The 55,083-nt window shown below is 38.8% G+C and overlaps 4 protein-coding genes and 1 long non-coding RNA gene across 8 annotated transcripts; 3 read left to right on the plus strand and 2 right to left on the minus strand.

Annotated features, from left to right (window-relative positions):
* Positions 1 to 23,031: 23,031 nt before the first annotated feature.
* Positions 23,032 to 29,665, minus strand: cbx5 (chromobox homolog 5 (HP1 alpha homolog, Drosophila)). Its single transcript, XM_084721068.1, has 5 exons — positions 29,507 to 29,665; positions 28,791 to 28,971; positions 28,460 to 28,685; positions 26,782 to 26,882; positions 23,032 to 24,737 (listed from the first exon to the last, which is right to left on the minus strand). Exons 2-5 carry the CDS (start codon positions 28,919 to 28,921, stop codon positions 24,596 to 24,598), a joined length of 600 nt encoding a protein of 199 aa, XP_084577194.1. The 5' UTR covers positions 28,922 to 28,971; positions 29,507 to 29,665; the 3' UTR covers positions 23,032 to 24,595.
* Positions 29,666 to 30,189: 524 nt separating this feature from the next.
* hnrnpa1b (heterogeneous nuclear ribonucleoprotein A1b) lies at positions 30,190 to 33,156 on the plus strand. Its single transcript, XM_084721069.1, has 11 exons — positions 30,190 to 30,339; positions 30,889 to 31,008; positions 31,144 to 31,290; positions 31,388 to 31,598; positions 31,683 to 31,775; positions 31,878 to 31,937; positions 32,032 to 32,085; positions 32,163 to 32,297; positions 32,382 to 32,507; positions 32,598 to 32,664; positions 32,831 to 33,156. Exons 1-10 carry the CDS (start codon positions 30,328 to 30,330, stop codon positions 32,651 to 32,653), a joined length of 1,014 nt encoding a protein of 337 aa, XP_084577195.1. The 5' UTR covers positions 30,190 to 30,327; the 3' UTR covers positions 32,654 to 32,664; positions 32,831 to 33,156.
* Positions 33,157 to 33,797: 641 nt separating this feature from the next.
* LOC146325199 (uncharacterized) lies at positions 33,798 to 34,056 on the plus strand. The gene is made up of 2 exons (XR_014770710.1): positions 33,798 to 33,862; positions 33,947 to 34,056. It is a non-coding gene; the product is annotated as an uncharacterized LOC146325199 (long non-coding RNA).
* A 605-nt stretch (positions 34,057 to 34,661) lies between these two features.
* Positions 34,662 to 40,354, minus strand: nfe2 (nuclear factor, erythroid 2). Of its 4 annotated transcripts, none has more exons than XM_084721074.1 (5): positions 39,742 to 40,354; positions 37,933 to 38,090; positions 37,715 to 37,793; positions 37,483 to 37,620; positions 34,662 to 36,107 (listed from the first exon to the last, which is right to left on the minus strand). In XM_084721074.1, exons 3-5 carry the CDS (start codon positions 37,760 to 37,762, stop codon positions 34,815 to 34,817), a joined length of 1,479 nt encoding a protein of 492 aa, XP_084577200.1. In that variant the 5' UTR covers positions 37,763 to 37,793; positions 37,933 to 38,090; positions 39,742 to 40,354; the 3' UTR covers positions 34,662 to 34,814. The 4 variants fall into 4 exon arrangements, with proteins under 4 accessions (XP_084577200.1, XP_084577198.1, XP_084577197.1 ...); XM_084721072.1 differs by having other exon boundaries at positions 37,875 to 38,090; XM_084721071.1 differs by having other exon boundaries at positions 37,883 to 38,090; positions 39,742 to 40,353.
* A 7,301-nt stretch (positions 40,355 to 47,655) lies between these two features.
* Positions 47,656 to 54,133, plus strand: copz1 (COPI coat complex subunit zeta 1). The gene is made up of 9 exons (XM_084721075.1): positions 47,656 to 47,747; positions 48,204 to 48,272; positions 49,254 to 49,335; positions 49,428 to 49,519; positions 51,503 to 51,558; positions 51,684 to 51,761; positions 51,893 to 51,944; positions 52,034 to 52,072; positions 53,487 to 54,133. Exons 1-9 carry the CDS (start codon positions 47,730 to 47,732, stop codon positions 53,532 to 53,534), a joined length of 534 nt encoding a protein of 177 aa, XP_084577201.1. The 5' UTR covers positions 47,656 to 47,729; the 3' UTR covers positions 53,535 to 54,133.
* The last annotated feature ends 950 nt before the right edge of the window (positions 54,134 to 55,083 follow it).

Consider the following 55,083-nt stretch of genomic DNA (forward strand, 5'->3'; position numbering starts at 1 on the left):
GTGTGTCCCTGTGTGTTTTCCTGACAGTGAAACGCCACCACAGACATTGACAGATCGCAGGGGAATGTTCAATTGCAGGTTGTTGCGTCCTGCTGTCATTGGGCTCATCTGTCACAGGGCAAGGCTAGCTGGGAGGCAGGAGGAGGCAGGAGTGAGGGGCGTCACTCCTCCCATAGATGATGATCACACCGGGGCTCCTGCCAAGCAGGCTGCTGGCCCTGTCTTGCTCCTGTGGTCCTTTGGAATTCTTCTCCTTCACAGCCAGTTCCAGGCAATAATATTACAGCTTTGATACCTCAACAGCAGAGGGATTTTCCCACTTGAATACACTACAGCTCTGTGTCTTTATCTCTCCATCTTTTGGCCACAGTGCTGTGTTGACTGTGCCGAATCTTTGTTGAGATTAATTTGGCAGCTCAGGGGATGATTTTGGCTGGATGATGAGACATTTCTTGTTACAAATGCCACACACAGATGCTCTGTAGCAGAGATGAGTCAACGCAGAGCCCTGCAGGAACATAACTGATCTGACCTGCTTTCTTGATCTCTCCAGGCAAGTTTGCCTCACCCATCTTGCACTGCAGTAACCTCTCTAGCGTCTTTCCCACCTGAGCCATTACTTCCTCATCCTTCCTTTCTCCTTTGTTTCTTCTTCCTGTGACAGAATCTGTTGTTGTCATGCCGGCTACAAGGCTGCACTCTCACACGTGCACCCTCTAGAGTCGAGGCTGGGAAATGCCTTTGTTGTCACATGAGAAAAGATACAAACAGGAAGGCCAATTACAGCCCAGCAGTCATCTATCTGTCAACCATTTGACAGGAACATAGCACAGCCAAATATATGACTCTGCCATAAATCACAGCATCTCACTCTAACTAGCCTGTCTTGTGTGAGTAATTAGTAGTATCATGCAGAAGCATTTCGGCGTCCTGAAATACCATTAGATCATTTTACTTTTGATTTTCAGTCACTTTCCTCCAAAACCCACACACTCAAATAGCCAAATGTTCCTGAAAATTATATGCATAAAACTGATTTAGGAGGCACTCAGGAAATCGATCATGCAACAGAATCGTTTAATGTTTAAGGAAGGGCCTTGTGATTTGTGGATGTTGAAACAGAGTTCATATTCCACATTTAAAGATTAAAAAGAGGACCTTGTATTTTCATAGTGAGCCCTAACCGCCTCGTACCCCCTTGCAGCAGTCCCACCCTGAGAGCTCCATTGCTATTGCAGATGCTTTATGACGGGCAATTTAGCTTCAGCTGCTATCTGAGCCATCTCAGGAATGGACGCGCTTAGAATCAAGTGCAATAAAGCAGAGAGGGAAGTGGAGAGAAAAGACGGGGGGAAGAGAGAAAATAAAGAGAGACAACAAGCTCGTCTGGACAGCCCCTCTGGACAAAAGGCTTGGGGGCAGGGTCTCCTGTGGACACACACACACACAAACATTGGTTTCCCAGGCACTCGGCTAGACAAGGAAGTGGCATACCTGTTTGTTTTCACAGGAGCTTCCAAACGAGGCCAAGCGTGTGTGAGTGAATATGCACACATGCAAAGCACTAATGTATAATTTACAAAATATGGTGTAACACCTTAAACAGCATGTAAATTAAATCTCATGGCTTTGTTTTATTAGATCTGATTGCTTTTTTTAAATTCTGAAATATTTTATGTATATTGTTTATGTATTTATGTATTTGTAAACCACCTGTAATACTTTAATGGCCCACACTTTGGGAATCACTAGTTTAGTGTATTAGAAATATAATTTAAGAATACAAAAGTTATTAAAACTATACTTTTGACTTAATTATAGTATGTTTAAAGTATACTTTTAAAATGTGCATTTCAGAATAGATGTCATTAAGTTCAACTTCAGTGTGCTAAAACACATACATACATATTCATACATATACTAAGTCTACAGTACAGAGTATTTCAGTGTACTTACAAGATGTGTACTTTATTGTATATTATACATTAGTACTTAAAGTAGTTAAAAAGTATACTAAATTGAAAATAGTTATAGTGGTGAGTTAGTTTACTTTTGAAAAGTCTAATTATTCTCCAGTCATTTTTAATACACTTTTAGTGTGGTTCATTAAAGCTACTACAAGGAACTTCCATATTTTGTTGATTTTGTGTGGACAAAAACAGTAGTCTTTCCTCTATAATAACCACAAAATTCAATGTCAAAAATAAATCTGAATGAAAATCTCCTCCTGCTTCTTGCTGACTGGCTGAAAGCAGGAATGTTTCATTTGATTTCACAGAGAATCCAACCCTGTGGCAGCCATAAAGAATAATTATGTAGAAATATCTTATCTTCTCACTGATTGTCATGTTAATTTATGAAAGTCACAGACAGACATCAGTAATAGTTTGAGGCTGTTTCATAACTAGCTAAAAATGCCTTGTAGTAGCTTTAAAGTGATATTTCAATGTACACTTAGTGTACTGTACTCTGAGTGTATTGTAAATTGTACATTGGTGTACTTTTAAAAAGTATACTAAATTGCAAATACTCATAATGGTAACTTATTTTACTCATTTTACTTTTGAACAGTATTATTTTCAAGTCCTTTGTTATACACTATTGGCATGCTTTATTAAGTGTACTTTAATTTGCCTTAATTTGAAGTGTATTTAAATATGCTTACAAAAATACTTGCACTTAAAGTTAAAGTTTATGTAAATTTGTAGTTCAGTGTACTTTGAATGAGTAGAACAAACAAAGTAAACTTCAATTACATTAATCAAGCATTTATATTACTACATACACAGCCATATCCTTTAAAGGGTCATTTCACCACAAAATCAAAAATAGACACTGGTCTATGGTGCTACTTATCCATCTAAATTGTTCTGGTGTGAGTTGCTGAGTTTTGGAGATTCCAGCCGTAGCAATGTCTGCCTTTTCTTCCAATATAATGGAATTGGGTGGGACTTCGCTTGTGGTGCTCAAAGCCCCCAAAAAATATATTTGAAAACTTCCCAGAAATCATGTCCTCGTTATTCTAGATAATCCACAGACCGTCATGTAGGAACTAACTTCTTTCTTGCAGAATGAAAGTAGTTCCAGTAGATTCTACTACAGAGAGTATACTACTACTATAGTCCCTGCTGAAAGTGCTCACAATAATGTCTGTGGATTGTCTTGAGTAACTATGTCATGGTTTCAGGAAAGAAACATTGCTGTCAAATTTTTCTGATGTTTGTTTTTTTGTTTTGTTTTGTTTGTTTGTTTCATCTTGGAGCACCACAAGCCATTTAGTCCCGCTATACTGAAGAGAAGGCACACATCTCTATGGCCAATATCTCCAAAACTCTGCAACTCACACCAAGACTATTTAGGTGGGTGAATAGCACCACAGACTGAGAAGAAAAATATGTGACTTTGATTTGGTAGAGAACTGTCTCTTTAAGTGTACTAAATGTACATGAAGCTGTTCCACTTAAGCACTTAAAATATACCTAATACACTTAAAACAGTGTTTTTCTACAATGGAACTGCAACTTATATATACTTGGTACAAAAGTAGTTGTTCCAAAATGATTGCCAAACTAATGATTGGTCTGCCAGCAAGTACATTCAAGTGTACTAAAATTTAATATACTTAGCATATTTACTTTTCACCAGGGTGAATATTGTGCACAAGTTTTTTTTAGGTGTATATATTTCTCTGTGTGAGTGTGGGGGTGTGTGCATGTGTGCATGCATGTGAGACATTTGGTCCTCCACACCGGCTTGGCTTTGTTGAGTCTGCTGAGCTCCAGGAAATCTCCTGAGACGGGGAGACAGATTTACACCCTTCCCCCTGAGAGGGCTTTACAGCCTGGGACCCAGCAGAGCAATGGAAGGGCCAAGAGCGCCAAGTGAAGAGCAGGGTGATGAGACAGAAGAGGGAGAGGAGAGGAAAGAAGGGAAGGATAAAGGCAGAGAGGAAGGATGAAATATGGCAGAGATTGGGAGGGTGTGGGGAGCGGAGTGGGGGGGGTGGGGGCTGTGATATCGATGGAATGCAACATGGCCGCTATTTGCTCGCCGCCCTTCGCCTCTCCTCACATACACTCCTTTTTCTCTTGTACGTTGTGTCTCTCGCTCTCAATTTATCCTACACACACACATGCATAGACACACATGCACAAAGAGAGGCCATAAATCTGCCAGTGAGTGCTGCTGGGATAGAGACACCTAAGACAGGCCTATGCTGTGTTTGGAGAGAATGCAGATGTACCTGCCTCCAGCATCATCCCCTGTCCCTCTTCCTCCTCTCCGCCCCTTCATTTTATCCTCTCCATCTCTCTCCAGAGTCCTCTGTCTCATGTTCTTAACCCCTTTCAACCTAACTCGGCTCATCTCTCCTCCTCCCTTTTCCCTTTGGACTCACTTTAAGGACTGACGCTCTCCCACTTGGGGGGAACAAAACGCTCCAGCCGAGTCCCATGCCATTGTTGTGGCGAGACAAGGCCGAGCCAGAGGACGCACAATAGGGCAAACAGAAGGGGAGATACGGCTCGCACTATAGGCGGCACCTTGTGGAGGGATAATGGTAACAAATACAGGGTCTATGCAACCTGTTTGCTGCAGTTCCTCTGTCTGAGAGCCCGTATCCATCATCCGATGACAGGTCTAACTACTTGCTGAGTGATACCTGATGTCTTCAGATGGGCTACATTCACAGCTATCCTCTTCTACATGATATGTCTGGGATAAAGACAGACAGGGACATCACAAAGGAAACAGGAAAAGTCTTGAGTAGGTGTCATGTTTGCTCATAATGTAGAGTGGTGACGGCAGGTGTAGGTATTGAGGGGATCTATAAAAAGCATCTTTGTTAGTCAGACAGCATAATAACTATAACTATAGCTAATGTTTCAACCCATCTGTATTGGCTGTGATGGCCTCTAGGTGCGTGGGGAAAGAAGATTCTTAGATGCATCATGATTCTTTCTTAAAAGATTGTGAATCAATGCAGAAAAGTCATTGGAAATGTAAAAGCCTAATTCTCCACATTATGATTGGCTGTTACAATTTTGTAAGACCGGGCTGTACCGTCCTTACGGCTCAACTCAAGGCAAAGCCTAGCTCAGGACGTAAACATGATGCATGTGTTAATGTTCTAAACTGGGCTACTTATTGAGTTTTTGTGAGGATGGCTGAGCATGAGTAATCACAAATGCACTATAAAAATCCTACTGGGACTTAGTGGACTCAACCAATCTTTCCTCATTTGTTCAACGTTAGTATACAAGTTTGCACACATGTTCACTTTATCTCATCAATTCACTGTGCAACTGTGCAATCACTGCAATTGTTTCAGACACTACAGGTTTTTTTTTAAACTTAACTTGTACCACATTTCTTAATTATTGCATATTTTATCTTACCTTGCTTTCATTTATGTCATTATGTACATAAAAGTCGTGTGAGGTTTCGTTATTTTCCCTGTAATATACCTTTACTTATTGTTTTATTTTGTTACATTGATAGTCTGCTACTTTGTCTTGTATGTCACTTTATATATGCATATATTTCTTTATTTCCCCATGATATTTGCACAGTTATCAGAGTTGCTGCAATCTAATTTTACTCCTTTTGTACATACAAGTATACATGTGACAAATAATTACCTTGAATCTTAAAGTTTTATTTATTCAAGTGAATTAAATTTCAGAACAATTCAGAACTTATAAAAATGACTTCTTCATGATCAGCATATTAGCCGACGTCCCAGCATGCATTGTTTATGCTTTATTTACACTTTAAAGAAAACATATGATGAAAACTTTTTGTGTGTGTCTATGACGTTAAGATAAATCATGGTTGCTTGAGTTCACAATAATGATAATTTCACTGCAAATCAAGATGGAAACTTAGTATTGAATTCAGTCCCTACCCCCCACTTAAGGGTAGAATCAGTAGAATATGTTCGAGATGTTCGTAAACACACCAGAAACATACAGGATGTCAAATACAACTGTTTGGGGTCATAAAGTGTCCCAAGTCCAGCAAAAAAGTAGTAAGATAAGGAAATACCTGCAGAGCACAGAGTCTCTGCAGAGACAAACAGCACCACACACTTCCACACATTTTGGGGTCATAACTGATGATTGAAAGGGATTGTGTTTATATGAGTCTATACATTGGGAAATGTTGCATATTATAACTTTAAGGATTAATAAATTCAGTTTCACATATTAGATTTCTTCCAGTACTGGCACAAAGACTGACTGACAGACTGACACAACTAACCTTTCAAACAGAGAAAATGTAAAAAGAAATCAAATTTATTTGTAAAGTTCGTTCATGTTTGAAGAGTTGTTGCTTCAGTTTAATATTGTAAGCTTGTTGAACATGTTTTCTCAAGTTCAGTGGAATTAATATCACGTTTATTTGCCCAGTTTATTTCTTTTGAGTCATTACAAAATCCCAGCTCGTCTTTTCAAATTCAGTCAACTTGAAATTTTAAGGTAGCCCAGACACTATTTTTTTTAAGTTGAAACTAATAGTTTTATTTTTACAGTGTGGATACAAGCCCACTGACAGCCTTTAGCTTAAAAGATAGTTCATGGAAGCATTGTGGCTTCTATCAAAGGTAGAATCAGTAGGATTTGTGCGAGTTGTTCATAAACACAACAGAAAGTTAGTTGATTGTTGAGTGTCATTCCCAGGACATCAAGTACAGACACTGGTAAAACTTGTGAGCACAACAAAATAATGAGAAGATGCCAATGCACAACAAAGCATTAACACCTATGCCTTGACATTATCACAACCCAGCCTCACAAAGTAGGGTATCCCAGCAAAAACAAAGGCCTCAAACACAGGCACACACATGTAAACACACACCGTCCAAACATACGTGGCCTCTATGACCTGATTTACAGCGAAGTAAACGCTTTAAGCCGCACATCTCACTCCAACACCTAAACACCTGACAGGCCTCTCATAAATAAGGCTGGCCAGCGTCTCCCACATAATTTACACCTTGGCTATCTCCTAAGCTAACATGTAACAGGTCTCCACTCCATATTTCACCACCCAGAGCTCACCACTCACTGGAAAAGATAGACGTGCAAAAGTTTGTCCAGTGGAAGGGGGCAGGGGGAACTTCAAAAGCTTAAGAGAAAGAAGGTCTGGATTTGGAGATGTGGTGTGGGGATTGAAGTGCTCCTCTGAGCCTGGAGTAATGTGTGTCTGTGTGAGCGTGCATGTGAATGACCCTGGCCTAGGGCGTAGCCTAGCCTAGCTTAGCCACAGCCCAGCTCAGATCAAGGCCCAGAGCCAGGAGTTCCACTTCTCCATCTGCCATAAATCGTCCTGCCTTTGTCTGTTCTCTCTTTCACTAGCTGAAACTTATCCTCTTCCATTAAGAGTGATGGATCAGCACCTCTCAGGGCGTAAGAGACTCTGAGGTTACAGGTCCTTGCAAAGATTGTACTTTACACTACAAATGTGAAAGAAATATACACACAGGCATACATCCACATATACCCCTGCACCAAACAGGCGACGTGAGACATGAAATAAATTTCCGGGCAGGGAGGGACCAAGACGAAAAAAAAAAAAACTAGAGTTGTTTGATGTTGAAATAATTTCATAGCAGCTGATAAGTATCTGTAATAGTAATTCTTTCTCAAATGGATAAGAACAATGATGTATGTGTTTAATGTTGTTAGTTACAGACTAATGGTTTTTAATTGTCAGGTACACCTCCCTTGGATTTAACAGCATCTGTGCTCCCTCTGGTGGCTGCTCCCTGCCATGATCACTTCATGTGTACTCATCGGGTTAGACCTACTATACCAGTGGTTCTCAGCTGTTTTCACATCAAGGAACCCTAAACCGATACAAAGTAGACCATGGACAACCATTTGATAATATTTTGCTCCAGGGTTCCCCATTTGATAGAATTTGTGTTTTAAAATATTTTGTTACTAGAAGTGTACAATGTTTCCTTTGTCATTTTTAATGCAGATAAGGTACTTTGGGGAATAATTATAGTTTTGTCTTATATCTGTTGCTGTTAGTTATGCTTACAGTGTAGATTCTAATGTTAAAAATATGTATAAGTATGTTATGATCAGTACTTCTAAAAAATCTGAACAACATTTAGTTTTATTTTAGATAACATTAAAGTACAGTGTTTATACATTTTACAGTGCTGGTAATTTCCTCGCTGTGGTGGTGCAACACTGCTAAATTAATACAGAGAAAACACTGGTATATGAAACAATTGAGTAAACAGTCAAACAGTCTATCATTGTGTTACTTATGGTTGAAAGTACAGTGGGGATAAATGATTCCTCTTTTTGCTGGGGACCCTATGGACCCCCCTCAAAGACCCCTGGAGGTCCCCAGACCCCCATTTGAGAACCACTGTATTGTAACTCTGTGATAATTTGGTCTTAGATGACAATGATTTAAAATTAACTGTGGCAGTGGTTTTCAAACCAGGGTCTGGGGACCGACCTTGATTGGATTGAGGGGTCACCAGCAAAAGGGAGAATATAATATTTTAACTTTTATCACATTGTTTGGAAGTTGGAACAAGGGAAGAAACAGGGTTGGCCATTTATATGTGATTGTAATTTATAGTGATACCAGTTTATCATTTATTGATTATGAAGACTTAATTATCTTCAAACCTAAAAGTAAGAAAATACTAATTTCTTTGAGACAAAATCCTCTCAAATTGGGGATCAGTGACCTTTTCTTTTAATATGCATTAAAACATGCTCCTTGACACTTGATCTAACATAACTTTGCATAAACAAATAATACTGTCATAGGAAAATAAGTGGGAACAGAAAGACGTGAGACAGGCTATACTACCTTTCACATTCACCTGAAATTATTCAAATGAATGTCTACAGTAAGTTCACTTTGCAATGTGAGACCATCTTTCAAAACAAATGTCCATCTGATGTTACAGTCTCAGGGTTATATTTTTCATGCAATTCATGACCGTCAGTCGTTGGGTCCATTGTTCCAAGATACACTGGTGAATCATTTATGGACTATTAACACCAGAGCTCTGGGTATATAAATTTGTTTTTTTCCCAAACCTCTTTGGAGAAACATTGCCAGGTTTCAAGTGATATAGTTCAAATTGTCTGTTTTGGTTCAGAATTTCTCATATTTCCTTTTAACAAAGCCTCAAGTCTCCTGCTAAGCCACATCCCCTCCTGCAGAGAGGATTAGATTTGAGGGTCAGATGTCTAATGTGCGTCTAATGTGGAGGTTCTTGACATATAAAAGTTTCGGTCCCCCTGAACTAAGGGATAACTTTATGTCAGTCATATGTGTAATATCACACCAATTAAAATAACCACAGAAGCCAATAATTTCTGTGTACTGTAATTAAAATAGATTTAAAATTACAGATGAGTGTCAAAACAACATGCATTAAAGTACCACAGACAAAGGTAGACTGAATCACACCAAGAGTTTTTTTTTTTTTTTCAAAGGACTTAGCTGTAGGTCTGAGGCTGTTTTCCCACGGCATGAAAGAGATAATAATTTGGCAAAAGATGTTACAACACTTCTCCACATGTTACAACAAGGACCTCATATCAGCAGCTGTGTATGTGGTGTGTGTGCGTAGCAATGACACATAACTTGTGTTTTGGTATGTTTGTATGTATTAAAATGTGTGAAAATATAACTAGCTTTATTAACATTGCAGAATATTAAAAATGTCACAACCCCTAATGTAAATTGGGTCATACTGTCATCAAAACAAAGCAGACTTGCACAGGAAAGAGATTTCCACACTTAATGCCAAAAGCAGGACTGATAAGGAGATTAAGGAAATTGCAGTAGCCCTTATCTGCATGCATAACGAAAGTTTAGATGTTGTAACCCAGATTTAAACAGCAGAAGCCCATAAATTTTCTAATACTCAGTGTTATTTGAGGGTTGAGCGTTGGTTCTGCAGGCAGGCTGAGTGATGTCGCCCTCAGGTGGTCAGAGGTGAGAACAGCAGCAGTGAATGTGGAGTCCATCAGCCGGCTGAAAGATTCACTACTGATGCTTTCATCTGCTCGCTTCTATACTGCGCCATTCGTGTTTGAATGAATCGTGTTTTTGATTTAGATTGTGCGCGCGCGCGAGTGTGTGTGTGTGTGTGCGTCTTGTGTTGAGTGGTGGTTGTGTGGTGCGCCTGCGCAGTGACCGGATGAGCGGTGGCCTTTGTCTAGGAATGCTGGCTGGCTCCCTGCGCTTGCGCGTTGCTCAGCCGGACAGCGGAGGCACATAAAGCCTGGTAAATTGCACCAGGGCAATAAAATGGCAATAAAATGACAACAACAGTGCATTAATCCATCACCAGGGAGCGCTGAAGGTACTGTAAAGAGCTCTGGCTGGAGTCGGGAATGATTTCTAGGGTTTATCAGCTCAGCGGCTGCAGCGCACGTTCACCATGCCAGGGGGCAGTGAGGAGCTGGGGAGGGCTGAGACTTTCCCTCCCTGTGGACTGGGCTCATATTAATATCAAGCAAGTAGGAAACAGTAATAAAAAGATGCAGCAACTTTATATTGAATGGTCCAGCTTCTTTTAATTAGAAGAGAGAATTAATAAAATGAAGGGATGGAGCTTTGAAGTAGCAGGGGGTTGATGGAAATCCCCAGCTCTCTGCCTCTTTTTTAGCTCAGCCTTATTTGGAGCAGTATTTTCCATGACATGTTCTCACAAGGAGGAGGCAGAGCTCCTCTGTTGCAGCCCCTCCAGCCTGCAGGCCTGCCCTCCGGCTCCCCGTGGCTCCTGGAGAAAGGCAGCTTTATTCAGGAGCACCTGGATTTATGTGCGGGAACCAGAAGCAGCAGGTGATGGAAACTGCCAGCCCAGTAGGCTGGCTGTGGCCAGGGGGTTCTGGCAAAGGTAGTAAGTGGGCCCAGTGGGTCACACTGTCATTTCCTGTTTCTCTACCCTTTTACTCTCTTTTTACCGTCTTTTTACCCAGCCTGCCTTCATCTACTGCCCCTGCCTTCCTGCCAGAATCACTTCCTCCAATAGGAAACAGATGAGCAGCTCCGAGTCTGAGGTGGCCGTGCTTTGCCCTTCCCATCATCAAGGCAACACATCTGACATACATTTTCACATACTTGTGGCTAAAATATGCCTTTTAAAGATGTCATTTTGAAGTAATGCAGCTTTGCTAACAAAACTTATCAAAGGTCATTGCTCTTGGCCTGTTAACAGCTTCAGCTTCAGCTTTCTTTTTTTAACAAGATTGTTGTTCCCTAAAGGTGAAATGTTTCTCTTCAGGTTTCAACTTGGGATTCTCAAGCACTGGCTGCCTGTTTTAGTCTTTGATTTTGCGCCTGCATCTTAATGCACTTTGCTGCTGCTATGACAACAAATTTGAGAACACACACACGGGATAACCTTTTAAAGCAAGTCTGCGGTGTAAACATTTAGACCTCCTCTCTCCAGATGCAACCACCAGCCGGTTTGCCGTCAGCTATTCCACAGAAACAGCATTCTAAACTGAACCAGGTGTGTACATGCCACAGTGGAGAGGTCAAAAGTGGAAACACATGATCCACCCTTTCTTCTTCCTGCTCTTCTTCCTCTAATAACTGCCGCCGGCACTCTTAAAAATAAGGGTTCCAAAAGGGTTCTTCATGAAGGGCTGAGGTTCTACACAAAACCACCTGCTTCTGAAAAACTCATCAAGGGTTCTTTGTGAGACTAAGGATTCCATTAAGAAGCACTTTTGGAAGAAAGAGTTCTTTAAGTATTTTTGAAATCCTTGATGAAACTTTCAAAGAGGCTTTGTGCCATAATATAAAAGCATCCTTGGTAGAATCCCCCTGAGTTTGTTTTAGATAAAACACTTGGAATATAAATTGGATCTCAGCAGAACCACCCGGGTAGACTCTAGATAAAACCTTTGGAATATGAAAGGGTTTGTAGTAAACCCTTGTGGGTGGATTCTAGATGAAACCCTTGAAGTATAAAAAGGTTCTGTGCAGAACCTCCTGGATGGGTTCTAGCTAAAACCCTTGGAATATGAAAGGTTTTGTGGTAGAACTCCACGGGTAGGTTCTAGATAGAACCTTTGGAATATGAAAGAAATTTCAGTAGAACACCACAGGTTGTAACCCTTGTTTAACCCTGTTTAACTCTTGTTGTAACCCTGGCTTAACCCTTGGAGTATACAAAGGTTCTTTGTAGTTCTACTAAAAGGGTTCTGGTAAGCACCCACAGAAGATGGAAAGGTTTTGGATAGCCTCCATAGAGGGTTCTGGGTAGAATCATTGCACCTTAGAAATGTTCTCTTTCAGAACCACTCATAGTGGGTTCTGGGTGAAACCTTGCAGCACACACTGATGGGTCTAGGTAGAACTCTCTGAAAGGGTTCCAAGTCGAACCATTATAAAAGGTTCTACTGGAAACGAAAAAGGGTTTTCCTAACGGAATAAGCCGAAGAACCCTTTATGGTTCTAGTCAGCACCTTTATTTCTAAGAATGTGGTCTAAAAAATGCTCTCTGTTAAAACGGGCCATTAAAGTTCCAACAGCGCTTATGTAATGTGCATTTCGGCTCATGGTGAGCAGATTTCAAACCAGGCAACACAAGCACAGTTAAATTAGAGGTAGGGCGGAGGAGAGACAGAGGGGGAATTAGACAAATGGACAGTCAGGTTAAGTGGGGGACAGACAGACAGCAGAGAGCAGGGGGGATAGAAGAAGGAGGTGTCTATGTTGTGGAAAGACATCTGTTTGGTCTGCTCTGCTTCCCAGATTCTCTCACGTTTACTGGACCTCTGCCACGCTGCTTTGCCTGAGTTTATTTCTGGCCAACATTTGAGATGAAGGACTCGATGTTTAGTCATGAGCTGTTTGGATAAATTGGCTCGTATGTGTTACAGATCCTGTAAGTAAAGCCCTGTATCACTCCCGCGCCCTCAGAAGTATGACACCTACGACACGTTATATTTCACCACGATTCTACCATGAATCAGCTCACAGACCATCCTCCTCTATTTCACTAAGTTTTATTACAAATGTGTTTACTGCTAATCAGTGTAATGGACTCGACTGTGAGCACTTGAATGTGTGTTTAACGTATATATATATCCTGCGGGCCCCCGGAGATGACAGGGCCCTTACAAGGATGGTGGTTGTAATATTGAATTATAAAACCTATTCAAGAACCTGTCAAGAGCCCCTTTATCCTACATGGAGTAACATCTATGCCTTCTTTTATGTGTTAGATTTGTTATACAACGAGGCTTTATAAAGTATTTATCAAGGCTTTATAAGCCACTAAAATTATAATCAGTCCAGGAGCCACCTCCAGCAGCAGCAGAGCGGCCCACGTTGTCGAAAGCTCTCTATTCTGAGGCCTGGACAAGCCTTGCAGCATTTTAAGTTCTGCCAGCGCTATTCCTTGTGGATCAGTTAATATGAACTTCAACATCTCCCTGTGGAAATAAATACTAGCTTAGAAAATCAGAGGGATTTCATGGCCTCACAGCCTTTTCTTATATAAGCCAACCTGAAATATCATTTTAAAACCTTAAAATCACACAATAACACAAACTAACTAACAAATTGAGACAGCTGTAGACCAACAGCTCCTGTGTTCTGCGAGGTAAAATTACTGATTTCACATATGGAGTTTTGTTGGTCTCGAGAGAGCAAAGGTTGGCTTATAAGAGCAGTTTCCTGTCAGAAAAGGCTGTCTGGCAGCAAGGTACAGCGGTGAAAATATACCAAATATAGCATGCACTCGAAGGTCCACCGTGTAGGATTTAGTGGCATCTAGCAGTGAGCTTGCAGATTGCACATACCTCATCTCACTGTCCCCTTCCAAGGGTGTAGGAGAAACACAGTGGCTGCAAAATTTGCACAAAATGCAAAAGGCTGTACCTAGAGCCAGTGTTCTGTTTGCACATGCTGGGCTACTGTAGAAACATGGCGGTGCAACATGGCAGACTCCATGGAAGAGCACCTGCCCTCTCTGTAGATATAAACGGCTCCCTCTAAAGTAAGAAACACGACAATTCTTATTTTCTGGTGATTATAAAGAAATGAAAACACTTATTATTATGATTATGATTATGACTCTATTCCACTTCTGCCATATTCTGCCAATAAATCCCTGTAAATCTTACACAGTGGACCTTTAAACTGTTATTGATTTTTTTAAGGGGACCTTTTTCAGTGGCTAAAGTATATTTTGTTGCTAACCCTGTCCACAACAGCTCATTGCTTCTGTGCTGGTGCTCCTCTCTTCTTCTCCAACTGGGGGCATCGTCATCTACTGCAGGTAATCACCGACTATGAATAAGTACCTCATACTTTTATGGGTTAAAACAATTCTATTGTTTAAAAATCCTCTTGGATTAGCTGGAAAATGCATCATCACATATTATAAGCCACTAAATACAGTCCAGGAGCCACCTCCAGCAGCAGCAGACCAGCCCACATTGTTGAAAGCTCTCTATTCTGAGGCCTGGGCAAGCCTTGCAGCATTTTAACTTCTGCCAGAACTACTCCTCGTGGATCAGTTAATGTGAACTTCAGCATCTCCCTGTTGAAATAAATACCAGCCCAGAAAATCCTTGGGATTTCATGGCCTCTCTGAACTCTAATCCTCGATGGAAATAGAAAGAACCAAAACTTTATGTTCATTTGACATCCTACGATTAAAATGTAAGATGTGTAGAGTTCTGTAGACAGATGTGATTTTGCCCCCACTCTGTCAAAACGTCGCAGTTGCAGCTGGACTCTTCTCACTCTGTCATAAGCCTTGCATATTGGACCTCAAGCGTATAATACTTCACTTTCATATACAGTGTAACATTAGATAGTTTATGGCACTGTATTATGTGGAGGCTGGCTATGGCTGGGAGCAGAGGCAGGAGAATGTTGTGGTCAGCGGTGGGTCAAAGACTGTCAGGGCTCAGGGCTGGCAGAGAGCCAGCCTCTGTACGTGTCTGCTCTGAATGTTAATGGATTAACGCTCGCCACACATACAGCCAGACTGGGAAACTCAAGATGACTTTTAACGTGAAAGGCCGCCAATAAGTCGCCATCATAAATTCAGGGACACATGCTGTCTGTAGCAGCGCGGCAGCCAGGCGTGTTTCCTCTGGGAGGCCAGGGCTGAGGGACTGTGTGATGGAGAATGGGGGAGCAGGTGGGCTCTGCATTGGCTGACCTTGCCTCTCAAGCCCCACAAGATATGATCAGAGTATGCTGGCAGCTGTGGCCTCGTCTAAATAACACCCAAGGTATCATGTAGAGCAGGTACACTGATGCAGTTTTCCACCTACAAACTACTGTGCTAGTCTTACTGTCACTCAGTGGTGGAATGTAACTAATTACCAGGGTTATAACTTTTCAAACCCTTCCTGACCAGTGAAAACCATGTATCTTCAGGTGTGCTGATTTTGAGTTTTTCAGATAAACTGAAGGCTGTGTTGAGAAAATTCCCTTTCTACTTTTTTAATGTGAAAGTCATCTGTCATAAACACGCATAAAATAAGGAGGAAAGGACAACATATACATACACAACTTGTAACAGATGGCTAAGACATTAACTAGGCTAATGAAAAATTAAAATTAAAAAGTGACATAAAAATAGAAAAGAGGCTGTATTGTGATTGGGAAGTAAGCTGTGAGTTGATCTCCAAGCACCAGTGATGTAGTGTGTACACTTCTGTCCTGCCAGGCTGAGGAAAGAATACTTGTTAATTATCCTGGTTCTAAAGCTGAATTAATTTTTTAAACCCCCCTTGGATTAGCTGGAAAATATTGTCACAAAACTGAAAACATGGCTATTTTTCTGAACAGATGAAAAGCTGACTTTTTAGAGATAACGTGTTCTCACAGCAACGTTACAAACATGATAATTGTGATAAGAATAAGATGCAAAACTACCCAACAGTATATAAACTAATTAAACTGAGCTCAGTCTACAGCAGTAAAATGCAACATATCGATGCAGCAATAATGTTAATCCAAAAACATCTGATATAATAATAAAACACTGACAGGGACCATTTTACTGGGCATTGAGTATTTTTTACTTTTGATACTTGAAGTACATTTAGAGAGGTTCTGAACAAATGGTAAGTTTTATTTATTAATGTTAATTAAACTTTACATTTCTATTTATTCTCAGAACACTTCAGAACTTCTAAACATTAGTTCCTCTAACTTCAAATCTTTTGGTAATGATGAGCTGAATGTAAAAAGAGTTCAGATCTGTAATGTTCGTCAGTGTGACTGAGGAGCTGTTAGTTCAACTTAATATCTTGAGCTCACTGAATATGCTTGAATTTTCAAATTCAGCCAACTTTAAATTGGAGACCTTTTTAAAGTTAAAACAAATTACTTTTACAATGTATTTCTTCCACCATAGCTGTCACTTCACCTTCACTCACTTTAAACCATCTTGTAGTCTGTATGCAGTGTTTTAAACTTAGACCCTGCTGATTTAGCATTTTCCACCACCAGAGAAGCCCATTCTGTTACATAATTTTTCTCTTAATTGCTCTGAGCGAGTAACTTAGGCTTGTCTAATGTGAATTTCCACATGGCAAAGAGAGCTGCAGTTGTAGTGCTCCGACACTGTGCAGCGACAGCCCCAATCACTGTGTGTAATTTAGCAGCAGGGGACAATGAGCTAATCTTGCAGGGGAGCATATACTCCCAATTTAAAATCAATCAAGATGCATTTGGTTTTTAGGACCTCCGCTTGAGCCGTGCTGTAAATAAGAGCAAGGTTTGAAGCGCACAATTGTTGTCTGCCTGCGTGGGGGGTCATTTTAAATCTGCTGATGGATTCACAGCACATTTCACTGCAAAGTTTCACACACATTTTGACACTAATATACCCCATTTCTCCTAATCATTTTGCTGCTGCACTACAAGTAATTAGGTATAATTATGTCAGTGGATGATTTCTAGCCATTTATTGAAGAACTGACTTACAAGCAATCATTAGCAGCAGCATGGTTTTAAATACTTGAAAGAAAAACAAGTGACACATGCAGGAAGAGAAAAGTTATGGTGTTGGAATTTGTAATCCAGTTATCTTATTCTAGTGAATTAAACACTGCGCTGTGGTCTGCTATGATTTTCTGTCTCCAATCAGCGAGGACTTACTTAATGCCTTCAATCTTTCCTGCTCTCTCTGCTCTCTGCAAATTAATTTATGGTCTAATTACAGGACAAGCCTCCAGATATGAAGGAACACAAATCACTGGTCCTTACCAGATGGCAGAAAAACGGCACAGGATAATTGAAAATCTAGAAGTGGATCAATATTTAGAAGCCCAAGGTTACACGAAGTATGACAATACTATTAACATGGAAATATGATGCATTACATCCACAGGCAAATTGGCTTTTGTTATTTGATGGTGAATGAGTACTGAGTGAAATGCTTTTAATGCTGTCTTTTCAATAACAGAGATACCATTCTAGTTTTAAACTCTCACAGGTTGACTACTCCCATACAGATTACTTTGAAATATAGTCAGTTACTGAATACAAGTTACACTGCAATTTTTATGAGTAGTAATGTAATCCATTGGATAACAACAACAACAAAAAAAAATTCTAATCTGAGTACTTTTGGATTACTTTTGAAATACTTTGAATTCAAACATTTAAAATATTGGACACAGTCACAAAACAACGTAATATTATTTCTTCCTTTTTTTCCTATCTCAAAATATGGGTCAGATTGAATACCAAGTGACAAACCTAATTCAAGTAAAATGCATTTTTGCATACCGTTCTTTTCTTGTGGAACAGTTGACTAAGAAACCCCATGTGTCAGACATGCTTTGTAGGAACTGATAGAGCACTGGTTTTCATTAAAGGGGTCTCTCTCGCATTAAGAAAATGATGACAGATGTATTTTGATGATGTGAAGTAGCGTGGGATCATGGGAGCTCTTATCTTCACTTTTAAACAAGCACCTTAGCTGATGAAAATCTACCTGACATGATTCAGGCAGAAATTATGTTCATGGACGATATAATATTAAAGTGTTATTTATGTTAGGTTTAGTCACATATGCCGACTTCCTTCCTCACTTTCTGATGTATCCAGTGACTAATGTGTTTTCCTGGAAGTTAGAGCAACTAGTGGCTAGTAGGAAAGTCACGGTTACCTTGAATAAATTACCAGTGATGGGAAGTAACTAAGTACAAATACTGTAAGTTAAGTATGAAGGTATCTGTAATTTACTTGTTGTGAGTATTTGTCTGAAACTTTTTTACATTACTCCCAACATATGAAAACAAATAGCTGGACAGACTCATTATTTTAGTTTTAATGCATTTAAGAGGGATTATTGATTATTTTTATTTTGCATCCTAACATCAAGACTGATTTCAACCTAAATGGATGTCACAACAACACTTTAAAAAAGACCATTTCTTGGAGTAACCATTAGTGAACATCACACACAACAGGCGAAACAAGACAAAAAAGCAGAAACAGACAGAGCCCTCTCTTGACTCGACCGTGGAGTAAAGCTGAGCATTCATTTAGCTTTGCACAGAAACAGTCAGTAGAAATGTTCTTCAGAGGGCAACTTTTTAATTTTATACTCTGAATACATTTCAGAGCCTGTACTACTTCAGTATCACCTGTGTTAGCAAGTTGAATCAGTACTTTTACTTTTACCAGTGTTCTTTTTTACACAAGTATATGTGTCTACTTGAGTGAAGAGTGTGTGTACTTTTACCACCTCTGTAAATTCTAGATTTCTCTAAAACTGACCATCATTGGAAACATTTCAGATAATGTAAGTACACCAACATGTATAACATATGTGGAGCGCTTTTAGATATTTTACGTTTAAAGATGTAAACCAAAATGTAATCATGTCATCCTTGACAATGTAACTATAATCTAGTTACACATTTTTCAACTGTAATCTGGGTTGGTTATAGTTATTTATTTTTGTAATCTGATTTTTAATCCTACTTACATGTAATCCTTGACTACCAAACCCTGTGATATGAACCTTGATAGGGTTCTGCCTTACTGCCAATTTTTCCCAGTGGCCACTTTCAATACTGCAACAAAATATTCCCCTCCGGCCCAAAAAGCATTTTCCCCTATAGGCCACGATTCTAAAAAACTAATAGGACACCTGAAACTGCAAACCAGGGGCAAGAAGGGAAACACTACTGCGTATATTCAGTGGGCCGTATGTCCAGGAAGTGAACCTGAAAGGATTAAACTGAATTGGCGCCATCTTTGCATACACGATCCAGTTAATTACAATATATCTATGCCCTGCACCCATGGATTCCTAGACTATCAAAAATGTGCTATTGCAGTCTCATGTGCAAGCCGCCATCCATACGTGCACTCTTGCACGCCGGCATCCTGTTAGCCAGTGGTGTGTGGCTCAGGTCTGGAGGTCTCCTTCTCAACAGAATGCACCGTGAAGGCTCAGACTACCTCTGGCCCACCCCACCCTTCTCTAGCATTTACCTCTGGCCTGTTAAAAATGATATCAGCTCATGGAGGGCAAGCATTAGCATTTGCATTTTATTGGAAGCACAGAGATTTAGAGCAGAGGATATATCAGCTCTGAGCAGACAGAATTAGTTAACAATGCATTACCTGCCTTTTATGGCAGCTATAACTCTTTCCCCTGGTGGGGAGAGGAGATGAAGGGAGGAGTGGGGGGGGGGTGAAGGGGAAACACAGCCAGCAGAGGGTTGGCGGTGAGAGCCGTGGCGCAGTAGAGGGGGCATTTAGAACGAAGAAGCTTTGTCTGTGGTGCTTTACTGCACATTAAGTGTGATAGCCACCCAAATTAGTGCATCACATCGCAATCACCTTCACACAGATCAGCGCACTGTGCACAGGGATGACGCGCCCGTCATCACTGCAGACCTTTTTATCTGGTTGCAGCAAGGAAATGGAGACACAGCTGTTGGGCAGCTGTGCCTACATGACCACAGCACGAGAAAGGGCACATCAAATTACATCTGCCTCTGATACCCATGACTTACAACACTCAGATATTTTTTCACAGTTTCTCTGAGGCACTAACTGAAGATAAAGAGGGTAATAGTGCATTGTGCCGAGTGAGTGTGTTATCAGTGTGAGTGCACATTTATTTGTTTGCTGTTTTAGTGGTATCCTTGAGCAAGCTGTGTAACGCTGATGAGGCCCACTGCAGCAGTCCCTTCCCTTGCCACAGCTCCCCCGGCACTCATTTGGTGTAATGTGCTGCAAGACGACCCACCTCTGCCGTGGGCAGGACCCTGTGGAACTCATTTGCACTAGAAGTTACTGGTACAGGAGGGACTGTGTTTGAAGTGCAAGGAGCCTGCTGCGAATAAATAAATTAATAAATTTACTCAAAACTGTGACTACATTTTAAAGCATGTACCCCACTGAGACAATGAGCAGACTTTTCAGACACACCTATCTGAAAAAGCAGCATTATTGTTTCCAACTAAAAATAGTGCAAGTTACATAAAATGGTGTGATAACATTATAGGTATATATTCAAAATATCAAATAATTCTTCACCGTAATGTCAAAAATCTATGAATGCATCCTGAAATGCTGATGCTTCATAGCTTAACAAAGCTTACACAGCTCCTCGCCGACTCTGCACACATAAATACAGCACACACACTCATTTCTAGCACAAGTACAATCTGATTTTCCTCATTTAGATTTTTAGCTTCGATGACGCTTCACTCTCCATGCCCGACCACGCACTAGAACTGCATCTACATCTGTATTTGCCACACACATCATGGGCAGAGCTCCCCTGAGTGCCACTGTGGCTTTCCCAACCAAACCTACTGGCCTGGGTTTGTCAGCAGACAGCTCCAGGCTCCATAAAACAGCCTGCTGCTCGCTCCCTTTGCCCAGCTTAATGGTCCCAGGGGCTGGAAATTTACTAGTGACCTTTGCATTCCATTTGGAGTGTAAAAGCCTTTTTGCTAGGAAAATTCCATCACTTTAGACGTAGCTGAGCAGCACTCTGTGTGTGTGTGTGTGTCCGTGTGTGTGTGTGTGTGTGTGTGTGTGAGAGAGAGAGAGAGAGAGAGAGAGAGAGAGAAACAGTCACTATAAAAGGCAGCAAGAAAGAAAAAGAGGGTGGCGAGAGAAGAACAAGGATTAGACTCAACCTTCACTGCAGTTTATCACTGATATTGCACTATTCTAAAGTGACATCTATTTATTATAATTAATAACTAATTTCCCCTTTTTGTCATGGTGGTCTGATTATGACAAAGCGGGGGCTCATCCGTACATTTTGAAGTCTAGCTTTATTGGAATTTGGCTGGTGTACTTGCTCCCTCCTTGGCAAATTCCCTGAGTCACTTTCAAATTGACAAAAAACTTTCCTCACATCTCACAGCATTACATATTCCGTGCATCCGGTTTGTCATTCAAGCTATGTGGTCCCTACACTGACTGATTTTTTTTTTATGGCTACACCATTACATCAAATAGCAGTGGGGTGGCCTAGGGCTTTAAGGCGTCAACCATGCATGAACATAATGTCCTCAGTTTGCATCAGGCCAGGGACCTTTGTTACATTAATTCCCTGTCTCTTTTTATTTCTCTCCCCTTATTTTTTGGATTAATATCTCTATCAGTGCTTCCCAAACTTTTTTCTTTCAGAGGACCGACTTTTTAAAATGACAAACCATTACAACCAGTTCACAACAGACCTTATCAGTAAACTTTGGGAAGGTTTATTTGTGCATAAATGGAACGCATCTGATCATGTTACTGCCATGTCTACATCACCTTATTTTATCTTGATATGTTATATTGAGAACATATAGATGTTAAAAATACACACATTTATAAATGAGAAATAAATGCATATAGGTCATCTCATTGTTTTAATTTCCTTTCATCAGAAAGCCAATATAGGACATTTCAGCCTACTTCACACATAAGACGAAATAAGTGCATTTAGGCAAAATAACAGGTTATTGTTTTTTCCTCTCATCAGTAAAACAATACACACATTTAGATGTTTTACAGAAAGAGTACTACAGATAGAAATCTTAAATTTGTAGACTTTCTTTCAGTGTTTTATTCATTTGGCAACTCAAATAAAATCTCCTGTGACCTGTGGGTCTGAGCCATACTAATGACTGCTCTATCTAACTAAGCTATAAAAAGCCCCAAGAAAAAAAAAACGGACACACCGGACTGGCCTCTAGCAACTTAAATAAATCTGTGTAAGTTTGAACACTGCATGCTTCACTGCACAACATGAATCTGTGGACCTACAGGTGGGTTCAGCATCTTAAGAAGAGCCAAAGTGACTCAGAAGTCTTTTGACATCCAAGAAAAAGGTGTAATGTTAGTCAGTAAACACAACATGAATCCATGCCCCCTGTCAAAGAGGCATAATCATCCATAAAGGCTGTTTAGATAAAACTATTTTATGAGTTGTTGTAGTGAGCAACCTGAAGAGTTTGAACTGTGAATGACTTGCATAAAAATGGAGTTATGACTTCTGCACTGGTGTTGTTTAACAGCGCCATCTGCTGGGTGAGAGTGTCTAATGCTCCGGAAACATTTTCTTTAACAAAGAAATATAAAAATAGGTCTCATTTCAACAGAGGCCACATTAAACAGCTTTCCTCTCTTGAGATTTGTGACTTAGAGGTTTTTATCATTCCCACAGGACACATAGTTACCCCCCACCACTCATATATTGTAAAATGTCCTGATGTTAAGCTAAGGTTTGGTGTAGTCTATTTATTGCTCATTTCATCCAAAACAATTCCCATAAAATAATTCATGACTTTTTAAAATTTCCGACTCAGTAATTTATTTAAATCTGAGTTGTGGGTTTAAATTAACTTTAAAAGAAATTTGATTCACATGTGAAAACAAAAGTCAACTTACAGCAACTTTAACATTGAAAAGGTTTATTAAAGGGTGCTACTGTACACATATTTGTAACATTTAGTTGACACAAGAAATAGTCTACTTTTTAAAAATTCTGCACCGGCAAAAACTGAGGCCAAAACTCAAGGATCCGAAAGGACAAAATACTTTTAATGAAATGACATCAAAACCATAATCTAAGTGATATAAAGGGACATGATAAATGAACTGTGTATGAAAAGGGAGAAGGTCGCAGCCTTCATTCACAATGCCAATTTAAGCCAAAACTTAAAGAAAAGCAAATCTCAGTCTGTACGTACTAAACATTTGGTCCGTGTTGGAGCAGATCAAACTACAAAACTGGCATCTATCTTGTGTAAAAGATTTAATCTCTGCTTGCCAGGCAGCAACATCTTCCCAGGAAAGTTTTAATACTTATATTCAAGAACAATCAAATTCCTCATTACAATAAACGCCAGGATATGCATTAAAATCCAATTAGATATTGTTTTAATATTTCAAATTAACATTACAATGAGATCACTGACAAATATTCTAATTGCTGAGTGGATTTTTACCACTTTACACTGTAAAAAAAATAAAATCTATCAAAGTATCACTAACAAGATCAATTACACCATTAAAACTGCAGGGTTGTCATCACAGATTGGTCACGTGGTCTAAAAGAGTTTCATCTTTTAGCCACAAGGTGGCAGACCCCAATGACTGGTAATAAATGCTGGTTTCATTTCATGTGGATACAGTGAAGATTGTCTAACCTGTTAAACATGAGACTGGTCCAAAGATAACACTGCAGTTACAAAGGAAAAAAAGGGAACAAAACTGAGAAAAATGTGTTTTATTGTCCTTTTGTTTGAACTGGTGATAGCGTAAAGAAATTTAAAAAAACACCACACAAAGTTCACGTTAAAACTTGGAAATGAGAAGAGATAAAAATGACATTTAAAAAAAAAAAAAAAGGAACAAGAATATCACTCATTTATAAAGACAAAATTGGCCGGTGTCACCTGCAAAACTTGCAAATTGAGTAGTTATATCCTGGGTAGACAGGACTAACTGAAAAATCTACAAGAGATAAAAAGTTTTAAAAAAGGAAGTGATTATGCAGTCAGGAAAGTGCTGCGGTGGTTGTTTCCTGAATATTGAGACTACCGTTTTATCCTCAGTGATGTTAGCGGGTCTTAAAGCAAAGAGGTGCACAGCTTATAAAAGACTTTAGGATGGGGGTTGTGCACCTTCTGTGGTGCAAGCTTGTAGTTAACACAGCTTGTGCCACCACTGCATCTCAAGACTATATTCTGAGTTTTAAAAAAAACAGATGGCCATGGATGCTAAACACCTTACTGACATAATCGCATCCTGTAAGCACTAAAACATGGATGTGTTAAGACATTAAAAAGAAGGTAAAGAATACAAAGACAGAACAGCAGAAACCCTCCCCAGTAGCATATCACCCATGTCCGCTACAGCTTCTCCTCCTCCTCCTGTCTGATGGATCCGTCTCAGCAGGCTGGGTCCTTGTGCTCCAATGGGGCATGGATGGAGATAACATGACTGTGTCCGCTGTGTGTATGTGTGTGTCGTCGTTGGACATGGTAAAGAGGAAGAATGGGAGGTTTGGGTGTGAAAAATATCTGACTCAAGGTAGTCCCTGCAGTGGAGGATATCCTTGTCTCCTCCTGAGGTGATGCACTCACGCGCTAACAGCATCCTTTTCCTTCTTGTCACTGTCTTCATGCCAGGTGAGACGCTCCTCATAGAAGGCTATGACTATCTGTGGGCACTTATGATTGGCCTCCTTGGCAAGCACAAGATCAGCCTCATCAGAGTCTTTCCTGCAAGAGATGAAGATCAAAGTTTGTCTTTAACAGTAGTTCAGCAGTGTGCATCCCTGCACAAGTTGGATATTACACACGTGGTATGTCTTGTTTACAGGGTTTCTACACGTACCATCAAGTTAAATGTAAGACTTTCAGACTTTCTAATGCAACCGTTTGATTAGATTTAAGACCATTTTTGCAATAAAACCAAACACTAAAATGTGTTGAGTTTAAGAATATTGTCCAAATACATTTATAAATATAAGTTTTCTATACATTGTTTAGGCAGTATCACTCCTCGTACTTGTATATGATTTAGGAAATGTGTGAGGTACTGTGCAATGCCAACAGCATTCAATACATAGATATTTAAGTCTATAATTCTTTAATACCTTTTATTAGTAAAATGTTAATTTAAGATATTTTAAGACTTTCATAGAATGACCTGTAACCACCTCAATTTAGGAGACTGTCAAAGATGTCATCTAATAGAGTGTATGTGTGTTAGACGAGTACATCATATACAGACAGCTCATAATGTGTATGTATGTTTTACGAAGTCACAGAAGACGATTTCAAAATCATACTGACAAGAAAGTACATGCAAAGTTTGCATTGGTGGTTACTGATTCAATATTAATTTAATTTTGTAGCTGTTAAAGTGTGATCAATATATTTTTCATCAAAACACATTTAAAAGTGAGACTTCCGACTTTATAAAAGAACATTATAAAGCAAGAACTTCAGAATTAAATCCCTTTTAAAAACCTGCCAAAATCGTATTGGAAACATTTCAAGGCTTCAAATTCAAATTCTTGGGTTTAAGACATTTTAAAGGCACAGCAGAGACCCTGTTCTGACATGCAGAGTAGGCAGATGGAGCTTGTGAATATGCTTAGGGTCTTGCCATGTTTATATTTATTTTCCTTTCTATATTGATATAGACCTTTACTCACTTAAAATAAATTAACAGATCACAGCTATAGTACAACTGTTGCCTCGTTTTGAGTCTACAAACACCCTGGAATGGAGCTTGACCAGGCATGAGTGACGGGGCACTACACATATATCCATCTAGCTAATGTGTAATGACATAAAATTTTATGGTGTAGCTTACTGTTTGTCTATGAATGGACAGCTAGGCTATTAGTGCTGCTAATGGGTAATTTGTCAGTAGCAATCTGGCACATTGAGAGCTGGCGTTTCAAAGAATCATGCCATTAAAACTTGCAAGCAGCAGTAGTAGTAGCACTGACAGAAACTGTTGCATGCAACACCCACGGTACCGAAGGACTGACATTTAGAAACCAGAAGAGTGCAAATACCATTTTTCCAAGAAACGCAAATACTAAGTATCCAATTAAACAAAGAGACCAAGGCAGAGTAATTTTGAGTCATGCTGTTATCAGTGGCAGAATGAATAGCTCGTGGTACCTGAAACATTTATTTATAATATATACACTAAGTATATAGTAACTTACTAAACTAAGTTACTGTATCTGCACTGACTCCAGTGCTGCAGATAGTCAGTGCACATCTATTAGAAAAGTCCTGAACATTCAGAAAGACAGCAGTGCATCTGCATACAGACATGACAAACAATATCTTGTTAATATTGATTACTTATAAAGATATTGCTATGCCTTAACTCCCCAGAGTTTTTTAAAGAGATGCTCCATTGAGACAACTATGGTGCACACTTTTACTTTCTTTGACTGTGCAGAACATTTTTTTTCACAGAGGCATTTAAACAGTGTGTGTGTGTGTGTGTGTGTGTGTGTGTGTGTGTGTGTGTGTGTGTGTGTGTGTGTGTGTGTGTGTGTGCGTGGGGGGGGGGGGGTTGCATATCAATAAGGCTGCTGTGAGAGACAACCCTAGATTTAATAGAGTCAATAGTCATCTTAAGACCTGTGCATTAAATAAGATAATTCTGAATGACAGAGACAATTGTCTGTCTTATTAGGTAGTGACTTAATTTCATTTAGCAATGGTGGACAAAGAAAACACACACGCAATTTTTGAGATAAACATTGAAAAAAAAACAAAGACACAAACATACCACTTCATAAGAAACATTAGGTCTCCACAGGAGTCAGTTGCTCCTATGATCTTCTCTGGCTCAAGTCCTCTCTCAAAGCCACGTGCAACTAAGATGTCATCCTGAAAGACAAATACATTTTTATAAGAGACAGAAATGCTGGTGTATAAAAACAAACTGTAAGACTGTAGGCTAATTGTGATAAGATATATTGACAAATAAAAGCAATGCATCTGCAGCCCTCACAAAATTCTGACCAGCATTGAAATACATTTGACTTCTAAAGGCTTTTTAGAGATTGAACTTTTAATAATTTCATGGCTGCTTGATGCAATAAAAAAAAAAAAATCATGATCATTTTGACTCTTCACTTGACACAATTTTCACTAAAAATAAAAACAAAAACTATTAAAATCATGATGTGCAAGAGTCTGAAAGGACAAAATATCTACTATACTGACAGTAAATCAATTATGTCCCTTAATATTACTTTGATTATGGTTTTGCTGCATGTATGAAAGGGGAGAAGGTCACAGCCTTCGTTCACAATGCCAATTAAAGTCAACAAATATATATATTGACAAATAAAAGCAATGCATCTGCTGTTCTCACAAAATTCTACCCATCATAAAAGTACATTTGACAAGTATGATGTACACATTTTATAGGGTTTTGAGATTGACTGTACCAGATAAACCTGTTTTCTTACATCTGTAGTATAAGACCTGTAGATCATAGCATCTCTAAAGCACAACAAACTTCATTATAATTCTGTTGTCACATTTTTTTTAAAAAAACTCCATATTTTACCAGGTATAATCTGTTGAGATCAAAGTAAATTTAAAAAAACATCTTCCGTTGTTTGGATGTTGCATTTGACCGTATTGCAATTTCAATATTTTGACTAATTGTGCAGCCCTACTCTCCAATAATAAAAAAAAACAAGTAAAAACTATTAAAGTCTATATCATTCCAACACAAATCCCACTGATTCATGTGGTAACTAAATGCAAAATAGATACAGCAAAGGTTTTAACAAATCAGTAAGAAGGTACATAAGAGCATGTAGATTAACCTTTTTCACCAACTTGGAATTACAAAAGAGCAACAGTTTCTCGCTCTTCTAAGGTGATACACCATTAACTGTTATTTATCATACAAATGATGGGTTTTTAAATCAAGAGATAAGCCATTGTTTCTTCCCTGCTGTGCAAGTTTGAAAAAGGTGTTAACCTCACACATGCAAATTCTATATTCAAAAGATTTTACCACATACACTCCCTACTTTCAATGAATACTTTCTATATACATCAGATTATTTAGTGGGTCACTTTTTCTGGCATGTCCCATTTCAGAAGCTGTAAAAAGTTCAAGCCCACACCCCACAATTTCACCAATCGTTAGGAATAACTGGGGAAGCCACTTAAAAAAACAAAAAGCATCCTAGTTGAAGTGAGTTGAGTGAGACAAAGGTCAGCGGGATAACTTAAGCAATCTCCTGTTTGTTTATTTTTCCCCCAACATACAAAACATACATCAATATTGTTCCCTTGTTCGTCCACGCCCCCTCTGCAGAGGTCCGCCCCACAGTTTGGCCCACCAATGGATTATGTTGACCTAAAACTTGACATCACTTTGCATCTAAACATATTTTAAAACTTAAAACTGATTAAAACTTCTGCTCAAACATATTACATACCTCCTTTTTCTTTTTGGGCTTACTTCCACCCTCTTCGTCATCGTCCGAGCTCCTCTTCTTTGAGCTACTGGAGTCCTTGGAGCGTCCCAAAGAGCCTGCGCTTGATTTGCTGCCACCACTGCTTGGCGTAGAGCTCCCACCGCTGGTTTTCTTGTAGGTCTTCATGAATTCTGAAATGAGCTCAGGGCAGTCCAAATTCTTCTCTGGCTCCCACGTGTTGTGCTTTCTGAGGAACATCACAGACCAGCACATTAGTAGCGCTATACCCATAACAGCGAATAGAGTTCATTTCTAAATCTGTAGCGGTGTAAAAGCATGTTAGCACACTTACTCTGAGTACCCTTTCCACTTGAGAAAGAACTCGACCCTGCCTTTCACCACTCTCCTGTCTAGCACCTTCTCCACAACGTATTCTTCCTCATCAGAAGATGAAGACTCCTCTTCACGAGACTTTTTGCCCATAGCAAAGTTTGTTGATCAACACTCGACTGTCGCAGGCCAAGAGCACTTCCCTGTGAGAAAAACGATAAAGAAGCTAAGGTGATGGATAATATGGGTGATCCTTTTCCAAACTCAAACCGATATATTACAATGTATGCACGACACAGTGACTTAACGTTACGTTACCGCTTAACGTAAGCCAATGCTAGCTAGACAGTATCATATACCAGCATCAAAAAAGGCATAATTTCATTGTCGCTACTCCAAGCTGCAACAACCACGACAAACTGGAGAAAAAGCTAAACTAATTAGCTGGCTAACGACTTCTCAGTAACGTTCACCGTCCTCTCGCTAAGTACTTAAAAGATTAGGGTCAGATAACGTTATCACAAAACAGACGTACACATAGCAATGAATATATGTTGTTGTGTTTGCTAAGCTACAATTAGCTCACCAATGGGCATGAAAGCAAACTTGCTAAGGTAAGTAGCCTATAGGCTAACGCTTCAACAAGCTAATACTGGCTGTATTTGACACCAAAATGCTAAATGCAGAGCGAGAACCTGCAGCGGCATGAAACGCTTTGGCGTGTTAAATATTACTTACCCTTTGGGTGTGTGGGCCGCCGGTTTTGACGAGTAAACCGCAGCGATAACGTGTGCCTTTTGTGGATCTGCAGTCTGTGAGGCCAGCGCTGGGGCTACTTTAGCATCTAGCCTGGCTCACATAAAGGTGCTGTGCGCTTGTCTGTGCGTAAAAAGCGCGCGTTAAAGGCGCACAATGAACGTACCCGCCCCTCGGTCAGCTGATGACCTACATATTTGGCCAGCGAATATGCTTCCACTGATAATAATGTAATTATTAAAGAGCTCAGACGTGTTAATTGTAATACGTTAATTCTATGTGTCTCAAAAACACATATTAGATACAAATGTGTGGATGTCAGTGAGAGTCACTGTCGTTGCTGTACTCAGACACAGCTCCACCCACAGGTCAAAAATCAGACTAATGTAATTTCTCTTATGTATTGCTTTAATGTGTAATTATTTATCAGTGCCTTCCATCAGTATACCCATATATTAACCCTACTGTGTTCATTATAATATGTTTACTGGCCTGACAGCACCACACAATTGTACCTTGTCCATTCCATATAGCATCCATAGCGTATTTTTTTATCGTCGTGATGTGAAGTGCACGCCTACCTTCAGGTTATTGGCCGTTAGTTATGATTGATTGAATTTGGTCCAATAAAAATTCACCGAATGGTTACGACAGACTGCAGCGGGAATTATTGACCAATAGCTGTGGGGGAGAGGTGTATCCCTTGCTATTTATTCTACAGTTGAATTGCAGGCTAGGCTCGTCTGACGCAGATCCCCTTCTCCGTTCAGCTCACAAGGAGTCTTCAAGGATTTGGTGACATTATGTCGAAAGATGTGAGTATTGCAGTCGGAAATACTTTTATGTATATGCAATGCGCATTATGTGTCTAAAAAGCGCAAGTTACTTGAAACAATTACGATTACGCTATGCTCAACACAGATTCAGATTTCAGCACAGCCGCATCGGCTATCAAGCATTGTAAAGCCGCCATTTTATAGCAGCTGGGCCTCGTGGCCTATTGTTCATGCCGGCAGTCGTGTGTAATGTATTCTGTACTATTCTTGCTGCCGACTACTGTGCGGAAAGCGCAAACGATACTATACTGAAACGCATCACCTTAGGCTCACCCAATAATTGCTGCTAAAAGTCACATCGTTAGGTTACACCGCTGTGCTAACGTTAATGGCGGCGGTATCACCCTCCTCCACCCTGTCCCGATTTTTGATATGTGACGCAGGGTTAAATTAATTCACTGATAGCACATTGTTAATGCAGCGGCGGTATATTGTGCACGTAGTTATTACTAAATATGGCACCCGTGCCTTCTTTGTGTATTGGTGACTGTACCTCGATACCAATGTCTTGCTTTGTCCATTGTGCAGCAAGTCCCACGCGAGCCGGAGCAGCTTCGCAAGCTGTTCATTGGAGGGCTGAGCTTCGAGACCACAGACGAAAGCCTGCGGGCTCATTTTGAGCAATGGGGGAGCCTTACAGACTGTGTGGTAAGTGGATTTCGTTGTGAAATATTATAAACAGTATCTCTAACTTATTGTTGTTAGTATTAACATTTTTGTGTGTGTTTGGAAAGCATGTGCTTTTTGGGCAACAATGGAAATAAGTGAGACCTCTTCCTTTAGGTCATGAGGGATCCCAACAGCAAGAGATCCAGGGGTTTTGGTTTTGTTACATACTCATCAGTACAGGAGGTCGATGCTGCCATGTCTGCCCGTCCCCACAAGGTTGATGGAAGAGTTGTTGAACCTAAGCGAGCGGTCTCCAGGGAGGTATGTGAAATTCAGTGTATTTTAATAAAACCCACCTTGAGTAGATGACTTGCATATAAACGAATACAATCATTAAACCACATGTCTTTGCTCACAGGACTCAAACCGGCCAGGTGCCCACGTAACAGTGAAAAAGATTTTTGTCGGAGGAATCAAGGAAGATACAGAGGAGTCACATCTGCGGGATTATTTCTCACAGTTTGGCAAAATAGAGGTCATTGATATCATGACAGATCGCAACACTGGAAAGAAGAGGGGCTTTGCTTTTGTTACCTTTGATGACCATGATTCAGTTGATAGGATTGTCAGTAAGTACAAATGTTCTCTATTGCAGGTTGTCAGATTTAGATAATTATTTTGAATTGTCACTTAATTGCCTTTCTACCCCACAGTCCAGAAATACCACACAATCAACTCTCACAACTGTGAAGTGAGGAAAGCTCTCACAAGGCAGGAAATGCAGACTGCAGGCATGGGAATGAGAGGTAGGCTTTTATTGATCAAACCCAGGCTATGCATAAAAAAAAAAAACACTGCTCATTTTGGCACAATTAACTCTTCCAGAGCTAATAGTTGTTTTTGTTTAGGTGGTCGCAGCGGTGGTGGCGGTGCAAGGCCCTATGACTTTGACAGGGGCTTTGGTCAGGGTAAGACTTTTTTTAAATAATAGCTTTACAAAATGTGTCAAACATGCTAGTATGGTATCTGAAATCTGACTTTGCATGTCTGCTTCTCCTTCAGGTGGCAGGGGTAGATATGGCGATGGCCCTTACAATTGCAATGGAGGCGATGGTGGTAAGTAGTCAGTTTTCAGGTTTTAAGTATTTTCGCTGTTGAAGTTTAGCAATGTACTCAAATACTGTTCTGTGCAGGCTATGGCGGTGGTCCTGGTGGTCCAGGTGGATATAATAATGGTGGCAACCGTGGGTATAACCAAGGTTACAACCAGGGTGGCGGCGGAGGCGGCGGTGGATATGGAGGAAATGGTTATGACAGCAACGGTTATGGTAAGTGTTTTTTATCCCCTCCACTAAAGGAATTTTTGTGCTGAAGGCGTGGTTGATTTTTAAGATTTGCAAATTATCTTATAGGTAACTGTGGAGGTGGTGGTGGCGGTGGAAACAACTACAACAACATGGGCCACTATGACCCCCAGGCCTCCAACTTTGGCCCAATGAAGAACAACTTCAGTGGAGGCGGCGGTGGCCGAAACTATGGTACAGTGGCGCCAACAGAAGCAGTAATGCCCGTCCCCTTTATCTCCTTTGCATGTTTCTGTTAACTGAATTTTCCTTTTTTTGTTTCAGGTGGCTATGGAAACGGCCCAAACAACGGAGGATATGGCCGTACTGCACGATTCTGAAATGTGAAGTGGTAAGTACTTGAGGGCATGCCTGATCTGTTTGCATCATAAAACCAGAGTTTGTAGTTGCAGGGGCTCGTTAAGTGTAGATAACTATTAAAAAAAAAATTCACTCTGGATCTCAGGTCATACAAAGTCAGTGCACAGTTAACAATGTTGTTCCGTATTGTTCAACAGGACTGAGTACTTAGGAGAGGAGAGCAAGGAGAGGAGAGCAAGCGAAGTGACAGGGCAGCTGCAGGTTTACCTCCTAAATCTGCTCAGCCAAACAGTTGTGGCAGGTTACAGCTGCTGCAAGAAGAGATGTACCGTAGATAAATCATGGAGGGTCTTCATTTAAACGTTGTGTTGTTTTTGTTTTTTTTTTTTTCTTCAAATTGTTTCTGGAAACTAAGCATTCCAATGAGGTTTTATGTAGATTTTTCTTCAAGTCTGGTTTTTATTTGTAACTGCATCTAATCAAGCTGAAATAAACCATCTTTCAGTTCTTTTTTAAAAAAAAAGTCTCGTTAGCCTCTTTAGTGGTTTGGGAAAGGGAGGGTTCACTGTTAGATGCTGCACAAAGTGGGGGTGAAGGCCACACTGTACATGTCAATGTGAGGAGTTTGGAAAAAGAAGCGCTGCACTAGTCACTGCATACTCAGTAAGTCAATACATTTTACAAGATTGATGAGGAGTGGTGTGCAAATACATCAACCAAGAGTCATCACTTGGTACAGACTCCTGAGTTCTGCAAAGATCAACTGGAGGATGCTAGCTTACATGCAAAGTCTTTGAGGCTAGCCATGGAAGCCAGCTGAGGGAGAGAAGTAGCAAAACCATCGCCAGGATCATTGAAGCAGGGGAGAGTGAGAACAGAAGCCTGAGGCTAGCAGGCAGCAGCTACCAAAGGCTTAAATGCTGTCTGTAGGTAAGACCAGACTTCTCAACTACTGATAGTATGTCTTGCTTTTGTCATGTAGCTGGTAGTGAGTTGTGTAGCCCACTAATGATGTAAAATTTGCAAAAAGTTTTATTATACTGAATGTTGACTGGTAAAATTGGCCTCTTAATTGTGTATAGAGGCCCTACAACAAATTGCATGCTCTGAACAGAAATGATTTTTGTTTTCAAGATTTCATTGTACTCATTTGGATTTTCTACATTCTAGGAAACTCCACATGGTCTCCAAAAAACCTGACCGCATTTCAGTGACAATGGATTAATCAGGTACAAATTATCAACATCTTGTACATAACGTCTTTTCAAAGTGTTTTTTTTTTTTTTTTATTAAACTTGATTCCATTTTCACAGGTTTGCCAAACAATCATGGTGCTGCTGCTGAAGATTTTATTATTTTTTTAACCTTACTGAAGACAGTTCAGTGTTTTTTACTTTTTTAATAAAAGTATTTTTGTACAGCATTGTGGTGTGGTTTCAGTCAATTGTAAGAACATGAAAGGTATCATCAATACATGTTATGTTACATGAGGGTTAAGTCATGAACTAAATGTGTAACTTGCATCCAGTTAATAAACTTTAAATTGGCACAATCTGTTAGAAAACCTTCTGTGTGGGTGGTGAATACAGGATTTCTGCAGGTCCTAGTCTCAAATCAGACTGAATTATGGGACTTAAAATGTATAATACAAATTCTGACTGGTCTTTAAAAGCTTGCATTCAGTTAAATGTTTCTGGGAAAATTGCTATTGAACTTGAAACAACTACAGAATGAAACTAATAGTGACCCAATATTAGATGGCTTTTGCCTGGATTCTGATTGGGCAATTGCTGTATCCTAAAGTCTAATTTCTGAAAAGCACTGTTGCCATGGATGCTGTTTTGATCATAGACTCCTAGAGAAGCAATAAAATAACAAATCAATCTTTAAAAAAAATCAATATTGTGTTTAAGTAGCCGTGTAATAAGCAGGTTCATGTGCAGTGGGTATCATTTTTGTGAAATAAGCTAAGTGTGACTCAAGACCCCTCCAGTTTGTGTTAGGATTCTGCACCACATTGTCAGGGTTTATTTTGCACAAGTAACCTGCACTAATGCAAACTCTACCAGTGTGGGGGTGTGAAAAGGGTCTCATTGCATTCATTATGATCTTTTAAGGGTTTTATATCTTAAACATGTTGAGACCTGCAGAAACCCTGTAAATTATGACTATCCCAAGCCTTTAGCAATGCTCTCTCTTTTGCATAGTTGTATGAGGTACCAAATAAATTTTACCATCGGGCGTCTGTTGTAGAGAGTATTCATCTATTGAGAATGGTTGTCCATCTTCATCTCTTAAATGAGAAAACACCTCCGAGTAGAGGTCTGTAAGGCGACATTTAATAAAAGCCAAACTGCGCTTGAACTCGAGCCTTTCCTTTGCCAGGTGCTCTCTTTGGGCCTGCAGCTGGTTCAGTTCTCTCTCGAGGTGAATTATACTCTCAAGCTTCCTTTTCCTGCAGTTCTGGGCTGCCACCTTGTTCTTGCCTCGCCGTCTAATGTCCCTGACCAGTGCTAGTTGAGTATCTGTCAGAGTATACTGTGTCAGGAGCTCATTGAAGTCATCCACAGGTAGATTGATTATCTTATCCATGGGGAAGGGGATCTTCAAGGCAATGGCCCGTCGCTCATCCCTGCTCAGCGGAGCAGGAGTAGAGATGCTTCCTTGTGGCTTCGTGTACATGTTATGCTGTGAGCTCCCTCTGCTGGACACACCAGAGTCAATGTAGAGGCTGCTTAGTGCAGGAGCCTGACCCTGCTGTTTGACTGACCACGGAGTTGGGGCATCAGGTTGTGTGTGAGATAAAGTGGGCTGGGGTGAAAAATAAGACGAATTAGCACCTGAGTGTAAATAAGAGTGAGATTGACTCTGATAGTCCATTGAGTAATGGATGTGTGCTCCTTGGGCACGCTCAGTCATGCTTTCTGGTTCTCCATCACTATATGTCATGCCTATGTCTACACTCTGGTAACCAGGAGCACCACCAATAGGGTTGTCTGGGGAGGCCAAAGGTGGACTAGAACCCAGAGACAGACCAGAGTCTGACTCCAGATCATCAGCTGAGCGAGTGTGCGAACTTTGTCCATGTGTAGTCCACAGCATGTGCCGACTTAGACCCTGAGAGAGACAGGCGTTGGCCCTCCTGTGCCCTTGACTGGTGCCTGACATGCTCATCTGTTCTCTTGGCGCCATGAGTGAGGGCTGTGTGTGAGAAGAAACAGGGAGCATTCTGTGACTGAGCTGAGACTCAGAGTGTCCGTACATTGCCTCTGCGTTGCTGCCTAGCCGATGACAGACGGGCACCTCTTCGGGGTAACATCCATCATAATTCTCAGCATTGCTTAACTCGCAAGCAGCAGGAGGAGGAGGATGCTCAGAATGAGACGGAGTCATCCCATATCCTCCCATAGGGACCATGGGTTCCATGCTTTGGTACTGCGTTGTTTCATAGGAACCTTCACCAGGGACTTCAAACTGCAGTAATGAAAACAAAACAGTGCATACCTGGTTATGACTGACAGACACATCAGTACACGACATATCAGCAGCAATAAAATGATTGAAGGCCTTTACTAATTTTACAAGACCTCTGAGTTCATTAGTGGTTTTCACGTGTTATCTGGTTCACTATAGAACACAGTTTGCCCCCACTTCAGCATGCCACCCATAGCCTATGAAGGGCTCTCATAGATGTGATCGAGTTTCACCTGGAAACAGATGGCTATTGTGCGGTGCAGGGGGCCGCGAGCAACATACAGCACTTGCCCCCTCTCACAATCTCTTCATCCTGCCATCACTCAAACGGGCCATTGTTGCCTTCCTCAGCTGAATGTGTATTAGCTTTTCTACAGTTAGCATGAAATGAAAATATGTAAAAATATATGTATCTAGTCTAGTGGAATGAAACAAATTCTGCTCAGTAATTATAAATAATTTTTCATTTACAAAATACATTTTGATTGCAGTCTTTCATACTTAACTTTCAACATAACACTGAAAATAACATATCTTTGGCACTGATTAAAATTAATTTACAAGATGTGTTCATATCTGCTGACGTTGCTTAGGGCCTTAGTGAGTTTGGAGCCCAGAAAAGCACAAAAATGTAATTTTATGAAGTGCACTCATATGCATTTGTTAAAAAAACAATACAAAGTGCACCTAGGGCAACCAGATGAGAAAGTATGATATTCAGACGACAGAATTATTTAGAGTAACATAATTTGTTATTAATATTATGAAGATCAGTTACAGATTCTGAGAATGATATGAAGCTCAGTGTCCCAACACAGGTCACGGGTGTGTTACAGTCATTTTAAATGTCTTTTAAGCAGCTAAAATTATTATTAAGCTGTAGGAGTTTATAAACAATTTTTTTTAAAAGATATTTGACCACAAATTCCTTCTGCAGTGGCAGCTGCACTCTCCGTCATCCGGTGTAAACTGGTCGAATGACACAACAATCCGTTGTTTATAATGAGTGCAATAGATAAGTGAAAAACCATCAATAATACCCTTACATATTTTACAAAAACAGGACATTTTTTAATAAATAAAATCACAAATTATAGCCTACATAACTGATTTGATTAGAATATTTTCATAAATTCATGTTTGTTCATTATCTATTATTAAAACACTTAATTTTCAGGACAGAAAGGACAGGATTGAGGACAATTACAGGACATCCAGTCACACTACCTGCTCCACCATGTTGATGCACCATGAGGTATTGTTATAACATGCAGTACATGGTATATCTGGGATAAGACACACAATATATACTAAAATTTAGCATGAAAAACTTGTTTTTTACAGTGCTTTCATACAATCAGTGCTTAAGAATTACCTGCAGCTCTGTGATGGCCATCAGCTCCTGCCAAGTCACATCCATCTCTGTGTCCTGCGGAGCTCCATGAGACCTGGCTCCAGGGAAATTAGCTGACATGGACACTCCCCCGCACAGCTTGCCTGGAGAGGCTAATACCTTGCAAAATAATAAAAAAGATTGCTGTTAAAAACATTATTCATAAGTGTATTTTATGGTTGATTTGGTGTTGTAGTTTCTGGTATAGACTTACCTCACAGGCTCTCCTCAGGGGGAGAACATAGTTGGCCATAGAACACATTCAGGACAGGCTTTTGCTGCAAAAAGTCAACCTGGCAGGGACACAGAGCAACAGGTTATTACCTACCTCGCCTCTGAACTTTGACACAGAAAGAAGAAATAAAAAAACTCACTCAAGTACCTGCAAACCATTAAGTCTCATCAATCCAAACACACATTTCTAATACATACAGTGCATTACATATCCATAGACGTGTCGGCGCTACATCAGTGACTGTTTGGGTGTTGTGTAGGTTCTCTTGGAACACATTAAGGGTTCAGTTCAGTTGAGTTGACTCCTCCCATCATCTGTCCCTGGGTGCAGCTATGCCAACCCCTGATAAGACAATCTGCGGGAAAACAGCGTGCTCTTAAAGACAGACTGGGGCCTGATGGCTGCTTTGGAAAATTTGGTGCATGGCTAACATGTTGGCAGTCATCTTTAAACCCAGTGAACAGACATTATTTTAAAATTTCAGCACTGTAACGTGTATATCAGAGTTTTTCAGTAAAAGTCTTGCAACTGTGGAACACCTGATCACCTGAATTAAAAACACAATCAGAAGAACATAAAAATGAAACTGTGCTTAAACAACAAAAAAGATGTAAACCTTGAATTGAATTGAACTTTTGAACTGATCCTCTTGTCCCATACATATACACCTACATACTGAACTATTATACTTACATATACATATACATATACATATACTTATACTTATACACATCAACATAATCTATGTAGTTTTTTTATCCTTAATCTGTTTAGATGTTTTAAGCTGAATCTAAAAGCTGCAAATAAACTTCATCCGTAACCGAACCCAATACATCTGTTGCATCGCTTCCCCTTATGTAACGATATCAGTATTGCTTCTGTCAAATAAATTCAGAAGTAAATAAAACCATTAAGTAAGGGTTAGAGTTTTCCTTCTACACCTTGCTTTGGGTCACTTAAAACTCACATTTTGTGCAGACTAGAATTATGATTTTATTCTCAACCTTTACAGCGGAGGGGTCACTTTAATATTTTGTATTTGTCATTCCCAATACTCTGATGATTCTATATTTGATGAAAAAGCAGGAGTCTTCCAATCAATAAATTCAAAAAGCAATGTGATAAGGTGGCAACCTGGAGCTACTCCACTGACACTAGAACAGAAATGACTTTGTGGTTATGACGACGGCCTATAATCAGTGTCAGGGAGCGGGCGAAGATACCTTTGAAGTTAGACTTATTTAGAATTAAAAATGAAAAAGGTTGGGCTCTGTGTCACGCTGAGGTGTCACTGATTACAGTATTGATTCAAAGAATTGAGTCTTCGCGGACACCACATCAATAAAACTGTCTGAGCTGATACTTGGTACTCTGTAATGGCAAAACCAATGATCAGGATCACCTTTAACCAGATGTGTTTCCTCTTATATTTTAATATTGTAATTCTGCCTCTAATTTCCTCCCACTAAACTTCAAAATAAACTGTGCACATTAAACTTTATATTGATTATTATTCCAGTGAGACCTGACTGTACTGCTATGAGCCATCATCTGCTATGTATGAATTATTTTGTAATGTTTGAATGTTCTGAAACATGGTGTAACAACTATTATATCCTGCAATAACCGGTGGTGGTGGTAAGTTTCTTAAGGCTGTTTCCTTGTAACTGCAAGGAATCATAATTCACTGTCAACACTCAAGTCAGTCAGTAAACTAAAGAAGCTGACAAAACAGCTGCTCAAATTAAACCAGCAAGATAAAACTTCTAACAAAATCTTGATTTGCTTGAATTGCACTCTTTACCACGTAAATGAATGGAAGATTCAGAGGCAAAATAATTACATTTACCACAGTTTTACTTTGTTACATGATAAAGTGTGAAGTCGCATCATCTGAAGCATGACATTTACTGAAATATACTGTAATAAAGACACCATCAACGTGGGAATGAATGAAAAAGGTAAGATGTGACAAATCCATAGAAGGAAGATGTGAATGAACATACCTGAGCAACATTCTCTTCTGCCTCTTCAACAGGTGATGATGAGTGAAAAAAAAAAAAAACTTCAGATGTTAAGCACAATCCTGGTTGTGAGAAGAAAAAAAAAAAAATTAGTAAAAGTTCTTTTTCACATATGTTGTCAGCTTGCTTTTAGCAGATCACAAGAACACACGAGGCCCCTTGCCCTATCTCTCATTCAACTGTCTGTCTCTCTCTGTTCAGCTGCACATACAGCCACCGGCATAAATGGGATGGCTCTGTGCAGACAAACGCAGTCTTCCTGTAAAGCACCCACACCACATTTTTTTGCACTCTTGTATCCTTAATAGCACACTTGCACCCCAACCTCCAAATTTCCCTTTTGCCCACACGACAAACCACAAACCAACAGTCTGGCACACACCACGACAATCATTCTGTCAGTCCGCGCCGGAGTAGGTAGATGTTTACAAATTAAAGACAAACAAACAAAAGAATCCTGTAAGCGATTTTCATTCTATTTGTGTAATTTCAATAAGCATAAGACAAATTAAACAGCTAAAAGTGAGTTAAAAACTAGCAGGATGGTTGCTTCAGTCCTGACCAAACCGTACAAGAACTGTGTCCTTTCAAAAGTCCTCCCAAAACGAAAGGTATGAGGAGTGTGATGTGGAGCACCTGGAGTCAGAGCCGGCATTGCAGTGAGGGCCCCGTTCAAGCAGGGGTGGGTAGGAGGCAGGATTGAGACTTAGTTTAGCAGAGATGGAATGTACACCCTCCGACAGGTAAGAAAGACTACATTGTTCCTCTATCTGGCAGAGCAACCGCCAAGGGAGAGAGAGGAGCAGGGGGAGAATGGAGGGGAGCGTGTCTTACATAGCAAGTGACCATTAAAATCCCTCACAAAAAAATCCCCTCATTGCCCTGATCTCAAGCACTGTGAGCAGTGAATTCACAAAGGCTATGTGTTAGGTAGAACTGCCCCATTGTGCAACAGATTTCACACAATTACTGATAGTAGACATGTTGCATTTTTATTGTTCCACAGAACATTGCATGTATATCTTTTACATGCGCTGTCTTCAAATGCTTTCTTGTGTCTTGCTGTACTCAGCTTTTAATTAGCTTTACAACATCTTGTTGTACTCAGTTTATCTTCTTTTTACTTAACAGTGTCAATCTCTTATTTTCATGAAAGCCAAACAGGTGCAAATTAGCATCTGCTGTACTACACACTATGATGCTTACAGTGGACAGCTGTTTTCTGTTTGTCTGTACAAACTGTAACTGTAAAGCATGAATAAATAAACAATCTTATCTTTATGCATAGTGATAGATTCTGCTACTGTGTCTGCTACTGTGTCAGTGATGATTTTGGAAATCTGCATCACATGAAATATTCAAGAACATTCATGTTCCATTGCACATTGTGTACAATATCCAATCCAATCCAACTTTATGTGTAAAGCACTTTAAAACAACCACAGTGAACCAAAGTGCTGTACAGAAATTAAAATACAATAAATATAGAGGATAGTTTTCATTTTTAAAAGCATTTGTTGATAATAACCAAAACCCATTGAACTAACTAAGCTTCTGAGGCTTCAACATATGTTACAGCCTTGTTTATTTAAAATGATCCCCCTAAAGACTTTTTGTAAACTAAACTGATACAACTGCATTAGGGCTGCAACTAATGATTAATCTCATTGTCGATTAATCTCTTGATTGCTTCTTCATTAATCAATTAGATATTTGGTCTACAAAATTTCAGAAAAGTGAATAATGTTGATCAGTGTTTCCTAAAGACCAAGATAAAGTCTTCAGATGTCTTGTTTTGTCCACAATCCAAAGATATTCAGTTTACTGCCACAGAGGAGTAAAAAAAACAGAAAATATTTACATTTAAGAAATTGAAATGAATTTTTTCTTGAAATTACTCAAACTGATTAATTATTAACCAAAACAGATGGCAATTAAATTAATTGATTTCATTGAATTACATATTTGTAGAATTACCTATTTATGAGGGGTCCATTTTCTGAAAAAGCAAAAAAACACACATAAACAGCTACAGTTTGGAAACACTGTATTTAAAAGAAACATGGAACTTCGCAGAATCTTTTTTTTTTTTTTTTTTTCAGAAATGCAAAGCCGAAAACAGATGTCACAATCACTTTTCTCTTTAATATCAACTGGTGAATTCCCTTTTCTGACGCTGTTAAACAGGAAAACAAATGTTTCTTAACAAATTTCTGAATTATACTCAAACTGCAACAAATATCATCATAATTTAGTACAGATACACACAAAGTATACTGTATATACACACTTTCAGTAAGTAAGTAAGTAAGTAAGTTCTTATTAACATATGATGAGTTGAATAACCTAAAAGGCCATCTTAGTTCAGCTTATTCTGATTCTTATGATAGCAATGGACCTCTTCTCTAAGGACATTTATAATACAATATTACATGAGCTTGATGAAGGCCACAAGCCGAAACATGTTGGTCTGTTGCTGGATTTTTATTTCTCCACGCACTTGGAAATAGATGGAGTTGTGCCAGAAACCTTTACTTTGTTTCTAAAACAATACAGTAATATGGAAACAAAAGGGGATTGAATATTTTTTACAATGGGTAAAACCCTCATGATCTACAGCAATATTAAATTTATTTAAAAAATAAAGCTAATTTTAATGTCCATTAAGACACATTTAGTACTTATTCAAATAAACATTTGTTTTTTGGTTTTTATCCAGGAGCACAAAGGGTTGTGGGAAAAAAAAAAAGTTTTGGTTAATTCATATAAACATTTTTTCTGAATACTGACCCGGAGTTGACTTCTATTGTGAAATAAATGTACATTTCGGAGCTAGTAATAGACACAAGTGGAGTTAGGACTTTCGGTAAGGCGCTGTATATACAAAGACCATGAGAACATGGAAGGTTTTTGTCTGGCCCATTACAATATCACATCCCACTGAGACATAAATCTCAATGTTTTCTCTGTCATTGTTCTAAGATGGAAAAAGTAGGTGGCTGACAGAGTCAAGAAAGGTGAATGTCTACCAGGAATCAAAGAAGGGACTTCCCAACCCAAGTTCCTAGCACCCAGCCCCTGACTCAACCACTGCCACAGCATGCCAAAGAGCACCCTGTTATTACTGCGACCACAGCGGTTTTGAATCTGGACACAGTTCCCAGGTCAACGCCCACGCTCCCTGTTTGTGTTTGTTTGCTTCAATTAGTCTTTGACATCTCTGCTTTCAGCTCGCCTGAACCTCTCAGGGACTGTCAGCCTTTTATTGTTCTGCACCTCTGTGCTGTGAACTCAAAAATAGACCGAACATGTTGGCTGGAAACTGCCCACAGTTGACTCATTTAAGCTGAAATTCTCTTAATGACCAGTGAATTTCATAGTAGGGTGTGTTAAATCTAATGTGGAATTAATGGTTAAACATGTTTGTCCTCTTGTTGTTCCCCACCTCCTCTATTTGTCCTGGCGTTTCCATGGCATTTCACTTGTTCATTAAAGATGGAGGAATGTGGCATCTTTGGTTTTGTCTTAACATCCAGAAAGCTGTATCAGACATGAGTGGAAAAACCACCTAACTTCTAAACAAAATGAATGTGTGTCTTGGGTTGTGGTATCAAAAAGGGAATATTTTTGGAGTCAGCTTCTGGGAAATAAAAAAAAAGAGAGGGCAGATGGAGTATTACTCTTTTTTCTTATATTGATCAAATAACTAGTTGTAATCTTGATCTGAACTGTAAAAATAAAGAAATATTACTTATTTTTCTATTGCTATTTAACTACAATAAAAACAACACTGTAAATAAAGTTGACATAATCGTAATATGTACAGTTGTTCGTTGTGGTGAAATCCAGATTGATACTCAAATGAAAAGGGTTTGTGAATTTGATCCACCTACAGTTTATAGGTGTAGTGTTTGGCTAATATCTGTTTTTACATGATGGCCTTTTCCAAATGTGGACTATTTTAAGATGCCCTTTTAATTTTGTATATTTATTATCTTCTTCAAATGAACAGGATGTGAAACGGCCTTTACTGGACATGGTGCTTCTTTGGAGCAGAGGTGGCAATAGTAGTACTCCAAGTAGGAGTACAGATACTTGTGTAAAGGTAAAAAGTGTAAAAGTACAGACTCTGAAATGTAAATAAAGTATACAAGTAAAAAGTAGCCTACTCAATGACATTTCTAATGGGGTTTTCTATGCAAAGCTAAATGAACCTCACAGTTTCTCTGCCATTGGGTCTCCCTCTCTTATCCGTTTCCTCTTGTTATGTCTTGTTATATGTCTTTATCAATATTCCCCTCAAAAATGCATTAAAACTAAAGTAATGAGCCTGTTTTGAAAATGTAATGAGTAGAAAGTACAGATATATGTGTTAAAATGTAGGGACTAAAAGTACAAGTCAGGAAAATAAATACTCAAGTAAAGTACAGATACCTGAAAACCCTACTCAAGTACCATAATAGAGTATTAGTATTAAGGTACTTCTGCTTCACAGCAACTGTATATGTTGATAGAGATGGAATTCAGAGATAACCTTTTCCATTGTTGTTTCTTAAAATGTCTGTCATGATGGTCACACATTATCTTTACCTGAAACAGAGCAAATGAGGAACCAGAACATGCAGCATCATCCTTCTCATCTCAAGATGTTTAGATTAAGATAATGTTGTGTAACAGCAGTACTGCATTTCTTAATGATTTTCTGATCTGTTTGTAATTGTCCCATCATTTTTCTTTTGATGCATTCACATACATTGTATTACTAGTATAGGAAAATATAATCACAAATGAGAAAATTCTGCACAAATAACTATTTTTCTTGAGGGTCTGCGTAAGTGTGTACATGCAAATGTGCATATACAGTATAGTGGACATTGTATACGTGCGGTTACACTAGTGCTCATATTCATAACAATGAATGTCAAGGCTGGTTGCTCATATACAGACACAGAGAGGGAAGGTAGGGAAAGGAGGATGTTGGTCGGCGGAAGCTCTGCTTAATGCTGATAAAAGAAGCACTTGATTCTTAGGAAGGGAACTGCTAACTGCTGTGGTTGCTGGCATACAAGACGCCGAGGAGAGGGGAGGAGTGCATATGACCACATTACTTCATTTTCTATATCTGTTATTAATTTCTAGCTTTTAATGTTTGTGAAGAATAGACTGGACTAATAACATTTGGTAAATATTTGCTGAACTTGAATGGGAAATATATAAGGGGACTTCTGAAACACTTTCCTCACATCCTGCAGTGAAGATTTTCTGAAGAGGTCAATTTATGCTTCACGCATAGTTTCATTTTTATTCAACTATGAATCAAGAAATCAATGTCATTTATTTGTTATTTTACAAGACGGCGCTGCACAACATAATGTAATTAAAATTTTACGCAACATCTTTCATTTTAAAACCATTAAACTCAGGCGTGCAATGTAGTGGTTTACCTTAGCATGAAGACATTGTTTATTTAAACTGTATTTCAGCTTATATTCTTATTTATAATACTCTTGCATCTTAACACATTTATTATAAACCCCATCTTCAGCATTATTATTTGTTTACGCTGTTCATGTGTGCCACTGTTGTACACATTGTTATATTTGTATATATATTTGAATAAATAATTTTACACTACTTTTCTGATATGTTGTTGTATATTGTAGTATAATGCACATATCTTTTACATATTTTTATGAACTTATTGTTTCTATTTCTTATCATTTCTCTGTGCTTATATAGGCCTCTCCTCTTAAATGGGAGCTCCTATAACACAACCCAATTTCCCCCAGGGGATCAATAAAGAATCAATAAAGTACTTCTAATTATGATTCTAATATTATATATTTATATTTTAAATGTTAAATCCTCACACAGTAGATGTTGATTCATCATTAATCTTTCATTCATCACAACCTCAACTCTGCCAGTCATCCTTACTCTCATCATCATCATCATCATCATCACCATGATGGTTTATACAATATACATAAAGATATGACTATACTGGTGTCACAAGACATGACATTAGAATGACATCTGAGAATGTTTTAACCTATAAGTATGAGCTAGATCAAGGCAGCACACTGTTTCCTCTGTGGTCAAGGTCATTTTGAAATCTTAGTGGCTGAATTGTGTAAACATAGTGCAGTATTGCAACATTTCACAGTCACCCACAATACTGTTGTGAATTCATGTCAAAATAGTTTGTATCTTTTTACCATACACTTTTCTGCAGTTAAATAATAGCTGTGCACCATTTGCTTTTTGAAACGGCACATATTCCGGTATTATTTGAAACTGAAGCCCAAAAATATCTTACAGTAAGGCCACACGGTGATGTCATGTATGGAGGGAGATAGAGGGAAATCCCCATCAGCCTGGGTTTCCAAATGCTTCCCAGAAGTGGGAACTAAGATAATTGGGCTTGGTTAAATGTAGGAGGATCCTGAAAAAAGATGTTGATGAGTACAAGCAAGCTAAAAGGGCTTGTAAATGATTTTCTTTTTCTTTTCTTTTCTTTTTTTTTGTTTTGTTTTTTTTGTTAACATGCAGACCTGTAAAAAAAACAAGAGTTCATCACTGGGGAATTACATTTAGTAATTACAGAACAGATGATAAAAGCTACAGGGTTTGGATAATTGTAATGTTACTGCAGTAGCAGAGGACAGAATAACATCACTCGCTGTTGTACTTTTATTTCTTCTTATCCTGTGAGTGTATGTGTATATGCTCTTGTCCATTCTCGTTTTTTCTTTTTAATCTATTTTTATGCTACGTTTTCTTTACTTTACTCACTGTTTTCATTCATTTCCACCACAATAGGTTACGTTTCTTACCAGTACTGTGATATGTAATATATGTTCATGTAATATGTTATTAATATTTTTTATTTAAGTTGATGTATCAAAACTACTACTTACAATTAACCCTTTCATTACAAGTACGTATCTGTACACATGTTCCATTCATTTAAATATTTTTTTTTTTCAAACATTTGGAAATATTTGCAAATTTTATGAATTGCAATGCATTGTAAAGCAAAGTAGATTTCAGTAAACAAATCTTTACAAAAACAGTACTTGTTCTTACACCTGCACTTTACACTTAGACTAATAGCTGCAACTGCCTGATGTAACTGCTGCAAATGATGTAGATCTATATATTTATCTTAATGTACTATATTCATTTTTACTCTGTTCATATTGTTAATGCTGCTCATGTAATTGCTGTTCATATTATTTTAGCATATTCATATGTTCCCCTCACTGTTATTTATATTTCTTTATACATATGTACATTACTCAGCACTTAACTGTTTGTGCACTTCTAGTTAGAAGCATTAAGTTGTCTTAGTACTTAATATTCAGTACTGTGATAATAACACATCTTTTCACAGCAGCTATATTGATATGAAACAGTGGGGTGAACACAAGCGTTAACAATTTTACCTAAGCTCCCATTCCATTTAGTGTAGCAGGGCCTTTCCAGTGAGCTGATATGCACAACAGCAGCAACCTGACTCTGTTTGGCCTTAATGGAAAGAAATGTTAATTAATATAATTGGTAACACGTGTGTTTACCCTATTTCATGACAAAGTGGATGATGTGACAATGGTCAATAAAGGTGAAGCTAATCGAGTCCAATAGAAATAAGGGTCATGGAGAACAATGAGACAATGTTTGACTTTATCTGAGGGACATTATCATGTTACAACTTTCCCCACTGAGGGAAAAAATGTGTTACAGATGCAGGTGAATCTGGATGTACTTTATGATTGGCCATAACTGTTCACTTGAATAAATGACTTGTATTTGTTTCCTGATTCCGCGTCCAGCAGTGAACTGCTCTTTGCCCTGTACGCACCACGCAGGACAACACGTCAGCCAATGGGAAAGAGCCTCATTTACTGTACGTATTACGTAGCCTACTACTGCTACCCTGGTTAGCCGGTTTGCTAACAAGAAAGAAGATGGATTCTCCCATACTGGTAATGTTAGCCCGTGTATTTATTTAACACGTTATGTCTGTCATGCAAGCTTTCGGTTATCATTATTTCATGTATATCTAGATTTGGCTCTCTAAACGTGACGAAATGTGGTATTTACGTGGAGCTAACTAGCGCAAACGGGTTAGTTTTGTTGGCTAACAAGCTAACGTTAGCTTCAGAGAAGTTAGCTTAGTGTGTGGCTGTGTTTGTTGGTGATGTGGAAGTGTCACGTCTTCCTTTTGACTTCGCGAATAAGTAATCATTTTAATATAATAATACTGTCACATTGGTGACCGTGGTCGGATTTTGTTTGGTTTAGTCATCCCATGTTAGCGCTTCCAACTCCGCCCTGTGAGTTTGCTGTTACCGGCTGGTTCGTTTTCATGTACTTGTCTTTAACTTTTGTTTTATAGGTTCAACCACTGATTAATGAATTGCAATTATCTACCTCAACAGGAACCATCCTTGTACACTGTCAAAGCAGTTCTGATTCTGGACAACGATGGAGACAGGCTTTACGCCAAGGTATGATTAAGACAATATTACAGTAAAATTTCCCTAGTTGGTGGAACTTGGGAAACGCAGTTTAGAGCTGAATTAAAATGATCAACCTGATGATATCCTATATTTTTCGTATCAGCCAATCTTCTAAAAATCTCACTCAAAGACTAAACCCAACGTCAAACGTGCTCTAATAGTGTTTCTGCAGCCAAACCAGTGTGTTGCAGAGACCCCCGACTCTCCGACTATTAAAAACACATCAAAGAACTACACTGTTGTTCTTCGTTTCTTTAGTTAATCAATGAACATGGGTACAGTAGGTTCAATAAATTCCACTACACTCAATTATTTGCGCTTGATTGAGTACTAGGGTTTGCAAATCTTCTGCATTTTCTTAGTCTAACTTTCATTTAAACAATTCCAGCAACACATTAATTATATAAAACATAATTCATGATGCACAAACAATACAAACTAACAGAATAAGAAAACAATAAGACTCATGATCAAAACATCTGCTCTTGTCTGACTGTCCTTATTCAACAAATGGCCCCACCAAACAAAACTATGTCAGATGTGGAGCGGTTACTCCCATTTCTACACACTGAGGTAGACCAAACCAAACTATGAAAAAACTTGTGAGCTCTGCAGAAATGATGCATAAATCACACACTGTCAGTTCATAGATTTTCAGCCGGTTAAATTCCTAATGGCAATGAATTGGTTAATGATCATTAACATTCATATTGAGTACTGTTTGCTAAAATAATTTGTTTTTGATAATTATCATGTTTTTTTTATTATTATTAAATTATATATTTGTGACTAGTTTCTAATGCATTTACTTGTTGAGTTGGAACAAATAGGCCTACGGCTGAGTGCTACAAATTTATTTGATTTATTGAAATAAGAAGAATACTGTATATATCATTATCCTTATATCAAAATTCAAATTAGTTGTGCTGTGCTCAACATAAAGTAACATCTTTGCTTTTTCACCCACAGTATTACGATGATACATACCCGACAGTGAAAGAGCAGAAGGCATTTGAGAAGAACATATTCAACAAAACACACAGGACAGACAGTAAGTTGTTTACACCATATTAAAGACATTCTCTTTTTACACCTTAGTACGTGTCTACAGCACATTCATAGTTGCTTTTTGTGTTTCCTCAGGTGAGATAGCATTACTCGAGGGCCTCACTGTTGTCTACAAGAGCAACATTGACCTCTTCTTTTACGTGATTGGAAGTTCCCATGAAAATGAGGTAAGCCTAATTTGAGGATTTTTTAATGATTCATTTTTAAATGAGAGTTGTAACCCAAATATTGAGCAATAACCAAAGTCACACAAACAATACATTTTCCACAAGTGTTAGTAATCCCATCCTGTCTCGTACAACTGAGATGGTAGTTGGAGTCACAAGAGATCAAACATTAATTTTTGCTAGTTTCCCCAGGGCAGCACTAAAACATGTACAGGTTTAAGCAACCTCTTAATAATGGGTCTTAATTTTAAATGGACCATTCTGCAGTCACTACAGATTGAGTCGTTGGATTAAATGGCTGCAAAAATGCACATTTTGAAGTTATAAAATCTTTTCAAATTTTAACCAACTGCAACTAAGTGCCAAAATTAATTGTGTGGCCTGTAATTGTGCCTTTGCATTTTACATGGGACTTCTACATCTCATTCTTTGTATTGTTCTTTTTACAGGGTAGCTACAGGTTCTTAGAAAGTCTTAAATTTACATTTACTAATAAAAGGACTTAAAAAATATAATATAGTCTTACATTATAGTATAGTATACAGTATAGTTAAAAAAAAATCTTACATTTAACTTGCTAATACATGTAGACACCCTGTTTAAGTTATTGTTTTATTATAATTTTTTTAAATTGAAGATGACATTTATGACAGATACATGTTCAGATTGAAAATATAGGATCTATCATATAGATTTTTCCCCCCGTAGGAATTTCTCAACAATTTAACTAGAACTAGATTTTTTTTGTGCTTTGACTTAATCAGTGTTGCCAGATTGGGTGTTTTCCACCCAGTTGGGCTGCTTTGCGTTGCATTATGTGGGTTAAAATGGGCTCCGGCAGGTGGACAGAATTTGGGCTGAGTCAGACTGGTTGTTAAATACATTGAAAGTAACTGTTTTAAAAATCTGTTCATAAATTTTATTCCTTAGTTATGCGAACAAATCCAGTCACTCAGTACAACCTTTGTGTGACATACGTCTCTGCTGAGAGGATATTTGCAGCTATCAAATATTTATATTCATTGTAACAGAAACCTCATGCAACACTGCAATACCATTATTTGTTTGGATCTTCAATGACATGAGATTGCGTGTACGTCTCTCTCTCTCTCCTTCCTCATGCACGTGTGCGTGTCTGTCAAGGCTTGTTGCACTTGACCAAGTTAGAGCCTGTTATGGTATTTTATGGTATTTGCGCTGTCCCTTTATTTTTTCTTTATTTTGGATGCAGAAATGGAAAAAAGTTTCAAAGTTATATTGTAACCTCCTATTTACATTCTAGCCCATTTGTGAATATTTAAATTGTTATTTAATTATGTCATATTGAAAATTTGTAATAATAATAATATTGCTATTGTTTATGAATTATTTTGTATTTTGTATTATCTATCTTATGTTGGTCTTTTTTTTTTTTTTTAATCAACATGGGTAGATTTTGAGCATTTCTTGGGCTATAAAGCAACGAACCAATCTGGCAACACTGGACATTATTAGCAAATTTATTCTCTTCTGACCTCTTCAACAGTGACGCCTCATGGTTCAGATTTTTTTGGATTCTATTTATGTTATAATGTAATATTATATCAATATTGTGGCATACTGTGTATATTGCTATAGAAACTTAATATGTTGTGGCAGTGTGAACAAATCTGTCTATATTTTTCTTTTTTATATTTTACAGACAATGAATACTTATTTTGTAATTAAAGTTACTTCATCCATTGTAAAATTGAATGTTATTTGTACACTTGGTTGTGTCTGTTATTTATAATCTAACAGTAGTTTAGACACCGCACAGACGGATATTAAGTTTGTTGTAGGTAGAAAATAGAAGAAATGATGTGCCTAAGGGTCTAAAGAAAATATTGTGAACACCATAACAAGTTATTATTTCTTGATTTTTTTTTCAATTCAAATGATAGAGAATCAATGTGAGCTCATTAGACATGAACAGATTCTAATATTTTGTTTTATTCTCAACAGCTTATGCTTATGGCTGTTCTAAATTGCCTTTTTGATTCGCTCAGTCAGATGTTGAGGTACGTCATGCAGCTGTTATTTCTTCTACAAATCTTAAGTATAACCTCTTTTCTCTACAAATCTTTTTCTGATGTCTGGAAAGTTAAACTTGACATGTGTATATATATATTTTGTTAATATGTAGAAAAAATGTTGAGAGGAGGGCTTTGTTGGAGAATATGGAGGGGCTCTTTCTGGCTGTGGATGAAATTGTCGATGGAGGGTAAGTAAGAATTGAGCCGCTTGAAATTTTTGAGGCTAAGTCATCTCTTGTTTAAATGATGTCTGTGTCAGTGCAGCATTTTGTCTCTGGGGTTACTAGTTGTTGGTGTGTCTCTTTGCTGCCACCTGCAGGGTGATCCTGGAGAGTGACCCACAGCAAGTTGTGCACCGTGTGGCTCTCAGAGTAAGCTCCTCTCCACTGCTCTCAGAAATATTCAGCATAGTTTGGTGTTGGTTGTGTCATCTGTAAACATAACATAATTGTTCCTGTAGGGGGATGATGTGCCTTTGACAGAGCAGACAGTCACCCAGGTAAGAAAAACATTCCTTGCTCCTCTCTCTGCTATAAAGTTTAAAAGCTCCATTAGTTTATTGACTGTTAATACTCATCACTGCAGAACCTATGAATACAAGGGCATTGTTATAGCATCATTCTCCTCTACTCCTACTTTGTCATTTGCCTCTAGGTTGTCATATATTGCACTTGTCTTCTATGCATGACCGTGTACATGATTACTAATTATTCAGTGTTAAGGTGGTAGGTAGCCAACGGTGGTTCCTGTCTTTTGGTTCTTACCTGAGTCTGCCTGTGTGTGAGCGCCTCTTGATTAATGTTGTCATTTAAGAGGCCTGAGACTGGCTACCGCCATCGCTCCTCTGGCCGTGATTAATGGCTGTCCCCAGTCCCCATACTTTATGGTTATGATCGGCTTTCATTCAATGAATTAAGATGATTAATTAGATCTTTCATATTTCTCTTCATTTACATTACTTGCTCAGCCTTCTTTGTTCTGTTTTTTAACAATTATATGCAACTTTTCCCTTCAATCTTCTCAACAAGATGCTGCTCAATTTTTTTTTTTTTTTTTATTTGATAGCTTTTTCCATAAAGTTGAGATGATTGGTAAAATGCTTTTTTAAGCTTTTCGGATCACATCCTTAGTCATATTGCGCATTTATGTTACAATATATGTTACAATATATGCCAAAATATATAAAAAAAAAAAAATCTTTATATTCTTATATCAAATCTAATCATGTTTTCTTCCTAGAAACAAAATGTCATGTATGCTCATAGTAAGCAACATCATTGCACACTGAGTTATACAAAGCCCACTGTTCAGTGTTAAATTTAGATTTTTCCCAATGTTATGTTCCTCCTTCCTATTTTGTTTTACTCTGAAATTTGTTGCGATATGGAAGCTAGATACTCTAGATACTCTGCTGTTTTACCTGGACTTTAAGTGTATATCTCACACTTTAGTCATTCATATACTGGCCTGAGCACACTGTAACAACAAAAGTTGAGAAGTTTTGCCTCCCTTAGATAATTTCCTTGTCTTGAACTTAAATCATTAAGTTTTAGAAATACCCCAAAATGTATTTCAGCAATTCATGGTGAGCTGTGTACCAATTTGTTATTATTTGGGTGTTTGAAAATTAAATGATAGCAATTTAAAATATTTTAAATTAGCAACCATTTCTCACTTTTACAATTAGTTTACTCTACAATTTTTGAAATACAAAATTTTGGGGGTCTTCAAACACTTAAAGATTCAAGTTAATCTAAAGTAGAGCAGTAAGTAATGTCAAGAGTTTGAGTTGGGCTCAAAAACCTGTAGAAGTAAATTGTCTTGAGATTTTGCGTTTTCTCAACTTTTTCATGTTCAGTTAAAGTTTTCTTGTTGGAGTGATCTGATTAGTCAAACCTGGTTTTCTTCCTCAGGTTCTTCAGTCTGCTAAAGAACAGATCAAGTGGTCTCTTCTACGATAGAGTCGCTCCTGCACTCGTTTACCAGTGAGCCGCTGTTCAGCCCAGTCTTCATGGCACTGATCCACATACTCCTTTTTCCTCCAATCTCCACTCCTTCAATCAAAGCTGTGAGGAGTACCACTGGCTGATCCAGTCACACTCCCAGGACTACTACTCAACAAAGTTTCCATTATGTTTTCTTTATTCTTTTTGCACAGGCTTGGATTGTATGAAAGGATAAGATATGGTGTACATTCCAGTACCAGGGCTGGCCTGGCCTATTTTCTTTGTGTTTCCATTACAGAAGAGAAGCTGGGTGTATTAAACCAGCACATATGTCTATAAAACATTGATAAACCTCATCATAGCCTGTGGCAACATTCCATGTCCATGTTCCATGTTGAACAAGAATTTTATCCTGTTTGACAACACCCTGTCATCTGCTCCAGATTACTGTACAAGTGTTGTGGCACTATCATTTAATTTCCAAGAATATTGTCATTAAAAAATGTACCACTAGTACTGTTGTCATACCTGTGATTGCAGAGGTATGTTTTGAATATATTTTGTCCGGGGATCTTCCATCATCAGATACGTTTAATAAATGTTTGTTGACACTGGCATGTGAACAGCTGTGATATGTCTAACATTACCTGCTGTGTGTTGATTATTGCACTCTTTCCATTATCTTTGTAGGATTGTCACCCGCAGCGTAATATCTTGGAACTGCTTCTATAGCTTTCATAATATTAAAATGATTTTTCAAAGTTTTTATACCTGCAAATTGAGCTGGCTTTTAAGAGTTGGCGTCTCTTTATTTCAGAGCTGCCATGCTGTGTGCTCTTTGTTCTTCAAGACCTGAGCAAGAGTCTGAGATACTAGAGCAAGGGCTCCATCTCCTGGTGTCTGCAGCCAAGTGCAAGGCTGAGGTACACTGGAGCTGTAGACAGGAAGGTGGAGAGGGGAGGAGACTCATTCATGCGACTATGATCAGGAGCTCACACTATACTGTGTTACTGTGACATGCAGATAAGTTTTATGGAGTCACACTTGATTCATTTCTACTCGGTAGAGAGCCACTGCGTTCATCATGAATTGTGTGCCTCAATATGTGCACCCCCACCGTCGCACACTAACCTCATACACTCATTCTGATGCAAATGAAGGATACACTCCAGAGAGAAATGGATGTGAGAATAGGCACTAGATCATGTTGGTACCTGATGCATATTAGCGGAGAAGAAATGATCTATCTGCATTCTTTCAGCAAGGTGTCTCCATATGTTCTCATGCTGATCACATGAAGGTATTTTTTACTAGCAGAGATTTGTTGGTGGAACTGCAAACGGAGCCAGCCATGGCTAATTTGAACCATATCAGGTAGCAGCTCTTGTTACAGATCATGTGTCCTCCTTCCTCACCTTTAGAATCAGACGGTTTGTCCTACTGCACTTGGCGTGCTGTGACATGTCTGTTGGTCTGAATCAAGTCATTAAACCAATGTTTGTTGCCTTTTTGTAGATTCAGAGGCATTTGGCAGAGACTTGAAAGTGAGAAGCAGATAAAGTGA

This window comes from Lutjanus erythropterus, chromosome 6 (assembly GCF_056507025.1).
Source record: "Lutjanus erythropterus isolate fLutEry1 chromosome 6, fLutEry1.hap2, whole genome shotgun sequence".
NCBI lineage: Eukaryota > Metazoa > Chordata > Actinopteri > Lutjaniformes > Lutjanidae > Lutjanus > Lutjanus erythropterus.

Excerpts from the sequence above, each read along its gene's own strand:
- cbx5 (XM_084721068.1), bottom strand. The coding sequence starts at position 28,921 with ATGGGCAAAAAGTCTCGTGAAGAGGAGTCTTCATCTTCTGATGAGGAA. Across the intron at positions 28,686-28,790 it reads AAGTGGAAAGGGTACTCAGA|AAAGCACAACACGTGGGAGC; the intron begins GTAAGTGTGCTA and ends GATGTTCCTCAG. Across the intron at positions 24,738-26,781 it reads CTAATGTTTCTTATGAAGTG|GAAAGACTCTGATGAGGCTG; the intron begins GTATGTTTGTGT and ends CATCTCTTGCAG.
- hnrnpa1b (XM_084721069.1), top strand. Across the intron at positions 32,298-32,381 it reads TTATGACAGCAACGGTTATG|GTAACTGTGGAGGTGGTGGT; the intron begins GTAAGTGTTTTT and ends ATTATCTTATAG. Across the intron at positions 32,508-32,597 it reads CGGCGGTGGCCGAAACTATG|GTGGCTATGGAAACGGCCCA; the intron begins GTACAGTGGCGC and ends TTTTTGTTTCAG.
- nfe2 (XM_084721074.1), bottom strand. The coding sequence starts at position 37,762 with ATGTGTTCTATGGCCAACTATGTTCTCCCCCTGAGGAGAGCCTGTGAG. Across the intron at positions 37,621-37,714 it reads CCCTGAGGAGAGCCTGTGAG|GTATTAGCCTCTCCAGGCAA; the intron begins GTAAGTCTATAC and ends TTATTTTGCAAG. Across the intron at positions 36,108-37,482 it reads TGGCCATCACAGAGCTGCAG|TTTGAAGTCCCTGGTGAAGG; the intron begins GTAATTCTTAAG and ends TCATTACTGCAG.
- copz1 (XM_084721075.1), top strand. Across the intron at positions 48,273-49,253 it reads GAGACAGGCTTTACGCCAAG|TATTACGATGATACATACCC; the intron begins GTATGATTAAGA and ends TTTCACCCACAG. Across the intron at positions 51,945-52,033 it reads TGCACCGTGTGGCTCTCAGA|GGGGATGATGTGCCTTTGAC; the intron begins GTAAGCTCCTCT and ends TTGTTCCTGTAG.